General features: G+C 45.7%; 3 protein-coding genes and 1 pseudogene across 3 annotated transcripts in view; 1 reads left to right on the top strand and 3 right to left on the bottom strand.

Moving 5' to 3' along the window:
* Window positions 1–12,657, top strand: part of LOC139405671 (gasdermin-E-like) — a 13,852-nt gene extending 1,195 nt beyond the window's left edge. The window contains exons 3-10 of the mRNA XM_071148089.1: window positions 847–1,039; window positions 4,807–4,981; window positions 6,401–6,521; window positions 7,046–7,165; window positions 10,041–10,168; window positions 10,477–10,789; window positions 10,989–11,062; window positions 12,267–12,657. Of these exons, the coding sequence (XP_071004190.1) occupies window positions 847–1,039; window positions 4,807–4,981; window positions 6,401–6,521; window positions 7,046–7,165; window positions 10,041–10,168; window positions 10,477–10,789; window positions 10,989–11,062; window positions 12,267–12,494 (1,352 nt within the window). The 3' untranslated portion in view covers window positions 12,495–12,657. The remainder of the gene's footprint in view (window positions 1–846; window positions 1,040–4,806; window positions 4,982–6,400; window positions 6,522–7,045; window positions 7,166–10,040; window positions 10,169–10,476; window positions 10,790–10,988; window positions 11,063–12,266) is intronic.
* Window positions 12,658–24,950: 12,293 nt separating this feature from the next.
* LOC139387060 (protein associated with LIN7 2, MAGUK p55 family member a) lies at window positions 24,951–50,253 on the bottom strand. The gene is made up of 11 exons (XM_071133046.1): window positions 49,992–50,253; window positions 46,161–46,313; window positions 41,776–41,922; window positions 41,262–41,489; window positions 33,982–34,113; window positions 30,381–30,477; window positions 29,827–29,898; window positions 27,517–27,678; window positions 26,953–27,155; window positions 25,833–25,961; window positions 24,951–25,426 (listed from the first exon to the last, which is right to left on the bottom strand). The coding sequence occupies exons 1-11, from the start codon at window positions 50,106–50,108 to the stop codon at window positions 25,250–25,252; spliced, it is 1,617 nt and encodes a 538-aa protein (XP_070989147.1). The 5' UTR covers window positions 50,109–50,253; the 3' UTR covers window positions 24,951–25,249.
* Window positions 50,254–65,059: 14,806 nt separating this feature from the next.
* On the bottom strand, window positions 65,060–66,345 carry LOC139405670 (pro-neuropeptide Y-like; annotated as a pseudogene).
* Window positions 66,346–71,137: 4,792 nt separating this feature from the next.
* Window positions 71,138–72,089, bottom strand: part of LOC139405668 (serine/threonine kinase 31) — a 21,489-nt gene continuing 20,537 nt past the window's right edge. The window contains exons 24-26 of the mRNA XM_071148087.1: window positions 72,073–72,089; window positions 71,679–71,753; window positions 71,138–71,503 (exon numbers count right to left, since the gene is read on the bottom strand). The exon at window positions 72,073–72,089 is cut by the window's right edge and continues 115 nt beyond it. Coding sequence (XP_071004188.1) covers window positions 71,402–71,503; window positions 71,679–71,753; window positions 72,073–72,089 — 194 coding nt within the window. The 3' untranslated portion in view covers window positions 71,138–71,401. The remainder of the gene's footprint in view (window positions 71,504–71,678; window positions 71,754–72,072) is intronic.

Genomic DNA, 72,089 nt, shown 5'->3' with positions numbered 1-72,089 from the left:
AACACAATACCCCATAATGGCCTAAACACAATACCCCATAATGGCCTGAACACAATACCCCATAATGGCCTGAACACAATACCCCATAATGTCACAGTGGAATTATGTTTATCTGTTAGGTCCCTCAGTTGAGTAGTGCATTTCAAACACAGATTCAACCACAAAGACCAGGGAGGTTTTTGCACCTATTGGTAGATGGGTAAAAAAAAGCAGACATTGAATATCCCTTTGAGCATGGTGAAGTTATTAATTACACTTTGGATGGTGTATCAATTCACCCAGTCGCTATAAAGATACAGGCACCCTTCCTAACTCAGTTGCCAGAGAGGAAGAAAACTGCTCAGGGATTTCACCATGAGGCCAATGATGACTTTAAGCCTAATTGACAGAGTGAGAAGAAGGAAGTGTGTATGCAACAAGCCACTAAAGTAATACTGCAAAAAATGTACAGCAATACAATTTTTGTCCTGAATACAAATTGTTATGTTTGGGGCAAATCCAATCCAACACATTACTGAATACCACTCTCCATATTTTCCAGCATAGTGGTGGCTGCAACATGTTATGGGTATGTTTGTAATCGTTAAGGACTGGGGAGTTTTTCAGGATAAAAAATACACGGAATGGAGCTAAGCACAGGCAGATTCAAATTTTAGCAGGACACTAACCTAAAACACAAGGCCAAATAAACACTGGAGTTGCTTACCAAAAAGACAGTGAATGTCACTGAGTGGCCGAGTTAGATTTAAGTAGATTTATGTAGATTTAAGATAAAACTATGATCAAAAACCAATTTGACAGAGCTAGAAGAATTAAAAAAAACATTTTTGCTTCCCTCTCCTACAGTTGTGGTCAAGACTGATTTCCTAAAGTACCAAGGGACATTTGGTGACAACAAATCAGGAAACTTTGAGTCGAATTTGGTTGCTATAAACCTTAAAGTGGAGGGGAAAGACACATCTAAACTCCAGTCGTCCTTCGGCAGCCTGAAGAAAGAGGAGGTGGATGTACAGAAGTTGCTGCGCGACTCCAAAGACAAGTGAGTTCCTCTCTCTCTCTCTCTCTCTAATATGTACCTACAGTAACCCCAGGTTACACTCAGTTCACCTGTACATACAGTAGCCCCAGGTTACACTTAGTTCACCTGTACATACAGTAACCCCAGGTTACACTCAGTTCACCTGTGCCTACAGTAACCCCAGGTTACACTCAGTTCACCTGTACCTACAGTAACCCCAGGTTACACTCAGTTCACCTGTACCTACAGTAACCCCAGGTTACACTCAGTTCACCTGTACCTACAGTAACCCCAGGTTACACTCAGTTCACCTGTACCTACAGTAACCCCAGGTTACACTCAGTTCACCTGTACCTACAGTAACCCCAGGTTACACTCAGTTCACCTGTACGTACAGTAACCCCAGGTTACATTCAGTTCACCTGTACCTACAGTAACCCCAGGTTACACTCAGTTCACCTGTACCTACAGTAACCCCAGGTTACACTCAGTTCACCTCTTCCTACAGTAGAGTCAGTGGTTAGTGAAAGGAAAACACACAGGCTGAATCTCAAATAGCACCCTATTCCTTATATATAGTCGTGGCCAAATGTTTTGAGAATGACACAAATATTAATTTTCAAAGTTTGCTGCCTCAGTTTGTATAATGGCAATTTGCATATACTCCAGAATGTTCTGAAGAGAGATCAGATGAATTGCAATTATTTGCAAAGTCCCTCTTTGCCGTGTAAATTAACTGAATCCCCAAAAAACATTTCCACTGCATTTCAGCCCTGCCACAAAAGGACCAGTTGACATCATGTCAGTGATTCTCTCGTTCACACAGGTGTGAGTGTTGACGAGGACAAGGCTGGAGATCTCTGTCATGCTGATTGAGTTCGAATAACAGACTGGAAGCTTCAAAAGGAGGGTGGTGCTTGGAATCATTGTTCTTCCTCTGTCAGCTGTGGTTACCTGCAAGGAGACACGTGCCGTCATCATTGTTTTGCACAAAAAGGGCTTCACAGGCAAGGATATTGCTGCCAGTAAGATTGCACCAAAATCAACCATTTATCGGATCATCAAGAACTTCAATGAGAGCGGTTCAATTGTTGTGAAGGAGGCTTCAGGGCGCCCAAGACAATTCCAGCAAGCGCCAGGACCGTCTCCTAAAGTTGATTCAGCTGCGGGATCGGGGCACCACCAGTACAGAGCTTGATCAGGAATGGCAACAGGCACGTGTGCATCTGCACGCATGGTGAGGAGAAGATTTTTGGAGGATGGCCTGGTGTCAAGAAGGACTGCAAAGAAGCCACTTCTCTCCAGGAAAAACATCAGGGATAGACTGATATTCTGCAAAAGGTACAGAGATTGGACTGCTGAGGACTGGGGTAAAGTCACTTTCTCTGATGAATCCCCTTTCCGATTGTTTGGGGCATCCGAAAAAAAAGCTTGTCCGGAGAAGACAAGGTGAGCGCTACCATCAGTCCTGTTGTCATGCCAACAGTAAAGCATCCTGAGACCATTCATGTGTGGGGTTGCCTCTCAGCCAAGGGACTGGGCTCACTCACAATTTTGCCTAAGAACACAGCCATGAATAAAGAATGGTACCAACACATCCTCTCCCAACCATCCAGGAACAGTTTGGTGACGAACAATGCCTTTTCCAGCATGATGGAGCACCTTGCCATAATAACTAAGTGGCTCGGGGAACAAAACCTTTATATTTTTGGTCCATGGCCAGGAAACTCCCCAGACCTTAATCCCATTGAGAACTTGTGGTTAATCCTCAAATTCTGACAAACTCCAAGCATTGATTATGCAAGAATGGGCTGCCATCAGTGTGGCCCAGAAGTTAATTGACAGCATGCCAGGGCAGATTGCAGAGGTCTTGAAAAAGAAGGGTCAACACTGCAAATAATAAGTAATTGTCAATAAAAGCCTTTGACACTTATGAAATGCTTGTAATTATACTTCAGTATTCCATAGTAATATCTGACAAAAATATCTGAAGACACTGAAGCAGCAAACTTCTACACACAATATCCCATAATGACAAATCAAAAACAGCTTTTTAATTTTGTTTGCTAATAAAAACATTTTTTTAAACACAAATATTATATTTACATAAGTATTCAGACCCTTTACTCAGTACTTTGTTGAAGCACCTTTGGCAGCGATTGCAGCCTAGAGTCTTGGGTATGATACTACAACCAAGATTTTACTCTTTGGCCTGAATACCAAGCGTCACGTCTGGAATAAACCAGGTACCATCCCTACAGTGAAGCATGGAGGTGGCAGCATCATGTTGTGGGGATGTTTTTCAGTAGCAGGGACTGGGAGACTAGTAAACACAACAAATACAGGTGTGCCAGGCTTGTAGCGTCATACCCAAGAAGACTCTAGGCTGTAATCTCTGCCAAAAGTGCTTCAACAAAGTACTGAGTAATGGGTCTGATTACCTTTATAACTGTGCATTTTTAAGTTTATGTTTTATACATTTTTTATTGAAAAAAAACTTTTTGCTTTGTCATTCTGGGGTATTATATGTAGATTTACGAGGGGAAAAAACTATTTAACCAATTTTAGAATAAGGCTGTAACGAAATGTGGAAAAAGTCAAGGGGTCTGAATACTTTCCGAATGCCCTGTATATCACAGCATCTTTCCTCATGATCAGTGTTTCTTCTTTGCAAACTGTATGCAGTGACTATATTCTACCATATGCGCTGACTGTATTCTAACTACCCAACACCATATGGGCGGACTGTATTCTAACTACCCAACACCATATGGGCGGACTATATTCTGACTACCAATACCATATGGGCGGACTGTATTCTGACTGCCCAACACCATATGTATGCTATAGTTAAAAAATAAAAATAGATTTATAATACCAGTAAATGTATTAATGAAGCTGAACACTGCTTTATGCGTAGCCTGGAGAAATCCAGTCTGTCTGTGCTAACATTCAAATTGATTTATATAGCCCTTCTTACATCAGCTGATATCTCAAAGTGCTGTACAGAAACCTGGCATAAAACCCCAAACCGCAAGCAATGCAGGTGTAGAAGCATGGTGGCTAGGAAAAACTCCCTAGAAAGGCCAAAACCTAGGAAGACACCTAGAGAGGAACCAGGCTATGAGGGGTGGCCAGTCCTCTTCTGGCTGTGCCGGGTGGAGATTATAACAGAACATGGCCAAGATGTTCAAATGTTCATAAATGACCAGCATGGTCAAATAATAGTAATCACAGTGAACAGGTCAGGGTTCCATAGCCGCAGGCAGAACAGTTGAAACTGGAGCAGCAGCACGGCCAGGTGGACTGGGGACAACAAGGAGTCATCAGGCCAGGTAGTCCTGGGGCATGGTCCTAGGGCTCAGGTCATCTGAGAGAGAGAATTAGAGAGAGCATACTTAAATTCACACAGGACACCAGATAAGACAGGAGAAGTACTCCAGATATAACAGACTGACCCTAGCCCCCCGACACAAACTACTGCAGCATAAATACTGGAGGCTGAGACAGGAGGGGTCAGGAGACACTGTGGCCCCATCCGATGATACCCACGGACAGGGCCAAACAGGCAGGATATAACCCCACCCACTTTGCCAAAGCACAGCCCCCACCCCACACCATTCTACTCCTTGCCACTGCTTGTCATGTTTGGCACAATGAGGAGTGGCATGTTGTCACAAACAGACTGAATTTCTCCAAGCTACTTTATAATCATCCAAGAAACATAACTTGAATCATCTTTGCCCTCATCAAAGGACAATTCTCTGATTTATTTGTCTCTCCTGCAGGCTTTTGGACATGTCCCACTGTCTGATCCAGCAGACCCGTGAGAAGTCCAGGGAGGTGTTTGCGGTGGTGAAGGAGAGGATTGTGACGACCCAGCCGTGTTCGGTCATAGAGGAGGTCCAGCAGGGGGGGCAGTTAGGGGAGCTGCTGAGCTTCTGTGGGCCCAAGAGCACCCAGGTAGATGGAGAGAGATGAAGAGCGTTGTAGGATTTGTTACATTAATCATCTCTATTTGTTAGGCTGGGATATTATATATTACAAGAGTTGAAGTTAGCCATGTAGTTTACCCTGTATGATGAATGAATCTTTAAGCAGGGAAAATAGGGAAGAGGTTGACTCCAAGGGCAGCGGGCTGGATTGGACCTATGACAACACTGCAGACAGGCCTATGTGTGCTGGAAGCTGCAGGCTGGATTGGACCTATGACAACACTGCAGACAGGCCTATGTGTGCTGCAGGCTGGATTGGACCTATGACAACACTGCAGACAGGCCTATGTGTGCTGGAAGCTGCAGGCTGGATTGGACCTATGACAACACTGCAGACAGGCCTATGTGTGCTGGAAGCTGCAGGCTGGATTGGACCTATGACCACACTGCAGACAGGCCTATGTGTGCTGCAGGCTGGATTGGACCTATGACAACACTGCAGACAGGCCTATGTGTGCTGGAGGCTGCAGGCTGGATTGGACCTATGACAACACTGCAGACAGGCCTATGTGTGCTGGAGGCTGCAGGCTGGATGGACCTATGACAACGCTGCAGACAGGCGTATGTGTGCTGGAGGCTGCAGGCTGGATTGGACCTATGACAACACTGCACAGGCCTATGTGTGCTGGAGGCTGCAGGCTGGATGGACCTATGACAACGCTGCAGACAGGCGTATGTGTGCTGGAGGCTGCAGGCTGGATTGGACCTATGACAACACTGCAGACAGGCCTATGTGTGCTAGAGGCTACATAGACTACTACAGTAGATCAGTCATATGAATGGCTACTACATAGACTACTACAGTAGATCAGTCATATGAATGACTACTACATAGACTACTACAGTAGATCAGTCATTCTATGTCGTCATGTCCACTTGTTCACTTCCCTTGACTGGTTTGAAGGAAAATGACTCAAGTGAAAGTCACCCAGTAAAATACTACTTAAGTAAAAGTCTAAAAGTATTTGGTTTTAAATATACTTAAGTATCAAAAGTAATTGCTAAAATATACTTAAGTAGTAAAAGTATCAATAATTTCAAATTCCTTATATTAAGCAAACCAGATGGTTCCATTTTCTTTTTTAATTTAATTTACGGATAGCCAGGGGCACACTCCAACACAATAATTTACAAATGAAGCGTTGGTGTTTTATTGAGTGTGTCAGATCAGAGGCAGTAGGGATGACCAGGGATGTTCTCTTGATAAGTGTGTGAATTGGACCATTCAAAATGTAGCGAGTACTTTTGAGTGTCAGGGAAAATGTACGGAGTAAAAAGTACCTTATTTTCTTCAGGAATGTAGTGAAGTGAAAGTAAAAGTTGTCAACAATATGAATAGTAAAGTACAGACACCCCCCAAAGATGACTGAAGTACCACTTTCCACAGGCGTCTGTAAAGGAGAACAGCAGCCTGCACAAAGACAGCAACGTGTCTCTGGAGATTCCTGCCCACACCGTCATCGCTTACGGCATTATAGAGCTGGAGATCAAACTCAACGGACACTATGGTGAGGGAGCCTTTATTTTCCTGTTTCTCAGGCAACAACACACGTTTTAAACTGTCAACCCTCACCTGGACCCATCATCAGACCATGTAGGTTGTATATTACAAAGCCTTATCAAGTGCATGGTCTCTGTTAATGTTCAGTATGTCCAATGTATTTGAATGAGTGTCTGTATTAATAGGTTCATACTACTGTCTCCTTGTCTTGTGCTCAGAGCTGTGCCTAATGTCCCACACTCTTGTTCCTCAGAGCTGTGCCTAATGTCCCACACTCTTGTTCCTTAGAGCTGTGCCTAATGTCCCACACTCTTGTTCCTCAGAGCTGTGCCTAATGTCCCACACTCTTGTCCTCAGAGCTGTGCCTAATGTCCCACACTCTTGTCCTCAGAGCTGTGCCTAATGTCCCACACTCTTGTTCCTCAGAGCTGTGCCTAATGTCCCACACTCTTGTTCCTCAGAGCTGTGCCTAATGTCCCACACTCTTGTTCCTCAGAGCTGTGCCTAATGTCCCACACTCTTGTTCCTCAGAGCTGTGCCTAATGTCCGACACTCTTGGGGGGTTTGAGGTGGATGGGCCTGTTAAGAAGAGCTTAGTGGGGGTGTCTGGCGCTCGCGACGACACCCCAAAGAAGAGCTGCTTTCAGAGAGGTAACGAGACTAATGGAAGTTCCCCTCCTTTTGTAGGCCCACGTACCAATTTAAATTGTTGTTGTTATTATCATTAGATTTCTGTCAGGGGAACTCAGTCGGGGTCTCAACTTACTGTTGAGAGGTAGAATAGTAGAATACACAATTGGTTGTGGCTCAAAACGTTAGAAAACGTTAGTGGTAGAAGAGGTTAGTGGTAGAAGACGTCCCTGGTCCAGTGGTAGAAGACGTCCCTGGTCCAGTGGTAGAAGACGTCCCTGGTCTAGTGGTAGGTGTCCCTGGTCTAGTGGTAGGTGTCCCTGGTCTAGTGGTAGAAGGCATCCCTGGTCTAGTGGTAGAAGACGTCCCTGGTCTAGTGGTAGAAGACGTCCCTGGTCTAGTGGTAGAAGGCGTCCCTGGTCTAGTGGTAGAAGGCGTCCCTGGTCTAGTGGTAGAAGGCGTCCCTGGTCTAGTGGTAGAAGGCGTCCCTGGTCTAGTGGTAGAAGACGTTAGTGGTAGAAGACGTCCCTGGTCTAGTGGTAGAAGGCGTCCCTGGTCCAGTGGTAGAAGACGTTAGTGGTAGAAGACGTCCCTGGTCTAGTGGTGCAAGACGTTAGTGGTAGAAGACGTTAGTGGTAGAAGACGTCCCTGGTCTAGTGGTGCAAGACGTTAGTGGTAGAAGACGTTAGTGGTAGAAGACGTCCCTGGTCTAGTGGTGCAAGACGTTAGTGGTAGAAGACGTTAGTGGTAGAAGGCGTCCCTGGTCTAGTGGTGCAAGACGTTAGTGGTAGAAGACGTTAGTGGTAGAAGACGTCCCTGGTCTAGTGGTGCAAGACGTTAGTGGTAGAAGGCGTTCCTGGTCTAGTGGTAGAAGACGTCCCTGGTCTAGTGGTAGAAGGCGTCCCTGGTCTAGTGGTAGAAGACGTCCCTGGTCTAGTGGTAGAAGGCGTCCCTGGTCTAGTGGTAGAAGGCGTCCCTGGTCTAGTGGTAGAAGGCGTCCCTGGTCTAGTGGTAGAAGGCGTCCCTGGTCTAGTGGTAGAAGGCGTCCCTGGTCTAGTGGTAGAAGGCGTCCCTGGTCTAGTGGTAGAAGGCGTCCCTGGTCTAGTGGTAGAAGGCGTCCCTGGTCTAGTGGTAGAAGGCGTTAGTGGTAGAAGACGTCCCTGGTCTAGTGGTAGAAGGCGTCCCTGGTCTAGTGGTGCAAGACGTCCCTGGTCTAGTGGTGCAAGACGTCCCTGGTCTAGTGGTAGAAGACGTTAGTGGTAGAAGACGTCCCTGGTCTAGTGGTTGAAGGCGTTAGTGGTAGAAGGCGTCCCTGGTCTAGTGGTAGAAGGCGTCCCTGGTCTAGTGGTAGAAGACGTTAGTGGTAGAAGACGTCCCTGGTCTAGTGGTTGAAGGCGTTAGTGGTAGAAGGCATCCCTGGTCTAGTGGTAGAAGGCGTCCCTGGTCTAGTGGTAGAAGGCATCCCTGGTCTAGTGGTAGAAGACGTCCCTGGTCTAGTGGTAGAAGGCGTCCCTGGTCTAGTGGTAGAAGACGTCCCTGGTCTAGTGGTAGAAGACGTCCCTGGTCTAGTGGTGCAAGACGTTAGTGGTAGAAGACGTTAGTGGTAGAAGACGTCCCTGGTCTAGTGGTGCAAGACGTTAGTGGTAGAAGGCGTTAGTGGTAGAAGACGTCCTTGGTCTAGTGGTAGAAGACGTCCCTGGTCTAGTGGTAGAAGGCGTCCCTGGTCTAGTGGTAGAAGGCGTCCCTGGTCTAGTGGTAGAAGGCGTCCCTGGTCTAGTGGTAGAAGGCGTCCCTGGTCTAGTGGTAGAAGGCGTCCCTGGTCTAGTGGTAGAAGACGTTAGTGGTAGAAGACGTCCCTGGTCTAGTGGTAGAAGGCGTCCCTGGTCTAGTGGTGCAAGACGTCCCTGGTCTAGTGGTGCAAGACGTCCCTGGTCTAGTGGTGCAAGGCGTCCCTGGTCTAGTGGTAGAAGACGTTAGTGGTGGAAGACGTCCCATGTCTAGTGGTAGAAGACGTTAGTGGTAGAAGACGCAAAGTGGTGGAAGAGGTCCCTGGTCTAGTGGTGGAAGAGGTCCCTGGTCTAGTGGTGGAAGAGGTCCCTGGTCTAGTGGTGGAAGAGGTCCCTGGTCTAGTGGTGGAAGAGGTCCCTGGTCTAGTGGTGGAAGAGGTCCCTGGTCTAGTGGTGGAAGAGGTCCCTGGTCTAGTGGTGGAAGAGGTCCCTGGTCTAGTGGTGGAAGAGGTCCCTGGTCTAGTGGTGGAAGAGGTCCCTGGTCTAGTGGTGGAAGAGGTCCCTGGTCTAGTGGTGCAAGACGTCCCTGGTCTAGTGGTGGACATATACTGAATGGAATGTTACATGTTGTTCTTTATGTAAAACTCTTAATGACCCCGTCACATTCAGGTTGTAGAACTGATTTACAACACATTTAACACAATGGTTGTTGTGATACAACTGTTATTTTTGTGATAAATTGTCTGCACAGAAATGTTTACTCAATCATTGTGCCGTGGCTCCACAGTCCACAACACTTGTGTAATTATTTTGGTCCAAAAACCTTGTGCCATATGCGTTGTACATACAACATGAGTGTACAGGGCCGATGTCTAGCGTATCCGGTTGTAAATAAGGATGTTCTTCACCTTCTTGCCTAGATGAATAAATACATCGGTCATATGAACAAAAGAGCTCATCAGGAGGATCATGTAAAAGGTTATAGCACTGCCTTGGAGAGATCACTGTTTCCTCTAACAATTCATTAAAATAAATAAATTCATACATTTGTCCCATTGTGGTTGCAGAATAAATCTTACATATGATAGTTTTCTGGTTGTGAAATCTCTGTGATACGGTGGCAGCTGAGTCAAACTTCCGCTAGATGCAAAGTGTTTGTGTGTTGACAGAACTGGAGAAACTGAGGGGTCATTTCCAGCTGCTGTCAGTCCTGCCAGCAGACACACGTTCCTCTCTGCTCCAGCTCCTCAAGACAACCATGGAGGACAGAGAGGCAGTCAGTGTGCTGGAGAGTGTGGTGAGTGAGGCGTACAGAAACAGGGCACAAACACACACAGTCCTACAGTTATTTTCTATGAGCGGATTACTGGCAAGAATCAGTAGCTTTCTGAAAATGCTGAACATACTAACTTCTCATTACGTTCGGTCTGTCATCATTATAATCTACCATAGTATCCTAAATGTCTTCTGTCTCGAACCTTCACGAGTCATTTACCAGACACTCTTATCCAGAGAGACTTACAGTCAGTACATTCAACTAAGTTTAGCAGGAAAAAACAAACCACACATCTCACCTATTCTTTCTAATAATGGCTCTTCTCACAGCTGGACCAGATGTGCACAGGTAAGACAGCTGACCTGGGGGAGGTTAAGGAAGCCTCTCAGATGCAGACAGTCCAGGCCATACTGAACCTTCTAGAGCAATCGGACTCCAGCCCAACACGGTCCCTCCTCAGTGATTCCAGCCAGACACCCTCCCTCCTCAGTGATTCCAGCCAGACACCCTCCCTCCTCAGTGATTCCAGCCAGACACCCACCCTCCTCAGTGATTCCAGCCAGACACGGTCCCTCCTCAGTGATTCCAGCCAGACACCATCCCTCCTCAATGCCACTCATCTCATTATCAGTGCCATGGATGGTGAGACACTGAGCAGTGAATATTAGTTGACTAGTTGAATATTAAGTGCCAGTTCAGTTCATTGTCACAACAGTCTCCAGCCACTGCATTTATCAGGAAAACTGGCATCTCACTTCATGAACATTTTATTTTCTCAGAACCCACAATGCCCTGAAAACCACTTCCTGTTTCACACCATCTGTGAATCTTTATTTCTCAGGAATGACAGATGAGTGTCTCTCTGTGTTGGGATCCTGTTGCAGTCCTCCAGTCTTACAGGCCCTGCAGATCCTGGTGAGTTCACATTTCTCCTTTTGTTACACTTAGCCTGGTAAAAACAAGTCTATACTTCTTCAAAAGTACTGTACACTTACAAACAACCTATGGGCCTCCCGGGTGGTGCAGTCGTCAAAGGCACTGCATCGCATCTGTGCCTCTGTTTCACCAGAGACTCTGGGTTCGAGCCCAGGCTCTGTCACAGCCAGCCTCGACCTGGAGGTCCATGGGGCGACGCAAAATTGGCCTAGCGTCGTCCGGGTTAGGGAGGGTTTGGCCGGTAGGGATATCCTTGTCTTATCGCGCACTAGCGACTCGTGTGGCAGGCCGGGCGCTGTGCACGCTGACCAGGTCGCTAGGTGCTCGGTGTTTCCTCCGACACATTGGTGCGGCTGGCTTCCGGGTTGGATGCGTGCTTGGTTGGGTTGTTTTTCAGAGGATGCATGACTCTCGACCTTCGTCTCTCCCGAGCCCGTACGGGAGTTGCAGCGACGAGACAAGACAGTAACTACTAACAATTGGATACCACGAAATTGGGGAGAAAAAGGGGGTAAAAAATAAAGACTACACTGTCTGGTTAACAAGTCTGTATACTTCAAAAATATAGTACTGTGTGACCTGTTCACCACTTGGCCTGTTCACCACTTGGCCTGTTCACCACTTGGCCTGTTCACCACCTGGCCTGTTCACCACCTGGCCTGTTCACCACCTGGCCTGTTCACCACTTGGCCTGTTCACCACTTGGCCTGTTCACCACTTGGCCTGTTCACCACTTGGCCTGTTCACCACTTGGCCTGTTCACCACTTGGCCTGTTCACCACTTGGCCTGTTCACCACTTGGCCTGTTCACCACTTGGCCTGTTCACCACTTGGCCTGTTCACCACTTGGCCTGTTCACCACTTGGCCTGTTCACCACTTGGCTCAGCTAAATAAAGGTTCAATTAATTCAATAGTTGTTTGGAATAGATTAAGGGCGGCAGGTAGCCTTGCAGTTAGAGCGTTGGGCCAGTAACCCTGGCCGTGACCTCACTCCCTGTGGGTGTCCCAGGGGGAGTTGGGATATGCAACAAACACCTTTCCATTACCAACACGTGTGTAACAGGACAAATAAACACTCCCACGTTATGACAATACTTAATTCTCCATTTTGAAATGGTCATTGCATCTTACAGACATGACATCGCAGTATCTGATCATATTCCTGTGCTGCTTGTCCTCCAGGTGCAGCATGTGGCAGCAGGGAGTGGGGAGACCCTCTCTCTGAGTGATGCTGGTCTGGCTGTTCTGACTGAGGAGGAGCTGTATCAGAGGACAGAGAGTCTCTTTGGTCACTCTGAAGTTACACTGAAGAGAGAGGAGGACACACTGAGGACAGAGATGAAGGACCAGCCTGGATACCTTCCTATAGTCATGAGTATCACTGTGAAAGGCCTGGCCTCTTTAGTGTAAGGAGAGACTGAGTAAGAGAGGGAGGAGCGGTTTCCTTCCTCTCCGGCAACTGAGTTAGGAAGGGCGCCTGTATCTTTGTAGTGACTGGGTGTATTGATACACCATCCAAAGTGTAATTAATAACTTCACAATGCTCAAAGGGATATTCAATGTCTGCTTCTTTTTTTTAACCCATCTACCAATAGGTGCCCTTCTTTGTGAACCATTGGTAAACCTGTGCTTGAAATTCACTGCTCGACTGAGGGACCTTACAGTTAACTGTGTGTGGGGGTCGTCATTCAAATCATATTAAACACTATTGCACACAGTCCATGCAACTTGTGATTATTTAGGCTTTCCATAACCAGTTTTTCATTTTGAATTCCTTTGTAAACAATTCCACTGTGACATTGGGGTATTGTATGTAGATCAGTGACACAAAATCTCAATGTAATCAGGTTGTAACAACAACGTGAAAAAAAGTCAAGGGGTGTGAAGTCTTTCTGAAGGCACTATTACCGGATGACGTTGTCATGGCCAATAGGAGTGATATAACCTTACAGGATCAGTATTAAGACCTTACAGGATCAGTATGAAGACCTTACAGGATCAGTATTAAGACCTTACAGGATCAGTAGTAGGACTCTACACCCAAGAACTGTTGAGTGTTTTAAAAGCCAGTATTCAATCCAAAGTGTGTTATAGAGTAAAGAGAGAGAGAGAGACAGAGCAGAGCAGAGGTCAGGATCAGAGCTCCTGCATTTTTCAGCATTTTCTTTAAAAAAGATAGGTTAGGAGTTAGATAAACTTGGATTTTTTGTCAGGAACACATACTGGATTCTACCCTCTTCAACATAACCCCTACTTCAAATCAAAACTTAAAACCTACAACCTCATTTTGGACGGAATTACGGAATCACCTGGAAAGTTCACAACAACCAAGGATTTTTTACCCTATACAGCAAATTCTCTGGAAAACAACAGAAACCTGAAAACACCATCCAACCTGGAACTGAGTGAGTAATGTTTAGTCTGAAACAATATTTTATTTCCAAAAGCCAAGAAGAAAAATACACAACATTACTTTATAAGGACTGAATTCTAACATAATTCTGCCAAGCTTGATACAGCTTCAACTAGCACTGACGTGTCAAGTGAGAGGTGTCAAAGCTCATTAGCCCAACAATGGCAGGAGAGTCACACAGTCTACCCCAACCAAATGGAGAGGCCCTAGAAGCTCCCTCCCGCTGTTCAGAGGTAATTAAAATACAGTACCCTTTGCATGTAAAGAATGATAAGGCAAGAAAAGACCACAAGAAGAAGCTCCTTATGGAAAATCAAGAGACACTTTTTGCTGACTATTACAAAAATGGGAACATCAGCAACCTCATCTTCCACACAAACCATCCCCTGGCATGGCACAGTGCTATATTAGCACACTACCCCTTTGTTACGAGAGGGGGGATTAACGAGGGGTGGAAACTCAGAATACTTGATAACGAGGACTCTGAGTTAAGTAATATAAATATCTATAAATCCGGATCAGTAATGGTACAGAATAACCACAAACAGTTTCAGCTGGACTTTCACCTAATCAAAGAATTAGCCCAGCAGGAGAAGCTCTGCCTTGATAATGATACCCCCACACAGAGCGGGTCAGACCAGACCTCTTCATTATGTAACCCCACAGATGAGCAACCCCCAGTGGAGAGTCAACCTCCCAGCACAGATTACCACTCCCTCATTGAAATGAAGGACAAATTCACCCAGCTGGAGGTAAGACAGGTGGAGCTGGAACAGCAGGTGATTACACTTCAGTCAGCGCAGACCCAGACAACAGTCCAGCACAACAACAGCCCCTTAACCAGACCCGGAGAGCTGGAGGTGGACAGAGACATATCTGCACTTTGGACAGTGGTGAGACAAATACAACAGGAGAAAGAGGAGCAGAACAGAGCACTAGAGGAGAGTATCAGACTGCTGGTGGAGGAGAGGTTGAGGGGGATGGAGGAGAAGTTGATGGGGACGGCGTGTGACAGAGAACAACCCACTAGAGAGGTGGCCACCCCCACAGAGAAGCCAGCAGAACAGCCCACTTCAGCACCCAACAAAAGTCTCGACACCACAGCAGAACAGTCCACACCAGACCCTGAACATAGAGTCGACACCACAGCAGAACAGTCCACACCAGACCCTGACCATAGAGTCGAAATCACAGCAGAACAGACAAATGAAGAACCCCAAGCCCAGAGGCTCTCACCCCCTCTGAGCACCCCCCCTGTCAGCCACCCTGATAGCCCTTTTGACAACCCCCCCACACCCACTGAGGACAAACACAAGACACAGATTGTACTACTTATGGACTCAAATGGGAAATATATAGAAGAAAAAAAAACTTTTTCCCAAACACAGTGTGTCTAAACTCTGGTGTCCAAACACCCAGCGTGCCCTCGACCTTCTGTCTGAGGCCAAACTAGGCTCACCCAGCCACATAATAATACACACAGGCACAAACGACCTGAGAGCACTGCAGGAAAGAGTGGCCACAGCACTGAAGAGAGTGATTGAAAAGGCTTCTTCTACTTTCCCCAACGCACAAGTGGTTATCTCCACCCTGCTACCACGAAAAGACTTCCACCCTGCCACAATACAGCGGGTAAATGCAAGTATTTCCCGTGACTGTGCCTCAAAACCAAACGTTTTCCTGGCCCACCACTCCACCCTGGACTTGAACAGCCTCTATGACCAGGTCCACCTCTACAAGGCAGCAGTGCCCACCTTTGCCCGAACTCTAAAGGACATCGCTCTCAAACGTATCCCCAACACTTCACACAGGAGCAACAGATCAATAGACACCCCATCCAGACCAGCGAGACACCCTCCCAGATCTGCAGGACCCCCCCCTGGACCTACACATAGAGGACCCACGCCAAGAGGAATTACATCCAGACCACAGTACACCCAGACACATCCACACCCCCACCCCAACCAATCAACACCCCCCCACGTCAACCATGCCCACACCCCATTTAGGCCCACCCAGGTCAGACCTATGCCACTCCTGCCCACCCCATGCACCCCACCCCCGCAAAGAGGGCCTCAACATGGAAGCCACACATACGCCCAGGTAGTGAGCGGGCAAACAGTCCCAACCCCCACTCTCACACTCGCCGAAGCCAATGGCATGTACCAGATGCTCAGCAGGCTCTGCTCACACTTACTGGCCTGAGGCCAAACCACGACCAACAACATTGGACACTCTATGGAACAAAAAGCCTTCACTATATTATCATGGAATATCCAAGGCCTGAGGTCATCTGCCTTTGGCCTAAAGAGCAGAAACCCGGACTTCACCAAAGAAATCGGTAATACAGACATTGTCATCCTGCAAGAAACCTGGTATAGAGGAGACGGACCCACTGGTTGCCCTCTAGGTTACAGAGAGCTGGTAGTCCCATCCACCAAACTACCAGGTGTGAAACAGGGAAGGGACTCAGGGGGTATGCTAATTTGGTATAGAGCAGACCTAACTCACTCCATTAAATTAATCAAAACAGGAACATTTTACATTTGGCTAGAAATTCAAAAGGAAATTATCCTAACAGAGAAAAATGTCCTCCTGTGTGCTACCTATATCCCCCCACTAGAATCCCCATATTTTAATGAAGACAGCTTCTCCATCCTGGAGGGGGAAATCAATCATTTCCAGGCCCAGGGACATGTACTAGTCTGTGGCGACCTAAATGCCAGAACCGGACAAGAACCTGACACCCTAAGCACACAGGGGGACAAACACCTGCCTGGAGGTGACAGCATTCCCTCCCACATATGCCCCCCTAGGCACAACTATGACAACATAACCAACAAAAACGGGTCACAACTCCTGCAGCTCTGTCGCACGCTGGGTATGTACATAGTCAACGGTAGGCTTCGAGGGGACTCCTATGGTAGGTACACCTATAGCTCATCTCTTGGCAGTAGTACTGTAGACTACTTTATCACCGACCTCAACCCAGAGTCTCTCAGAGCGTTCACAGTCAGCCCACTGACACCCCTATCAGACCACAGCAAAATCACAGTCTACTTAAACAGAGCAATAATCAATCATGAGGCATCAAAGCCAAAGGAACTGAGTAACATTAAGAAATGCTATAGATGGAAGGAATGCAGTTTGGAAACCTACCAAAAAACAATTAGGCAACAACAAATTCAATCCCTTTTAGACAATTTCCTGGGTAAAACGTTCCGCTGTAATAGTGAAGGTGTAAACTTGGCAGTAGAAAATCTTAACAGTATATTTGACCTCTCAGCTTCCCTATCAAATCTAAAAATCTCAAATAGAAAACCGAAGAAAATTAACAATAATGACAAATGGTTTGATGAAGAATGCAAAAATCTAAGAAAGAAATTGAGAAACCTGTCCAACCAAAAACATAGAGACCCGGAAAACCTGAGTCTACGCCTTCACTATGGTGAATCACTAAAACAATACAGAAATACACTACGGAAAAAGAAGGAACAGCATGTCAGAAATCAGCTCAATGCAATTGAAGAATCCATAGACTCTAACCACTTCTGGGAAAATTGGAAAACACTAAACAAACAACAACAAGAAGAATTATCTATCCAAAATGGAGATGTATGGGTAAACCACTTCTCCAATCTTTTTGGCTCTATAACAAAGAATAAAGAGCAAAAACATATACATGATCAAATACAGATCTTAGAATCATCTATTAAAGACTACCAGAACCCACTGGATTATCCAATTACATTGAATGAGTTACAGGACAAAATAAAAACCCTCCAACCCAAAAAGGCCTGTGGTGTTGATGGTATCCTCAATGAAATGATCAAATATACAGACAACAAATTCCAATTGGCTATACTAAAACTCTTTAACATCATACTTAGCTCTGGCATCTTCCCCAATATTTGGAACCAAGGACTGATCACCCCAATCCACAAAAGTGGAGACAAATTTGACCCCAATAACTACCGTGGAATATGTGTCAACAGTAACCTTGGGAAAATCCTCTGCATTATTATTAACAGCAGACTCGTACATTTCCTCAATGAAAACAATGTACTGAGCAAATGTCAAATTGGCTTTTTACCAAATTACCGTACAACAGACCATGTATTCACCCTGCACACCCTAATTGACAACCAAACAAACCAAAACAAAGGCAAAGTCTTCTCATGCTTTGTTGATTTCAAAAAAGCCTTCGACTCAATCTGGCATGAGGGTCTGCTATACAAACTGATGGAAAGCGGTGTTGGGGGTAAAACATACGACATTATAAAATCCATGTACACAAACAACAAGTGTGCGGTTAAAATTGGCAAAAAACACACACATTTCTTCACACAGGGTCGTGGGGTTAGACAGGGATGCAGTTTAAGCCCCACCCTCTTCAACATATATATCAACGAATTGGCGCGGGCACTAGAAAAGTCTGCAGCACCCGGCCTCCCCCTGCTAGAATCCGAAGTCAAATGTCTGCTGTTTGCCGATGATCTGGTGCTTCTGTCACCAACCAAGGAGGGCCTACAGCAGCACCTAGATCTTATGCACAGATTCTGTCAGACCTGGGCCCTGACAGTAAATCTCAGTAAGACCAAAATAATGGTGTTCCAAAAAAGGTCCAGTCACCAGGACCACAAATACAAATTCAATCTAGACACTGTTGCCCTAGAGCACACAAAAAACTATACATACCTTGGCCTAAACATCAGCGCCACAGGTAACTTCCACAAAGCTGTGAACGATCTGAGAGACAAGGCAAGAAGGGCATTCTATGCCATCAAAAGAAACATAAATTTCAACATACCAATTAGGATTTGGCTAAAAATACTTGAATCAGTCATAGAGCCCATTGCCCTTTATGGTTGTGAGGTCTGGGGTCCGCTCACCAACCAAGACTTCACAAAATGGGACAAACACCAAATTGAGACTCTGCACGCAGAATTCTGCAAAAATATCCTCCGTGTACAACGTAGAACACCAAATAATGCATGCAGAGCAGAATTAGGCCGATACCCACTAATTATCAAAATCCAGAAAAGAGCCGTTAAATTCTACAACCACCTAAAAGGAAGTGATTCACAAACCTTCCATAACAAAGCCATCACCTACAGAGAGATGAACCTGGAGAAGAGTCCCCTAAGCAAGCTGGTCCTGGGGCTCTGTTCACAAACACAAACACACCCTACAGAGCCCCAGGACAACAGCACAATTAGACCCAACCAAATCATGAGAAAACAAAAAGATAATTACTTGACACATTGGAAAGAATTAACAAAAAAACAGAGCAAACTAGAATGCTATTTGGCCCTAAACAGAGAGTACACAGCGGCAGAATACCTGACCACTGTGACTGACCCAAAATTAAGGAAAGCTTTGACTATGTACAGACTCAGTGAGCATAGCCTTGCTATTGAGAAAGGCCGCCGTAGGCAGACATGGCTCTCAAGAGAAGACAGGCTATGTGCTCACTGCCCACAAAATGAGGTGGAAACTGAGCTGCACTTCCTAACCTCCTGCCCAATGTATGACCATATTAGAGAGACATATTTCCCTCAGATTACACAGATCCACAAAGAATTCGAAAACAAATCCAAATTTGAAAAACTCCCATATCTACTGGGTGAAATTCCACAGTGTGCCATCACAGCAGCAAGATTTGTGACCTGTTGCCACGAGAAAAGGGCAACCAGTGAAGAACACACACCATTGTAAATACAACCCATATTTATGCTTATTTATTTTATCTTGTGTCCTTTAACCATTTGTACATTGTTAAAACACTGTATATATATATATAATATGACATTTGTAATGTCTTTACTGTTTTGAAACCTCTGTATGTGTAATGTTTACTGTTAATTTTTGTTGTTTTTCACTTTATATTTTCACTTTGTATGTTGTCTACCTCACTTGCTTTGGCAATGTTAACACATGTTTCCCATGCCAATAAAGCCCTTGAATTGAATTGAATTGAATTGAATTGAGTAGTGCACTGGACAGCTGACCATGATCCTTTTAAAGGCATTTTTTTGTTTGTGGACATTATCATTCACGGCAGAAGGTGCATCAAGCGTAAATGACCTTTAAAAGTCACTGCTCTATGATAACGCAGCTTGGATTGAATCCTGGCCTAAAACTACTGCTCAGAATTGGGAGCGTGTCAAGGGATCTATTCAATCCGCATCGCAAAAGTTCAGCATTCCAGCGTGATTTAAATTTAAAGGCAATGTTCCTTCTTTAGCAAAGAATGCATTCGTGGTAAGCGCTAAAAGTTGGCTTAAATCGGGAAAATTTCCTTAAATTCTACTGTGCAATCTGTAACTCTTCAGTGATGTAGACTGAATAGAGCTTTAGTCCACCGTTCTTTGTTTACCTTTTCTCCTGGATCTTTTCTCCTGCGTGGCAAGTTACAAGGACGGTCATTTAATTAAAACACTTTACACCATTATTATTAAACTGATGTTTCCCATCTACAACAGCTGGAGAACGTACGGACATCCAGGTGCTTTCCGCAGGTCCTGGAGTTGTAAGGAAAACTCCTGGAAAACGCTGCTCACCACTGCTTACGCTCCCAGGGTCACAACGTTATAAATCACCAGGGAGCCTGAGCAGCAGTGGTAGGATTTTCCTTTCTGTTTTACTGGTGTTTACCACTCCATATATTCAGGTCACTCTAGATAAGTGTTGGCTAAATGACCTACAGTACATTTAAATGTAAAAATGGCAATGATTGGACAGTTGGTCGACTCTACTGGCTTTATAAAAGTAGAGAGTAGTTTGGAGGAAAACAGGGGGTCTGGTAACATGGTACTGTATGGACCAAACATCAATTATGAGGCTTTTCAGGGAAAATGGCCTCCAGCAAAGCTACACTGAACAAAAATATAAACAATAATTCCAAAGGTTTTACAGAGTTAGTTCATATAAGGAAATCGTTCAATTGAAATAAATTCATTAGGACCTAATCTATGGATTTCACGACTGGGAATACTTTAAAAATAGAGTTGATCAGGCTGTTGGCCTGCGGAACGTTGTCCCACTTCTCTTCAATGGCTGTGTGAAGTTCCTGGATATTGGCGGGAACTGGAACACGCCGTCCTACACATCGATACAGAGCATTCCAAACATGCTCAATGGGTGACATGTCTGGTGAGTATGCAGGCCATGGAATAACTGGGACATTTTCAGCTTCCAGGAATTGTGTACAGATCCTTGGGATATGGGGCCGTGCATTATCGTGCTGAAACGAGGTGATTGTGGCGGATGAATGGCACAACAATGGGCCTCAGGATCTCGTCACTGTATCTCTGTGCATTCAAATTGCCATCGATAAAATGCAATTGTGTTAGTTGTCCGTATCATATGCCATAACCCCACCGCCACCATGGGGCACTCTGTTCACAACGTTGACATCAGCAAACCGCTCGCCCACACAAAGCCATACATGCTGCCTGCCATCTGCCCGGTACAGTTGAAACCGGGATTCATCCCTGAAGAGCACACTTCTCCAGCGTGTCAGTGCCTATCGAAGGTGAGCATTTGCCCACTGAAATCAGTCACGACACCAAACTGCAATGAGGTTGACTGAGGAGGACGAGCTCGTAGATGAGCTTCCACGAGACGGTTTCTGACAGTTTGTGCAAAAATGATTCAGTTGTGCAAACCTACAGTTTCATCAGCTGTTCGGATGGCTGGTCTCAGACGATCCCGCAGGTGAAGAAGCCGGATGTGGAGGTCCTGGGACGGTGTGGTTACAAGTGGGCCGCGGTTGTGAGGCCGGTTCAACATACTGACAAATTCTCTAAAACGAAAGCAGCTTATGGTAGAGAAATAAACATTGAAAGCTCTGGCGGACATTCCTCCAGTCAGCATTCCAATTGCACTCTCCCTCAAACCTTGAACACAAGGTGCACCTGTGTAATGATCATGCTGTTTAATGAGCTTCTTGATATGCCACTCCTGTCAGATGGATGGATTAAATTGGCAAAAGGTGAAATGCTCACTGACAAGGATGTTAACTAATGTGCACATCATTTGAGAAACGTTTTGTGTGCATGGAACATTTCTGGGATCTTTTATTTCAGCTCATGAAACCTGGGACCAAAACTTTACATGTTGTGTTTTATATGTTTGTTATAGTGTCTTCAGAAAGTATTTACACCCATGGACTTATTCCACAGTTGTTGTTATAGCCTGGATTATATAGATCTGTTTTCCCCTCACCCATCTAGACACATACCCCATAATAAAAGTGAAATCATGTTTTCAAATTTACTCAAATGAAATATATATAAATATAAGTTACATGAGTTTTCACACCCGAGTCACTATGTTGTAGAAGCACCTTTGACAGTGATTACAGGTGTGAGTGTTTCTGGGTAAGTCTTAAGCACTTTCCACACCTGGATAGTGAAACATCTGCACATTATTTTCTCAATTCTCCAAGCTGTCAAATTGGTTGTTAATCATTGCTAGACCACCGTTTTCAGGTAAAGCCATAGATTTAAGTTAAAATTGTAACTTGGCCACTGTCTTGGTAGGCTTGCCATAAAGGGGTTGAATTCTTATTGACTCTAGACATTTCAGCTTTAAATTTTTAGTTAATTTGTAAAAAGAAACAATTCCACTTTGACATTATGGGGTGTTATGTGCTGGCCAGTGATAAAATCTAAATGTAAATAAAAAAAACAAATTCAGGCTGTAACAACAAAATGTGTAAAAAGTTGAGGGTTGTGAATGCTTCCTGAAGGCTCTGTAACTACTGACATTTAATGAACTAAGCCAAATGGTTGTTTCTATTGACTAATATGGGAGACATTTACACCTTTGAAATAGGATTTGTTTAAATAAACAAATATACCCTTCTGTGAAATAAATTAAGTCAAATGTTTTACACACTCTGGATATGATAAATATGACCTGAGATGCGTATAAGTTGTAAAAAAAAGAAAGTTCAAGTTAATTTATTTGACACATCTGAAAATACTATGTTTTGCTCTGTTTAAATTGTAAAATATATAACTTTTAAGTAGATATGGCAGTTGGTTAAGTTTCAGTAATATCACAAAGGGATAGTTCTCAGATGCAGTACGCTGTCAAGGTCCAGTCTCCTGGAAGTATTATTCCAACATAAAACACAGCACCATACAGACATGTACTGACAAGAGTACTGACCCAACTGGTAGACCGTCCGCTGACGATACGATGGAATTAAAAGTAGACTCCTCGAGATGACGTTGCAACGAAGATATAGAGATGAGTGAGATACAGTCACACAAAGCATGTGCACGGGTGCGCTTCACGCTGCTACAACGTGGTAGGTACGGGACCAAAACAGCGGAGTAGTTTAACCTCGCGCTACAACGTGGTAGCTACAGGACCAAAACAGCGGAGTAGTTTAACCTCGCGCTACAACGTGGTAGCTACAGGACTAAAACAGCGGAGTAGTTTAACCTCGCGCTTCACGCTGCTACAACGTGGTAGCTACAGGACCAAAACAGCGGAGTAGTTTAACCTCGCGCTTCACGCTGCTACAACGTGGTAGCTACAGGACCAAAACAGCGGAGTAGTTTAACCTCGCGCTTCACGCTGCTACAACGTGGTAGCTACAGGACCAAAACAGCGGAGTAGTTTAACCTCGCGCTTCACGCTGCTACAACGTGGTAGCTACAGGACCAAAACAGCGGAGTAGTTTAACCTCGCGCTTCACGCTGCTACGTGGTAGTTACAGGACCAAAACAGCGGAGTAGTTTAACCCCGCGCTTCACGCTGCTACAACGTGGTAGCTACAGGACCAGAACAGCGGAGTAGTTTAACCTCGCGCTTCACGCTGCTACAACGTGGTAGCTACAGGACCAAAACAGCGGAGTAGTTTAACCTCGTGCTCCATGCTCCCTAGTTGTGGAGGAAATGGATCCACTACATGTTAACTTTGTGCACGCAACGACATCTCGCTGAGTCGACCTTTAATGAAACCATTCACAATCTCGTCACACAGAAAGCGGCGTAACAAGGGGGGAGGGGGGTTGTATTAGCCTACATTATGGTCTCATCCAAGAAACAGCAACAAAGACCTTTATATCACAGATGTGGTGTGATATTACCACCTCTCTCTCAGCCCTTAGTCTGCCTTAAAGAGAACATGGCTGTTATTCTACATGGAGGGTTCAGAGATGAGACCGGGTGTGCATCTCAAATGGCACCCTATTCTCTATGTTGTGCACTACTTATGACCAGGGCTGATAAGGCTCCGGTGAAAGTAGTGCACTATATAAGGAATAGGGTGTCATTTGGGACATAGTGGCCAGGAGATGAAGTATTGTATGCAATGTAAACTGAGAAGAGTTTTAACACACTGAGGTATCGTCACAAAGCAAGCCCTTCTCACATCTCCTTTCAGAATAAATACGCTTGTATTATTGTTCTAAACGTTATGAGCAACCAACAGTGATAAAATAAAACATTAAATATTTTTAAAATATCCTCAACTCCATGATTTTGTTTCTCGTTACATATCCATATGAACAGAAAGGTAGTCAAGTTAAAGTTAGAAAACTATGTTCAATAAATAAAGTTCTTCTTGTGTATTGTGAACATTGGTTCTATTCCGAATGGCTCCCTACTCCCTATGTAGTGCTGGTCAGAAGTAGTGCACTACATAGGGAATAGGGTGCTGTTTGGGACGTATCCAGAGAGTTGCATAGTGTACAGATGGGGCCTGTGGTGCAGAGCAGACTGAGCCTGGAGGTGCTAGGCAGGGTGGGGCTAGGTGAGGCTAGGCAGGGTGGGGCTAGGTGAGGCTAGGCAGGGTGGGGCTAGGTGGGGTGGTGCTAAGCAGGGTGGGGCTAGGCGGGGTGGGGCTAGGTGAGGCTAGGCGGGGTGGTGCTAGGCAGGGTGGGGCTAGGCGGGGTGGGGCTAGGCGGGGTGGTGCTAGGTGAGGCTAGGTGGGGTGGGGCTAGGCGGGGTCGGGCTAGGTGAGGCTAGGCGGGGTGGTGCTAGGCAGGGTGAGGCTAGGCGGGGTGAGGCTAGGCGGGGTGGTGCTAGGTGGGGTGGGGCTAGGGGGGTGGGGCTAGGTGAGGCTAGGCAGGGTGGTGCTAGACGGGGTGGGGCTAGGCGGGGTGGTGCTAGGCAGGGTGGGGCTAGGCAGGGTGGTGCTAGGCGGGGTGGGGCTAGGCGGGGTGGGGCTAGGCGGGGTGGGGCTAGGCGGGGTGGGGCTAGGCGGGGTGGGGATAGGCGGGGTGGGGATAGGCGGGGCTAGGCGGAGTGGTGCTAGACGGGGGGGGGATAGACAGGGTGGGGCTAGGTGGGGTGGGGCTAGACGGGGTGGTGCTAGGTGAGGCTAGGCGGGGTGGTGCTAGGCAGGGTGGGGCTAGGTGAGGCTAGGCGGGGTGGTGCTAGGCAGGGTGGGGCTAGGCAGGGTGGGGCTAGGCAGGGTGGGGCTAGGTGAGGCTAGGCGGGGTGGGGCTGCATGGTAAAGTCCCATACAAACATAAGTCTCAATTTGTCCTTAGCTCTCACATCCCTGTAGGGGTCAATTCTATTTAAATTCAGTCAATTTAGGAAGTTCACTGACATTCCACTTTTCCTCAATGGGAAAAATGTGGAATTGTAGTTCGTCTACTTCCTGAAATTCCAGATTTGAAATTGAACCCCAACCGTGGTGGTTAGGGACAACCTCTTCCTGGACCCAGCAGCGGGCGGCGTGTCCTCCAGCCCAGTAGGGAGCAGCCTAACCAGGCTGTGTCTCTCAGTACACCCAGCTGACAGGGACCCACTGGGGCTCAGAACACAGCTGCTCCACGGCCGCCTGCAGCTGCTCAAAGGCCTTGTCCAGGTTGTCGTTAACGATGGTCAGGTCAAAGTAGTGGCTGTAGGCCCGGCGGATCCTGGCGCTCTCATCCACCGTCTTCTTCAGATCTGTCTCCTGAGAGAGGGAGGGGGAGAGAGAGAGGGAGGGGGAGAGAGTGGAGTGGAGGGGGAGAGAGGGAGCAGAAGAGAATGGGGAGAGAGTGGAGGGGGAGAGAGTGGAGGGGGAGAGAGAGAGGGAGGGGGAGAGAGGGAGCAGAAGAGAATGGGGAGAGAGTGGAGGGGGAGAGAGTGGAGGGGGAGAGAGAGAGGGAGGGGGAGAGAGTGGAGGGGGAGAGGGGGAGACAGTGGAGGGGGAGAGAGTGGAGTGGAGGGGGAGAGAGGGAGCAGAAGAGAATGGGGAGAGAGTGGAGGGGGAGAGAGTGGAGGGGGAGAGAGTGGGAGAGGTTTCCATCAGTGATTATCTTCTGAATAACTACAACAGTCAGAATTGTGCACAGATCCACCAACATCCAGAGACTGACCGTGAGCAGTTTGGTGGTGAGTCCAGCGTCCACCACGGCTTTGTGCATAGCTCTTAGTGTGTCCAGTTGTGGAGCAGCAACAAACACCACAAACGGCATGAACTCTGCTGTCTTCAACTGCTTCAGCGCCTGACGACACACACACAACCCATCAACACACACACACGACCCACCAACACACACATCAACACACACACACACACACACGACCCATCAACACACACACACACACACACACGACCCATCAACACACACACACGACCCATCAACACACACACACACACGACTCATCAACACACACACACACACGACTCATCAACACACACACACACACACACACGACCCATCAACACACACACACACAACCCATCAACACACACAACCCATCAACACACACACACACACACACACACCCCATCAACACACACACACGACCCATCAACACACACACACACACGACCCATCAACACACACACACACACACACACACACACGACCCATCAACACACACACACACACACACGACCCATCAACACACACACACACGACCCATCAACACACACACACACGACCCATCAACAAACACGACCCATCAACAAACATCATGCTTATTCAGGTTTTGCTTATGATCCATGCAGCTGTCTTTATCTCAATATCAAATGATTTCTGGGTAACAAATGAGGTCCGTTACTGTCATTATTTTCAATCAAAATAGACAAAAAGAAACAAAAAATAGCTTCTTAGCAAAAACTATTTCTCAAAGAATTTAGCCAAGACTGTCTGGGAGTGGTCTGGTTGGGGAGGGGAAAACTGAGAACTAGCTGTTATTGGCAGAGGTTTGGAACTCTCTTTCTTATTGGTCTGTTAAACTAACTTTCCACATGGTGATGTCAGCAGGCAGACCAAAACTCCATCCCACAAAAACAAGCTGAAATTTCAGGCCGTCTTTTCAAATCAGCTCTTACACTAAAAAGGCATGATCATAATGTTCACATTACAGTATTATTCCAACCTAAGTGCAGTAATATAAGGACACAGGAAAATCACATTTTTGACAGAACTGGACCTTTAAAATGAATAGATCCTGACTGTGTGAAATGTGTGTGTGTGTCAGACCTACCTGTGGGTTAACGTCCAGTATGCAGGTACGTCCTGCGTCCACCACCTCGTGGATGGAGTTCATCTTGGTTCCGTAGAGGTTTCCATCGTACTCTCCATGCTCCAGGTAGCGACGGGCCTTAATGTCTGTCTCCATCTGGGACCGGGACACAAAGCAGTACGACTGGCCGTCTCTCTCCTCCTCCCGAGCAGGCCGAGACGTGACTGGAGGGAGGTGAGGAAATGGTGGGAGGTAAGGAGGGGGGGGGGTGAGGAGAGAAAGAGGGGGGTGAGGAGAGAAAGAGGGGTGAGGAAAAATCTCATTCATCCATAGGAGACTGAAGTTTGTCTTCTGCTGTACCCCTGATACACACACACACACACACACACACACACACACACACACACACACACACACACACACACACACACACACACACACACACACACACACACACACACACACACACACACACACACACACACACACACACACAGGGGGGACTGGGACTCACAGGGGACGGTGGTTCCATAGAGCAGGGGGTTGATATACACACACACACACACAGGGGGGACTGGGACTCACAGGGGACGGTGGTTCCATAGAGCAGGGGGTTGATGACGATCAGTCTGTTCTTCAGACTGCGCCGGCCCACTCCCTGAGCACCAATCAGAACCAGGGTCTTCCTCTGGAATGGAGGCATCTTGGCCACCTCTTCATAGATCTGCAGCTCGTGGCGGTCAAACTCTGGTCGTCACGACAACAGACACACTACCACCATCAGCTTAGTTTGCTCAGTAATAAAACTAACACAACTACTGAACAAAAATATAAAAACGCAATTTCAACGATTTTACTGAGTTAGTTAACAACTGTCAATTGAAATAAATTCATTAGACCCTAATTTATGGATTTCACATGACTGGGCGGGGCACAGCCATGGTTCGGCATAGAATCACCCACTGGGGAGCCAGGCCCAGCCAATCAGAATGAGTTTTTCCCCCCACAAAAAGGGCTTTATTCCTCATTTTCGTCAGCTGTCCCGGTGGCTGGTCTCAGACGATCCCGCAGGTAAAGAAGCCGGATGTGGAGGTCCTGGGATGGCGTTTGTGAGGCCGGTTCAACGTACTGACATATTCTCTAAAACGACGTTGAAGGTGGCTTCTGGTGGAAACATGTACATTAAATTCTCTGGTGGACAGTCCTGCAGTTAGAATGCAAAATGCACACTCCCTCAAAACTGGAGACATCTGTGGCATTGTGTTGTGTGACAAAACTGCACATTTTAGAATGGTCTTTTATCCCCAGCACAAGGTGCACCTGTGTACTGATCATGCTATAGAAATGCTCACTAACAGGGATGTAAACAAATTGGTGAAAAACATTTGAGAGAAATAAGCTTTTTGTGTGTATGGAACATTTCTGAGACATTTTCTTTCCACTCATGAAACATGGGACCAACACTTTACACGGTGCATTTATATTTTTGTTCAGTATTATATACAGTCATCTATACTACAGTTATATACACTGAGTGTTCAAAACATTAAAGAACACCTTCCTACTATTGAGTTGCTTCCCCTTCAGCTACACTGATTAAAGTGGATTTAACAAGTGACACCTGGTCAGTATATGTCATGGAAAGAGCAGGTGTCCCTAATGTTTTGTACACTTGGTGTAGAGCCCACAATAGATGGAAAAATGAACCTACTCCACACATACGTATTAGTTAGGCTGTACTGTAGTACACTTTCATATCACTGAAATATTAAATGAATGTCTGCCAATAATGAGAGATAGAGGTATTATCCAGCTGTTCTTTGCTTTGATATGCATTAGGAGACGGCTCTGGCCAACAACATGTTACTGATAGCAACACCCACTACTGTTATCAGTATAACACCACCCACTACTGTTATCAGTATAACACCGCCCACTACTGTTATCAGTATAACAACCCCCACTACTGTTATCAGTATAACACCGCCCACTACTGTTATCAGTATAACAACGCCCACTACTGTTATCAGTATAACAACGCCCACTACTGTTATCAGTATAACACCGCCCACTACTGTTATCAGTATAACAACCCCCACTACTGTTATCAGTATAACAACGCCCACTACTGTTATCAGTATAACACCGCCCACTACTGTTATCAGTATAACAACCCCCACTACTGTTATCAGTATAACAACCCCCACTACTGTTATCAGTATAACACCACCCACTACTGTTATCAGTATAACACCACCCACTACTGTTATCAGTATAACAACCCCCACTACTGTTATCAGTATAACACCCACAGGGTGAACTGAAGCCCGTTAGAGCAGAATCAGAGAGGTCTAACGGCTGGAACAGAGAGGTCTAACGGCTGGAACAGAGAGGTCTAACGGCTGGATCAGAGAGGTCTAACGGCTGGATCAGAGAGGTCTAACGGCTGGAACAGAGGTCTAACGGCTGGATCAGAGAGGTCTAACGTCTGGATCAGAGAGGTCTAACGGCTGGATCAGAGAGGTCTAACGGCTGGATCAGAGAGGTCTAACGGCTGGAACAGAGGTCTAACGGCTGGATCAGAGAGGTCTAACGGCTGGATCAGAGAGGTCTAACGGCTGGATCAGAGAGGTCTAACGGCTGGATCAGAGAGGTCTAACGGCTGGATCAGAGAGGTCTAACGGCTGGATCAGAGAGGTCTAACGGCTGGATCAGAGAGGTCTAACGTCTGGATCAGAGAGGTCTAATGGCTGGAACAGAGAGGTCTAACGGCTGGATCAGAGAGGTCTAACGACTGGATCAGAGAGGTCTAACAGCTGGATCAGAGAGGTCTAACAGCTGGATCAGAGAGGTCTAACAGCTGGATCAGAGAGGTCTAATGGCTGCTGAACTCACCTGCATTCTTGGACATCAGGTACATCATCTTCTTCTTCTTCTTCTTTCCTGTTAGTGTCCCACAGAGAACACCTGGGAGGAACAAAACACATTAAAAGTTCACTGAACCACAAGAGGGCACCAGAGTAAACATATTTCCTAAGTACGTCTGAGTTGTGGACACAAGTAGAGGGGAAATAGTGGGGGGGGGGGTTATTTATTAGAGTGTGGATTCAGCCTATACTTTCATGGCAGTTTGCTGCCAAATGTGATAATTTGAGAAATAAACTGTCATGGGTATAGAGGCTGTGTGTATATAGTATACTACTTTTCACTATATAGGGTAAAGGGATCCATTTTGGACACAAACAGGTGGGAAGAAGGTATGATTTTGGGGTAGATGTCAGTACTTTGTTGAGTATAAAGATGTGTGTTACAATTCCATTTCACCTTAGTTGAACCAGGCAGTATTCTGAGTTATATAGGCGGGTGTAAAGAAGTCTAACTACGTAATAATAATTACATTTTAAGCACTTTTCAAAACACCCAATGTCACTTTACAGTCAGAAATGTACCTGATCCATTCCATTCTCTCCTCACAAAGGCCTTCCTCTTCTCCTCTAAGAACTGACTGGGGATCAGTCCTGTGGCTCCTCCCACAATGTTGACTGCCTGAGGGACAGGATGTGAGGTCAGAGACATGCTACTTCCTGTTTCTCTTGCTCTAATCTTAAGGATCAGTTATTGTTTTGTAAATTAAAGTCAGAAATGGAATCCTAGCCCCTATTCCATTAGGGTGGTCAGGGCCGGGGAGTTAGGACAGCTGAAAGCAATATGATTAAATGTAGTGATGCACCGATATTACATTTTTGGCCGATATCCGATATCTTCCTTGCCAAAAAAAAACAATACCAACCCCCCCCAAATTTTTTTTTGTCCTTTTAAACATTCTAGTAGTTAAATAGTTAACACACACACATGGATGCAGCGGTCTAAGGCACTGCATCTCAGTGCAAGAGGCATCACTACAGTCCCTGGTTTGAATCCAGGCTGTATCACATCCAGCCGTGATTGGGAGTCCCATAGGGTGGCACACAATTGACCCAGCGTTGTCCGGGTTTGGCCGGGGTAGGCTGTCATTGTAAATAAGAATTTGTTCTTAACTGATTTCCCCAGTTAAATAAAAGGTTATACACACACCACACTGACCAAAAAGTTATTTTGTTGGCATTTACACATGTCCCCATGACCAGTAAAACATATTCATTTCACTTACTTGCTGTGCTGTTTCGTGGTTAATTTGTCCAGTCGTTTCATTCTCAACCAGGATTTCTATGGAACGCAGTTTGGGTCTTTGCGTGTCAAATAAGCTTGTTGACCAATCAGGATATGACTGCACGTCACATAATAATCTAACTCGTTCATTCATTTTTTTAAACGTAATTATTACACTATCACTTGTATTTCATGTGTCACAACGATTCATCGATACGTATGCCAGTATGCTATGATGCTGGTAGAGTTGCTAGCTAGCTCATAGATGCAAACAATGTTCTTCCCCAAAAACACATCATCTGTTTCAGTAGCTATAGTTACCAGGCTAACTATATAGCTAGGTGTCATCATCTAAAATAACCCTAATTTATAAGACAGTTCTTATTTGATTAATGGTGGTTGGACCCATCTATGTGAAGCTAGACACAATAAGGATTAGCCAAAATAGTGGACTTTGCGGTTAGCCTTCAAAATAAAAGCATGCCATTGACAGTGATGCAAATGAATACAAATAGTATAATTATGGCAGTTTAATAGATCATGCTAAACGAGGTTGGAATGTTATATAAAATCAACAAAAGACAATGTTAATTTGACAAAAGCTTTTGAAATTACACTGGATGTATTAAACTTTAGAATTGCATTGTGGGCATACTTATTTCACTGTACAGCCTTACCTATGGATGGTGGATCAATGACATGGGGTATCAGTCTACTCAGTGACGCCCAGAGAACATTAGCGTTGTAGCTCTCATTGCGGGACTCTGAAACAACTGTGAATTGAGCCACATGTATTGTCAACCTATACTGTGTGGATGTTTTGGAGTCTGATAACTGAGGAGGACATTGGGAAAAAATATATTGGGTATTGAGTAGACCGATACCCCATTTCATTGATCCCCAATCCTTAGGTAAAGCTGTACAGTGCAATATGAATGTCAACACACACAATAGGCTGACTGTGGAGATGATTTCACACAGTCACAGTCCCGCGATAAGAGCTACAACGCTAATATTTGCGTAAACTCTTCACAGTTGTGTTCTGTGGGTGTCACCGAGTAGACTGAGACCCCATTTCATTGCTCCACATTCCAATCTTGTTTAACATTATCTAGTCTAAATATGGCACGATTCCACCAATTGTAACCTTCTGCATCACTTTCAAAGAAGTACTTTTATTTTGAAGGCAAACCGCAAATTCCTCTATTGTGCCTAATCCTTATTGCTGCTAGCTTCACAACAAATAACCCGGTCCCGTTGAGACTCACTAGCCAGATGAAGCTAGCTGGCTGCTTATGATATAGCTGATATAGCTATAGTCGCTGGCTAGCTATTTATCTTCATGAACTGAAGTTCAATTTCAATAGGGGAACAACAAGAGACTACCTATCTAATACTTACTCACAAGGATTCCTAAATCATTGCTAAGAATAGTGAAAATGACGGTAGGTTCTACTGGTCATTGTTTTCAGGCTGGTTGTATTGGTGCTAGCTAGGTACCAAGCTAAAGCTAGCTACCCCAGAAGTTGCGGTTGAACAAATGATGCTTTATTCCCAACGCGGTATTGTAAACACATCGTTCGTGGCCGGTGTTTGCAGATTTCTTGTACAGCTTTGACAGTGCTACTGATAGTAGTGGTGGTGCTTGGCTTGTAAACTCAGAACCTTGTACAGCTTTGACAGTGCTACTGATAGTAGTGGTGGTGCTTGGCTTGTAAACTCAGAACCTTGTACAGCTTTGACAGTGCTACTGATAGTAGTGGTGGTGCTTGGCTTGTAAACTCAGAACCGTGTACAGCTTTGGCAGTGCTACTGGTAGTAGTGGTGGTGCTTGGCTTGTAAACTCAGAACCTTGTACAGCTTTGACAGTGCTACTGATAGTAGTGGTGGTGCTTGGCTTGTAAACTCAGAACCTTGTACAGCTTTGACAGTGCTACTGGTAGTAGTGGTGGTGCTTGGCTTGTAAACTCAGAACCTTGTACAGCTTTGACAGTGCTACTGATAGTAGTGGTGGTGCTTGGCTTGTAAACTCAGAACACACAACATTCTCCAATAGAACGGTATTATTTTACATGGCAAATTAAAAGCTTATTTAATTAATCAAATAGTGTTATTGTGGAAGTGTTATTTGACGTGTATCTTATTTGACACGTAAAGACCCAAACGGTGTTCCATAGCATGTGGTGAAGCTATTACTGTGTAACTCCGGTAGGGCAACATCTGAACAACAGCACACTTGGTAGTGTGTACTGGTGCTCAACCAGTCGGCGAAAGCCAACAACACCCACGACAGAGAACGGTTATTTGTCAAGGGCAATGAATTCCATTATCTTGCCACTAATGGATTTCACCTTTGAGTTGTCTCTCTGAAATGTTCTTACTCTTTCAAATGACTGCTGGCCTTGTTGACTGCTCCATCCACACAGCATGCATTGTGGGCTAGGTTAGGGATGCTGTGTTCCACGTGTAGCGCTACATTTTACGTTGCGTCATTACGTCATCTACCTACGTTATATAGGTATGCACGGCAGCTTTGACATCGGTTTCTAACATCTGCTTTAATCTAGACATCGGGTCGATACCGATGTTGGCATTTTTAGCTAATATCGGCCTATTCCGATTTATCGTGCATCCCTAATTAAAATTTCCACCTAGCCAATCAGAAGGCAAGATGGAGCACGGACCTATTACCATATTGCTTACACTGTATCTCTCCATCCAGTTGTTTCAGATCAAGTGCCTAGGGGTGGATGTGGGAAAGTCATTCAACCCTGAGTCTAAGAGAACATTCCTCTGAAAGTAGTAGCAGAGCCATATAGTTGAGCAGTAAGGCATGAGGACCTGTGGATTATGGATGAATAACACACAGCTAAGGGCTGTTCTGTGGTCAGCAGTACCTACCTGCCACCAGTTAGGGTCCTCTCTGTTGACAATGTGCAAAACATCTCCTTTAGAGAAGGCCAGGCCAGCCTCCTTACAGGGGATCAGGTTGTCTGTGGCTGGGCTGTAGTTAAAGTGGGGTTTCAGGTGCACCTAGAAAACAAGGTCTGTGTTACCATAGTTACAGCTTCAGGTAGAAAAAAGGAAATAGGAGGGGTGTTTAACAACAACATCTTCAGATTGTAAATCACCAACAGCCCAATGCTCTACAGTCTGTACTGTGAGAATCTACAGAGAGAATCAAACAATCTACAAGACTGCATCTTTCCAGGAACAGGGTTGGAGAGCCCTGTCCTACGGGACTGTTTCTCTCCAGGAACAGGGTTGGAGAGCCCTGTCCTACGGGACTGTATCTCTCCAGGAACAGGGTTGGAAAGCCCTGTCCTACGGGACTGTATCTCTCCAGAAACAGGGTTGGAGAGCCCTGCCCTACGGGACTGTATCTCTCCAGGAACAGGGTTGGAGAGCCCTGCCCTACGAGACTGTATCTCTCCAGAAACAGGGTTGGAGAGCCCTGCCCTACAGGACTGTATCTCTCCAGGAACAGGGTTGGAGAGCCCTGCCCTACGAGACTGTATCTCTCCAGAAACAGGGTTGGAGAGCCCTGCCCTACGAGACTGTATCTCTCCAGAAACAGGGTTGGAGAGCCCTGCCCTACAGGACTGTATCTCTCCAGGAACAGGGTTGGAGAGCCCTGCCCTACAGGACTGTATCTCTCCAGGAACAGGGTTGGAGAGCCCTGCCCTACGGGACTGTATCTCTCCAGGAACAGGGTTGGAGAGCCCTGCCCTACGGGACTGTATCTCTCCAGGAACAGGGTTGGAGAGCCCTGCCCTACGGGACTGTATCTCTCCAGGAACAGGGTTGGAGAGCCCTGCCCTACGAGACTGTATCTCTCCAGGAACAGGGTTGGAGAGCCCTGCCCTACGGGACTGTATCTCTCCAGGAACAGGGTTGGAGAGCCCTGCCCTACGGGACTGTATCTCTCCAGGAACAGGGTTGGAGAGCCCTGCCCTACGGGACTGTATCTCTCCAGGAACAGGGTTGGAGAGCCCTGCCCTACGAGACTGTATCTCTCCAGGAACAGGGTTGGAGAGCCCTGCCCTACGGGACTGTATCTCTCCAGGAACAGGGTTGGAGAGCCCTGCCCTACGGGACTGTATCTCTCCAGGAACAGGGTTGGAGAGCCCTGCCCTACGGGACTGTATCTCTCCAGGAACAGGGTTGGAGAGCCCTGTCCTACGGGACTGTATCTCTCCAGGAACAGGGTTGGAGAGCCCTGCCCTACGGGACTGTATCTCTCCAGGAACAGGGTTGGAGAGCCCTGCCCTACGGGACTGTATCTCTCCAGGAACAGGGTTGGAGAGCCCTGCCCTACGGGACTGTATCTCTCCAGGAACAGGGTTGGAGAGCCCTGCCCTACGGGACTGTATCTCTCCAGGAACAGGGTTGGAGAGCCCTGCCCTACGGGACTGTATCTCTCCAGGAACAGGGTTGGAGAGCCCTGCCCTACGGGACTGTATCTCTCCAGGAACAGGGTTGGAGAGCCCTGCCCTACGGGACTGTATCTCTCCAGGAACAGGGTTGGAGAGCCCTGCCCTACGGGACTGTATCTCTCCAGGAACAGGGTTGGAGAGCCCTGCCCTACGGGACTGTATCTCTCCAGGAACAGGGTTGGAGAGCCCTGCCCTACGGGACTGTATCTCTCCAGGAACAGGGTTGGAGAGCCCTGCCCTACGGGACTGTATCTCTCCAGGAACAGGGTTGGAGAGCCCTGCCCTACGGGACTGTATCTCTCCAGGAACAGGGTTGGAGAGCCCTGCCCTACGAGACTGTATCTCTCCAGGAACAGGGTTGGAGAGCCCTGCCCTACGGGACTGCATCTCTCCAGGAACAGGGTTGGAGAGCCCTGCCCTACGGGACTGTATCTCTCCAGGAACAGGGTTGGAGAGCCCTGCCCTACGGGACTGTATCTCTCCAGGAACAGGGTTGGAGAGCCCTGCCCTACGGGACTGTATCTCTCCAGGAACAGGGTTGGAGAGCCCTGCCCTACGGGACTGTATCTCTCCAGGAACAGGGTTGGAGAGCCCTGCCCTACGGGACTGTATCTCTCCAGGAACAGGGTTGGAGAGCCCTTCCCTACGGGACTGTATCTCTCCAGGAACAGGGTTGGAGAGCCCTGCCCTACGGGACTGTATCTCTCCAGGAACAGGGTTGGAGAGCCCTGCCCTACGGGACTGTATCTCTCCAGGAACAGGGTTGGAGAGCCCTGCCCTACGGGACTGTATCTCTCCAGGAACAGGGTTGGAGAGCCCTGCCCTACGGGACTGTATCTCTCCAGGAACAGGGTTGGAGAGCCCTGCCCTACGAGACTGTATCTCTCCAGGAACAGGGTTGGAGAGCCCTGCCCTACGGGACTGTATCTCTCCAGGAACAGGGTTGGAGAGCCCTGCCCTACGGGACTGTATCTCTCCAGGAACAGGGTTGGAGAGCCCTGCCCTACGGGACTGTATCTCTCCAGGAACAGGGTTGGAGAGCCCTGCCCTACGAGACTGTATCTCTCCAGGAACAGGGTTGGAGAGCCCTGCCCTACGGGACTGTATCTCTCCAGGAACAGGGTTGGAGAGCCCTGCCCTACGGGACTGTATCTCTCCAGGAACAGGGTTGGAGAGCCCTGCCCTACGGGACTGTATCTCTCCAGGAACAGGGTTGGAGAGCCCTGCCCTACGGGACTGTATCTCTCCAGGAACAGGGTTGGAGAGCCCTGCCCTACGGGACTGTATCTCTCCAGGAACAGGGTTGGAGAGCCCTGCCCTACGGGACTGTATCTCTCCAGGAACAGGGTTGGAGAGCCCTGCCCTACGGGACTGTATCTCTCCAGGAACAGGGTTGGAGAGCCCTGCCCTACGGGACTGTATCTCTCCAGGAACAGATAGGCTTTCTTTCATACACTCTCTCCCTCCTCCTCCTCCCCCCCCTCTCCTCTCCCCCTCCTCCCCCTCTCCTCTCTCCCTCCTCCTCCCTCTCTCCCTCCCTCTCCTCAGTGCCCCAGTTATCCCATGAAGTGTATTAATAGGACCAGTGTCCCAGGCAGGGTAACAGTTCCAGCTGCCGTGCCCTGTCATTCTGGGTTAGGACCAGGTCAACCCCGTCTCCCCCTCAACCACCCTGACAGGTTCAAATACACAGTGATGGAAAAAGTCAAAGATAACTTCATAGAAAATGACTCAAGTAAAAGTCACCCAGTAAAAATCTACTTGAGTAAAAGTCAAAGTGTTTGGTTATAAATACGTATCAAAATTAAATGTAATTGCTAAAATATACTTAAAGTATCAAAATGTAAAAGTATAAATCACTTCAAATGATTTGTTACTATAGAAAAGCAGACAGCACCAGGTTCTTGTTCTGTACATGTACAGCTAGCCAGGGGCACACTCCAACACCCAGACATCCTTTACAAATGAAGCATTTGTGATGAGCAAGTCTGCCAGATCAGAGGCAGTTGGGAAGTGTGTGAATGGGACCATTTCCTGTCCTGCTAAGCATTTGTGATGAGCAAGTCTGCCAGATCAGAGGCAGTTGGGAAGTGTGTGAATGGGACCTTTTTCCTGTCCTGCTAAGCATTTGTGATGAGCAAGTCTGCCAGATCAGAGGCAGTTGGGAAGTGTGTGAATGGGACCTTTTTCCTGTCCTGCTAAGCATTTGTGATGAGCAAGTCTGCCAGATCAGAGGCAGTTGGGAAGTGTGTGAATGGGACCTTTTTCCTGTCCTGCTAAGCATTTGAAATGTAACAAGTACTTTCTGGGTGTCAGGGGAAATGTTTGGAGTAAAAAGTACATATTTTCTTTAAGAATGCAGTGAAGTTAAAGTTGTCAAAAACATCAATAGTAAAGTACAGATTCCCCCCAAAACATAATCTACACTGCTAAAGCAAACATCAAATACGACCAAGAGACAACTGCAGTGTATGTACTGTACACACTTCCTCTGACCTGTACAGCCCAGGTGCAGAAACATGTTCTCAATAGGAGATAGGGGCATGGTCCTTCTAATATCTAACAGTATCATTATTACAGCCCCTCTGACCTAGTGGGGAACCAGCCGTCCTCCTAATATCTAACAGTATCATTATTACAGCCCCTCTGACCTAGTGGGGAACCAGCCCTCCTCCTAATATCTAACAGTATCATTATTACAGCCCCTCTGACCTAGTGGGGAACCAGCCGTCCTCCTGAAGAGCTCATTCTAACATCTAACAGTATCATTATTACAGCCCCTCTGACCTAGTGGGGAACCAGCCCTCCTCCTAATATCTAACAGTATCATTATTACAGCCTCTCTGACCTAGTGGGGAACCAGCCGTCCTCCTGAAGAGCTCATTCTAACATCTAACAGTATCATTATTACAGCCCCTCTGACCTAGTGGGGAACCAGCCCTCCTCCTAATATCTAACAGTATCATTATTACAGCCCCTCTGACCTAGTGGGGAACCAGCCCTCCTCCTAATATCTAACAGTATCATTATTACAGCCCCTCTGACCTAGTGGGGAACCAGACGTCCTCCTAATATCTAACAGTATCATTATTACAGCCCCTCTGACCTAGTGGGGAACCAGCCCTCCTCCTATCTAACAGTATCATTATTACAGCCCCTCTGACCTAGTGGGGAACCAGTCCTCCTCCTAATATCTAACAGTATCATTATTACAGCCTCTCTGACCTAGTGGGGAACCAGCCGTCCTCCTGAAGAGCTCATTCTAACATCTAACAGTATCATTATTACAGCCCCTCTGACCTAGTGGGGAACCAGCCGTCCTCCTAATATCTAACAGTATCATTATTACAGCCCCTCTGACCTAGTGGGGAACCAGCCGTCCTCCTAATATCTAACAGTATCATTATTACAGCCCCTCTGACCTAGTGGGGAACCAGCCGTCCTCCTGAAGAGCTCATTCTAACATCTAACAGTATCATTATTACAGCCCCTCTGACCTAGTGGGGAACCAGCCGTCCTCCTAATATCTAACAGTATCATTATTACAGCCCCTCTGACCTAGTGGGGAACCAGCCCTCCTCCTATCTAACAGTATCATTATTACAGCCCCTCTGACCTAGTGGGGAACCAGTCCTCCTCCTAATATCTAACAGTATCATTATTACAGCCTCTCTGACCTAGTGGGGAACCAGCCGTCCTCCTGAAGAGCTCATTCTAACATCTAACAGTATCATTATTACAGCCCCTCTGACCTAGTGGGGAACCAGCCGTCCTCCTAATATCTAACAGTATCATTATTACAGCCCCTCTGACCTAGTGGGGAACCAGCCGTCCTCCTAATATCTAACAGTATCATTATTACAGCCCCTCTGACCTAGTGGGGAACCAGCCGTCCTCCTGAAGAGCTCATTCTAACATCTAACAGTATCATTATTACAGCCCCTCTGACCTAGTGGGGAACCAGCCGTCCTCCTAATATCTAACAGTATCATTATTACAGCCCCTCTGACCTAGTGGGGAACCAGCCGTCCTCCTAATATCTAACAGTATCATTATTACAGCCCCTCTGACCTAGTGGGGAACCAGCCGTCCTCCTAATATCTAACAGTATCATTATTACAGCCCCTCTGACCTAGTGGGGAACCAGCCGTCCTCCTGAAGAGCTCATTCTAACATCTAACAGTATCATTATTACAGCCCCTCTGACCTAGTGGGGAACCAGCCGTCCTCCTAATATCTAACAGTATCATTATTACAGCCCCTCTGACCTAGTGGGGAACCAGCCGTCCTCCTAATATCTAACAGTATCATTATTACAGCCTCTCTGACCTAGTGGGGAACCAGCCGTCCTCCTGAAGAGCTCATTCTAACATCTAACAGTATCATTATTACAGCCCCTCTGACCTAGTGGGGAACCAGCCGTCCTCCTAATATCTAACAGTATCATTATTACAGCCCCTCTGACCTAGTGGGGAACCAGCCGTCCTCCTAATATCTAACAGTATCATTATTACAGCCCCTCTGACCTAGTGGGGAACCAGCCCTCCTCCTAATATCTAACAGTATCATTATTACAGCCCCTCTGACCTAGTGGGGAACCAGTCCTCCTCCTAATATCTAACAGTATCATTATTACAGCCTCTCTGACCTAGTGGGGAACCAGCCGTCCTCCTGAAGAGCTCATTCTAACATCTAACAGTATCATTATTACAGCCCCTCTGACCTAGTGGGGAACCAGCCGTCCTCCTAATATCTAACAGTATCATTATTACAGCCCCTCTGACCTAGTGGGGAACCAGCCGTCCTCCTAATATCTAACAGTATCATTATTACAGCCCCTCTGACCTAGTGGGGAACCAGCCCTCCTCCTAATATCTAACAGTATCATTATTACAGCCCCTCTGACCTAGTGGGGAACCAGCCCTCCTCCTAATATCTAACAGTATCATTATTACAGCCCCTCTGACCTAGTGGGGAACCAGTCCTCCTCCTAATATCTAACAGTATCATTATTACAGCCTCTCTGACCTAGTGGGGAACCAGCCGTCCTCCTGAAGAGCTCATTCTAACATCTAACAGTATCATTATTACAGCCCCTCTGACCTAGTGGGGAACCAGCCGTCCTCCTAATATCTAACAGTATCATTATTACAGCCCCTCTGACCTAGTGGGGAACCAGCCGTCCTCCTAATATCTAACAGTATCATTATTACAGCCCCTCTGACCTAGTGGGGAACCAGCCGTCCTCCTGAAGAGCTCATTCTAACATCTAACAGTATCATTATTACAGCCCCTCTGACCTAGTGGGGAACCAGCCGTCCTCCTAATATCTAACAGTATCATTATTACAGCCCCTCTGACCTAGTGGGGAACCAGCCGTCCTCCTAATATCTAACAGTATCATTATTACAGCCCCTCTGACCTAGTGGGGAACCAGCCCTCTTCCTGAAGAGTTACTTGTTGGGGCAGGCTTTTGGTCCAGCCCTGCTTTAACACATCTGACTCTACTAATCGGCTGAATCACCTCAATGAACTGAATCGGGTGTGTTGCTGCAAAAACTCTACATTCCCAATGTCCCTCCAAGAGGAGGATGATTAGCCACCCGTGTTGTTGTCATTAGGATGTGAATGGAAGCTAACTGACACTGAGGGACCTACCTGAAATCTGGCCAACAAGAAACATTTTTGTTTTCTGTTGTAAAACATTTTGCTACGGTTCACTAATAAATATGACCCTGTTCTCACCTGTGGGGGTGCTGGAGTGTCGCGGTAGCTGGGCAGGATCTTGAGGGTGACGCCCCCCTGGCAGTCCCTCAGCAGCTCCAGCAGCTCCTTGGGATCGCTGCCCACCTCGCGCCCGTTCACCTCCCTGATCACGTCGCCCGCGTGCAGCATGCCCTGCCGGTCGATCATACTGCCGTGCAGGATCCTGGCGATCACCAGCTCCCCGCGTTCCACCCTGAACGTCACACCCTGAGGAGGAGAAGAGGAAGAGAGGGGGATTGAGAGAATGGAGAGAGAGGTTAATGCATGAGAAGGGATTTAAATATTCCATGTACCTAACCTGCTAACTACAAACTATGAACAGTCACCCAGATCTTGCAGATTGATTGGTAATGTCTGAGACGACGTCCTAAATGGTACCCTGTTCCCTACATAGTGCACCACTATTGACCGGAGCCCGGCTATTGGTCCCTGGTCAAAAGTAGTGCACTATATAAGGAATAGGGTGCCATTTGTGACTCAGTCATTAACTCACCAGTGGTTCGCCAGCCTTCTTCTGAATGCCAATTATCCTGACAGCGTCGGCGGGCATGAGGGGGCCGGTCGCCATGGCATTACTGTTCACCTCCGACGGCATCTCATAACATTTAGCTGCCACCTTGTCATGGGCCTCAATCAAAGACTGGAGAGAGAGAGAGAGAGACAGAGAGACAGTTAGCTGCGACCTTGTCATGGGCCTCAATCAAAGACTGGAGAGAGAGAGAGAGAGACAGTTAGCTGCCACCTTGTCATGGGCCTCAATTAGAGACTGGAGAGAGAGAGAGACAGTTAGCTGCCACCTTGTCATGGGCCTCAATCAGAGACTGGAGAGAGAGAGAGACAGTTAGCTGCCACCTTGTCATGGGCCTTGATCAGAGACTGGAAAAGAAGAGAGAGACTGGAAAAGAGAGAGACTGGAAAAGAGAGAGACTGGAAAAGAGAGAGACTGGAAAAGAGAGAGACTGGAAAGGAGAGAGACTGGAAAGGAGAGAGACTGGAAAGGAGAGAGACTGGAAAGGAGAGAGACTGGAAAAGAGCTGCCATTTTGTCATGGGCCTCGATCAGAGACCGGAGGAGAGAGGGAGAGACATGATTATTGAAGAGTGATTGTATTATTCCAGTAGAACACTAAGCCAATGAGAAAAAAACATCACCACACAGAAAGGAAACAGTGTAAAACAGTTGGATTCGTAACCTCACTCCCCAGCTGAACACGTCCCCACTCACGCTATAAAAAAATGAAAACAATGGCTCACATTTCTATAGAGCCGTTCTGCTAAGACATTGTCAAGTGTGTGGTCATGTTTGTTTGTGAGGCAGATGATCCCTGGTTGCAGCCCGGTAAGGGACAAGGACAGGGAAGGACGTGACACTGTTAATCAAGTACACACCTGTCTCCACACCCTCCTCCTCCACATATCACACAGACCTGTCTCCACACCCTCCTCCTCAACACATCACACAGACCTGTCTCCACACCCTCCTCCTCAACATATCACACAGACCTGTCTCCACACCCTCCTCCTCCACATATCACACAGACCTGTCTCCACACCCTCCTCCTCCACATATCACACAGACCTGTCTCCACACCCTCCTCCTCAACATATCACACAGACCTGTCGCCACACCCTCCTCCTCAACATATCACACAGAGCTGTCTCCACACCTTCCTCCTCAACATATCACACAGACCTGTCTCCACACCCTCCTCCTCAACGTATCACACAGACCTGTCTCCACACCCTCCTCCTCAACATATCACACAGACCTGTCTCCACACCCTCCTCCTCAACATATCACACAGAGCTGTCTCCACGCCCTCCTCCTCAACATATCACACAGACCTGTCGCCACACCCTCCTCCTCAACATATCACACAGAGCTGTCTCCACACCTTCCTCCTCAACATATCACACAGACCTGTCTCCACACCCTCCTCCTCAACATATCACACAGACCTGTCTCCACAACCTCCTCCTCAACAACACTATTTCATCATGTCGTAGTCAAGCAGCAACACTCATTGATTTACTACCAACTGACAAGAGAGAAACACACAACCTACTGGGTAACTGCCCCTCCAGTGTATATGAACCAATCACAGCTCTTCTTCACAAGTAGACTACACTTCTTCACAACCAGTGCATGTTTAAGACCAAATGTAGCATGCAGGAAATACAATCATGAATCAGTCCCACAGGAAGGAAAGGAGGAACAAGACTGTTAAGTTCTCACCTGCAGAGCAGCCATATCACAGGATTAATATCTGACACACACACACAGAGACAGACACAGGGACAGAGAGACAGAGATAGAAAGAAACAGAGGGAGACAGAGAAAGACAGAGAGAAAAACAGAGAGAAAAACAGAGACAGAAAGACAGAGACAGAGACAGAGAGACCGAGAGACAGAGAGACCGAGAGACAGAGACAGAGAGACCGAGAGAGACAGAGAGACCGAGAGAGCAGTAACATGCATCAGTACAGATCTGGTTCACACATGATAGAACTCCCTAACCCAGAAATGTGTGTCTACCTCCCCCACTTGACCCCTCCACTCCCATTGGACCAGGGACATAGCCCCCCTCAGGCCGCAGTTTCTCATTGGTCCAGACAGAATAGGCTATTTTTTTTTTTTTTATCTCTAGGAGGGGCAAGTAGCAGAGGCAGAGAGAGAGAGTCAAAGACAGATTATTATAAGCAATTGATACCAGTGTCTCATTTACAATGGTGCCCTGAGGAAAACAATTTCTTAATAATAATAATAATAATAATAATATAAATTAACACAACAGCTTCCAACACCACAAAAACAATGATTCAATCCAAACAGTTCTCCTTAAACACATTCAGTATTACAGCTCTAACTGCCATAGAGGCACCAGAGAGTCACAGCTCTAACTGCCATAGAGGCACCAGAGAGTCACAGCTCTAACTGCCATAGAGGCACCAGAGACTCACAGCTCTAGCTGCCATAGAGGCACCAGAGAGTCACAGCTCTAACTGCCATAGAGGCACCAGAGAGTCACAGCTCTAGCTGCCGTAGAGGCACCAGAGAGCCACAGCTCTAACTGCCATAGAGGCACCAGAGAGTCACAGCTCTAACTGCCATAGAGGCACCAGAGAGTCACAGCTCTAACTGCCATAGAGGCACCAGAGAGTCACAGCTCTAACTGCCATAGAGGCACCAGAGAGTCACAGCTCTAACTGCCATAGAGGCACCAGAGAGTCACAGCTCGAACTGCCATAGAGGCACCAGAGAGCCACAGCTCTAACTGCCATAGAGGCACCAGAGAGTCACAGCTCTAGCTGCCGTAGAGGCACCAGAGAGCCACAGCTCTAACTGCCATAGAGGCACCAGAGAGTCACAGCTCTAACTGCCATAGAGGCACCAGAGAGTCACAGCTCTAACTGCCATAGAGGCACCAGAGAGTCACAGCTCTAACTGCCATAGAGGCACCAGAGAGTCACAGCTCTAACTGCCATAGAGGCACCAGAGAGTCACAGCTCGAACTGCCATAGAGGCACCAGAGAGCCACAGCTCTAACTGCCATAGAGGCACCAGAGAGTCACAGCTCTAGCTGCCATAGAGGCACCAGAGAGTCACAGCTCTAACTGCCGTAGAGGCACCAGAGAGCCACAGCTCTAGCTGCCATAGAGGCACCAGAGAGTCACAGCTCTAGCTGCCATAGAGGCACCAGAGAGTCACAGCTCTAACTGCCGTAGAGGCACCAGAGAGCCACAGCTCTATCTGCCGTAGAGGCACCAGAGAGTCACAGCTCTAACTGCCATAGAGGCACCAGAGAGCCACAGCTCTAACTGCCATAGAGGCACCAGAGAGTCACAGCTCTAACTGCCATAGAGGCACCAGAGAGCCACAGCTCTAACTGCCATAGAGGCACCAGAGAGCCACAGCTCTAACTGCCATAGAGGCACCAGAGAGCCACAGCTCTAACTGCCATAGAGGCACCAGAGAGCCACAGCTCTAGCTGCCATAGAGGCACCAGAGAGCCACAGCTCTAGCTGCCGTAGAAGCACCAGAGAGCCACAGCTCTAGCTGCCATAGAGGCACCAGAGAGTCACAGCTCTAACTGCCGTAGAGGCACCAGAGAGTCACAGCTCTAACTGCCGTAGAGGCACCAGAGAGCCACAGCTCTAACTGCCGTAGAGGCACCAGAGAGCCACAGCTCTAACTGCCGTAGAGGCACCAGAGAGCCACAGCTCTAACTGCCGTAGAGGCACCAGAGAGCCACAGCTCTAACTGCCGTAGAGGCACCAGAGAGCCACAGCTCTAACTGCCGTAGAGGCACCAGAGAGCCACAGCTCTAGCTGCCGTAGAGGCACCAGAGAGCCACAGCTCTAACTGCCGTAGCGGCACCAGAGAGTCACAGCTCTAACTGCCGTAGAGGCACCAGAGAGTCACAGCTCTAGCTGCCGTAGAGGCACCAGAGAGCCACAGCTCTAACTGCCGTAGCGGCACCAGAGAGTCACAGCTCTAACTGCCATAGAGGCACCAGAGAGTCACAGCTCTAGCTGCCGTAGAGGCACCAGAGAGTCAATGAATGAGATGTTCGACGAGCATGTGTCCACATACTTTTGACCATGTAGTGTAGTTCCAACCAGGGAGAGAGAGATGATTATAATAATGTTAATCTCCAAAGTAAACTTTGGCAACATGTACATTGTTACATAACGACAATAAAATCAATTGAAATTAATTGAATCTTGAGAGAGAGCGAGAGGCAGAGACAGCGAGGCAGAAACTTCAGGAGTAATATGGTGATTGACAGGACAGTCATTCTCTAGTCTACTTTCAGGCTAGCTCTAACAACTCAACGGTACTGTGTGTGTGTGTGTGTACACATAGGTGTGTGAGTACCTTGAAGTGTGGTTCCTGGAGGATGTTGGCTAGTTCCTTGGCGGAGGCGTCTCTACTACTCAGTCCTGTGAGGGAGTCTAGGATCTCTGAGACCAGCTGCTGGTTGTTGTCTCTCACAGCCTCCAGCTTCACATCCGCCAGCCTCTCATGGGCCTGCAGAGACACACATTAATACACACAGTATTTAGTTCAGGTTTTAACTATCCCAACGCCCAGGACCAAGAGGCATGGAGAGACAACGTTTTGTTATTCTGCCCCCGGCCTCTGGAACAGCCTGCCAGAGAACCTGAGGGGGACCAATAGGCTGCCAGAGAACCTGAGGGGGACCAATAGGCTGCCAGAGAACCTGAGGGGGACCAATAGGCTGCCAGAGAACCTGAGGGGGACCAAGAGGCATGGAGAGACAACGTTTAGTTATTCTGCCCCCGGAACAGCCTGCCAGAGAACCTGAGGGGGACTGAAACTGTGGACATATTTAAAAGAGATCTTAAAACAGCTTTTAAGTTGAGATTTTCCTTGGGGTGCTTTTTAGTCATTCAGTTATTGTTGTTCTTTCATTTGTTGTGTAGTAAATATTAAATATTTCAGGTTTTATTTGTTTTTTTCCTATGAAGCACATTGTGTTGCATTCCATGCTGTAGAAATAAAGCCTTATTTAATTTATGCGTGCCCTGGTCAGTTTTTTCCCTGTGAAAAGTGAACCTAGTGTAAAATGTCCACCAGATGTCAGCATGTCACAACAAACAAACACACTATTCCTTATGGCCTTTCTCTTGCATTTCAAAGACGGTACAAAAAACAAAACAAAAATTAAACACGTTTTTCTTCTTTGTGTTTAGTGAGTCCACCAGATCAGAGGCAGTAGGGATGACCAGGGATGATATCTGTTTAGTGAGTCCACCAGATCAGAGGCAGTAGGGATGACCAGGGATGTTCTCTGTTTAGTGAGTCCACCAGATCAGAGGCAGTAGGGATGACCAGGGATGTTCTCTGTTTAGTGAGTCCACCAGATCAGAGGCAGTAGGGATGACCAGGGATGTTCTCTGTTTAGTGAGTCCTCCAGATCAGAGGCAGTAGGGATGACCAGGGATGTTCTCTGTTTAGTGAGTCCTCCAGATCAGAGACAGTAGGGATGACCAGGGATGTTCTCTGTTTAGTGAGTCCTCCAGATCAGAGGCAGTAGGGATGACTAGTAATGTTCTCTGTTTAGTGAGTCCTCCAGATCAGAGGCAGTAGGGATGACCAGGGATGTTCTCTGTTTAGTGAGTCCTCCAGATCAGAGGCAGTAGGGATGACCAGGGATGTTCTCTGTTTAGTGAGTCCTCCAGATCAGAGGCAGTAGGGATGACCAGGGATGTTCTCTGTTTAGTGAGTCCCCCAGATCAGAGGCAGTAGGGATGACCAGGGATGTTCTCTGTTTAGTGAGTCCTCCAGATCAGAGGCAGTAGGGATGACCAGGGATGTTCTCTGTTTAGTGAGTCCTCCAGATCAGAGGTAGTAGGGATGACCAGGGATGTTCTCTGTTTAGTGAGTCCTCCAGATCAGAGGCAGTAGGGATGACCAGGGATGATCTCTGTTTAGTGAGTCCTCCAGATCAGAGGTAGTAGGATGACCAGGGATGATCTCTGTTTAGTGAGTCCTCCAGATCAGAGGCAGTAGGGATGACCAGGGATGATCTCTGTTTAGTGAGTCCTCCAGATCAGAGGTAGTAGGATGACCAGGGATGATCTCTGTTTAGTGAGTCCTCCAGATCAGAGGTAGTAGGATGACCAGGGATGTTCTCTGTTTAGTGAGTCCTCCAGATCAGAGGCAGTAGGGATGACCAGGGATGTTCTCTGTTTAGTGAGTCCTCCAGATCAGAGGCAGTAGGGATGACCAGGGATGTTCTCTGTTTAGTGAGTCCCCCAGATCAGAGGCAGTAGGGATGACCAGGGATGTTCTCTGTTTAGTGAGTCCTCCAGATCAGAGACAGTAGGGATGACCAGGGATGTTCTCTGTTTAGTGAGTCCTCCAGATCAGAGGCAGTAGGGATGACTAGTAATGTTCTCTGTTTAGTGAGTCCTCCAGATCAGAGGCAGTAGGGATGACCAGGGATGTTCTCTGTTTAGTGAGTCCTCCAGATCAGAGGCAGTAGTGATGACCAGGGATGTTCTCTGTTTAGTGAGTCCTCCAGATCAGAGGCAGTAGGGATGACTAGTAATGTTCTCTGTTTAGTGAGTCCTCCAGATCAGAGGCAGTAGGGATGACCAGGAATGTTCTCTTGATAAGTGTGTCAATTAGACAATTTTCCTGTCCTGCTAAGCATTCAAAACATAATGAGTACTTTTGGGTGTCATGGAAAATGTATGGAGTAAAAAGTAAATTTTTTTAGGAATGTAGTGAAGTAAAATTGGTCAAAAATATGATTACTATAGTACAGATTCACCCCCAAAAAACTTTAGTAAAAATACTTTAAAAGTACTAAAATACTTTACACCACTACAAAAGTGGAAAAAATAGAATCAAATACGACCAAGGGACAACTGCCCAGTGTACTGTCCACACTCCCCCTCACCCATACAGCCCAGGTGCAGAAACAGGTTTTAAAGTAAAGGACAGACACCCACAAAAACTGCTTCAATTGTAAAGTATTTATACTTAAGTACTTTAACACCACTGCGGTTTATAAATTAGGCATTAGGCCCCTGGCCTCTACAGACTCTGTGACATGGCTGGCCCTCTGAAACACGTTGTAGATGACATTTCATTGCAGTGTTAAACATAGATGTGCAGCTGTTAACCCCATGCACCCGGCAGTAACCACCGAGACTTAGGCTGGGGTTACACAAAGCAACTTTAACGCAATTCTAGTTGCAGTTGCAAGTGACGGAATCTCAAGCAACTTTGCGGTTGGTTACATGAAGCAACTCAAATGTGATTAAAACTGCACGCAACAGCCAATCAAATTGAAGCGGATGGTTTGAGAATTCTAAACTCAACCCATGTCATCTGCTGCATTACGTCGTGGTTTCACTAATGTGTTCACCCAACGGTTTGGTTATTGTGACAGCAAGGACACCGTAGAAATGCAGCCTGTACAATTTAGCTAGTTAGCCTAAAGGACATCGCAAACACCAACACAGCTAGCTAGCCAAAATTACATGGCAAACACCAACACAGCTAGCTAGCCAAAATTACACGGCAAACACCAACACCTAGCTAGTTAACAACGAGCTAACCAAGCTAGCACAGTTCATGGTGGACAATTTCAGTTGAAACTGGTCAAGGAGAGGTTTGGCTTCTCTTTGAAATTACATGTATTGACTGCTAAACCATGTACAAATAACTTGTATACAACTCCTGTTGTGTTAGTCTCTGTTCTGTCAACCCTGATTGCGGGTTGTTCTGCACAGCACGAACAGCTGTGTTGACATGACAACTGGGTCGGAATTCCGAACCTTCAAATGGATCATGTGACAAAAGTGTTTTGATTGGCTGTTGCTTGCAACTAGTTGCACAAAGTTTGAACTGGATTCAACCAAGTTGCAGATGAGATGCTTATTGGTTGCAGTGTTTCCCCAAGCAACCAACAAACAACTCGGTTGCAAGCAACTAAAATTGCTGGCCAGTTGCGCCGTGTACTGGCAGACTGGCGGGCTAATTGGCCATACCATACATTCAAAACACTCGTGGCCAAAACGTTCCAGACTGCTGTTGTTTGACTCATGGCCGTTATTGGCACAGTCCGTTCTGACAAGATGGAGGAGACATTTATATGGTGGCACTGAGTGCTTCTTCCTCTCCCCTCCTTCTCTTCTCTCTTAACTGATGATATGATGGAGTGTATGTTACCTTGGCGAGGGAGCGGACTATGGGGCTCTCTATGATTCCCTTGAGGAAGAGGAGGTCGATGTCTTTGGCCCCCGTGGTGGGAGGCAGTTCTCTCAGGTTATCCAGCACCTGCTGCATGGCTGGAGGACAAACACAAAATGTTTAAAAAAAGAAAAATACTATTTTTATATCCACAAAATCAATAGTTCTATGCAGACTTGCAATCAGAAGGCCACGTAATGTCAGCCTATGTATATGGCAGAGACTCCCAAACATCAGCACCACAAGTCAGCACTGATAACCTAGACTGTTGTCGTGACACGGCGGCCTGGTATTTCAGAAGGTCTGCTCCACGTAGGGATGCTCCACAAAGGTCTCCTCCCCCCTCTGGCCTTCCCCCACAACAACACCTGGCATATTTGGTACATAAGAACACACATCAACATCAAACCAGGATGTTCTGACTAGAGAATGTTTGTAAATGTGCACTGATGGTGAGACTTCCTGTCTGACCTAGTTAGCTACCAGGAAGACCAGGCGGTCATGTCTAGCTAGCTACAGTGCAATCAGAAAGTATTCAGAACCATTCACTTTGTCCACGTTGTTACGTTACAGACTTATTCTAAAATTGATTACATATTTATTTCCTTTCCTCATCAATCTACACACAATAAACCATAAACAGGCTGAGAAATGTTTGTCAATTTATTACAACTAAAAAACAGAAATACCTTCTTTACATAAGTATTCAGACCCTTTGCTATGAGACTCAAAATTGAGCTCAGGTGCATCCTGTTTCCATTGATCACCCTTGAGATGTTTCTACAACTTGATTGGATTCTACCAATGGTAATTTCAATTGATTGGAAAGCCACACACACCTGTCTATATAAAAGGTCCCACAGTTGACAGTGCATGTCAGATCAAAAACCAAGCCATGAGGTCGAAGGAATTGTCCGTATAGCTCTGAGACAGGATTGTGTTGAGACACAGATCTGGTGAAGGGTACCAAAAAATGTCTGCAGCATTGAAGGTCCCCAAGAACACAGTGGCCTTCTCCATTCTTAAAAATGGAAGAAGTTTGGAGCCACCAAGACTCTTCCTAGAGTTGGCCGCCCGGACAAACTGAGCAATCGGGGGAGAAGGGCCTTGGTCAGGGACGTGACAAAGAACCTGATAGTTGTCCTTCTGGAAGGTTCTCAGAGTGACTATCTCTACAGCACTCCACCAATCAGGCCTTTATGGTGGACAGGCCAGGCGGAAGTCACTCATCAAGAAAAAGGCACATGACAGCCCGTTTAGATTTTGCCAAAAGGCACCTACAGTGGCTTGCGAAAGTATTCACCCCCCTTGGCATTTTCCCCATTTTGTTGCCTTAAAACCTGGAATTAAAATAGAGTTTTTTGTGGTTTGTATCACTTGATTTACACAACACTTTGAAGATGCAAAATATTTTTTTATTATGAAACAAACAAGAATTAAGACACACAAAAAAACTAAAACTTGAGCGTGCATAACTATTCACCCCCCCAAAGTCAATATTTTGTAGAGCCACCTTTTGCAGCAATTACAGCTACAAGTCTCTTGGGGTATGTCTCAACTTGCTTGACACATCTAGCCACTGGGATTTTTGCTCATTCTTCAAGGCAAAACTGCTCCAGCTCCTTCAAGTTGGATGGGTTCCACTGGTGCAATCTAAGTCATACCACAGATCCTAAATTGGATTGAGGTCTGGGCTTTGACCAGGTCATTCCAAGACATTTAAATGTTTCCCTTTAAACCAGTCGATTGTTGCATTAGCAGTATGCTTAGGGTAATTGCCCTGCTGGAAGGTGAACCTCTGCCCCAGTCTCAAATCTCTGGAAGACTTAACAGGATTCCCTCAAGAATTTCCCTGTATTTAGCGCCATCCATCATTCTGACCAGTTTCCCAGTCCCTGGAGGTTGAAAAACATTCCCACAGCATGATGCTGCTACCACCACGCTTCACTGTGGGGATGGTGCTCTCGGGGTGATGAGAGGTGTGGGGTTTGCACCAGACATAGCATTTTCATTGATGGCCAAAAAGCTCAATTTTTGACTCATCTGACCAATGTACCTTCTTCCATATGTTTGGGGAGTGCCTTTTTTTTCACATGCCTTTTGGTGAACACCAAACGTGTTTGCCTATTATTTTCTTTAAGCAATGTATTTTTTCTGGCCACTCTTCCGTAAAGCCCAGCTCTCTGTGGTGTCCGGCTTCAAGTGGTCCTATGGACAGATACTCCAATCTCCACTGTGGAGCTTTGTAGCTCCTTCAGGGTTATCTTTGGTCTCTTTGTTGCCCCCTGATTACTGCCCTCCTTGCCTGGTCCGTGAGTTTTGGTGGGCGGCCCTCTCTTGGCAGGTTTGTTGTGGTGCCATATTCTCTAAATTTTTTAATAATGGATTTAATGGTGCTCCGTGGGATGTTAAGTTTGAGGATTTTTTTTTTTATGACCCAAACCTGATCTGTACTTCTCCACACAGGTGGACTTTAACTAATTATGAGACTTCTGAAGGTAATTGGTTTCACCAGATCTTATTTAGGGGCTTCAAAGCAAAGGGGTGAATACATATGTACACACCACTTCAGTTTTTTTATTTATTTTTTAAATAAGTATTTTTTTCATTTCACTTCACCAATTTGGACTATTTTGTGTATGTACATTACATTAAATCCAAATAAAAATCTATTTAAATTACAAGTTGAAATGCAACACAAATAGGAAAAACGCCAAGGGGGATGAATACTTTTGCACTATAAAGCCGAAGATTCTCTGGTCTGATTAAACCAAAACTGTTTGGCCTGATTGCCAAGCGTCACATCTGGAGGAAACCTGGCACCATCCATATGGTGAAGCATGGTGGTGGCAGCATCAGGCTTTTTCTTTGCAACTCTGCCTAGAAGATCAGCATCCTGGAGTCGCCTCTTCACTGTTGACGTTGAGACTGGTGTTTTGTGGGTACTATTTAATGAAGCTGGCAGTTGAGGACTTGTGAGGCGTCTGTTTCTCAAACTAGACACTAATGTACTTGTCCTCTTGCTCAGTTGTGCACCGGGGCCTCTCACCCCTCTTTCTATTCTGGTTAGAGCCAGTTTGCGCTGTTCTGTGAAGGGAGTGGTACACAGCATTGTACGAGATCTTCAGTTTCTTGGCAATTTCTCACATGGAATAGCCTTCATTTCTTAGAACAAGAAAAGTTATGAATTTCGGAAGAAAATGTCTTTGTTTCTGGCCATTTTTAGCCTGTAATCGCACCCACAAATGCTGATGCGCCAGACACAACTAGTCTAAAGAAGGCCAGTTTTATTGTTTCTTTAAAATCAGCAGTGTTCAGCTGTGCTAACATAATTGCAAAGGGGTTTTCTAATGATCAAGTAGCCTTTTAAAATTATAAACTTGGATTAGCTAACTACGTGCCTTTGGAACACAGGAGTGATGGTTGCTGATAATGGGCCTCTGTACCCCTACGTAGATATTCCATTAAAAATAAATCAGCCGTTTCCAGCTACAATAATCATTTACAACATTAACAATGTCTACACTGTATTTTTGATCAATTTAATGTTATATGGACAAAAAAAATATATGCTTTTCTTTCAAAAACAAGGACCTTCTAAGTGACCCCAAACTTTTGAACGGTAGTGTATGTGTTCTTAACTGATTTGCCTAGTTAGGTTACATTAACATTTTTTTTAAAGATTGATGATTTAAAAAATATATATATATATATATATATATTTAGAATAAGGCTGTAATGTAACAAAACGTGGAAAAGGTCAAGGGGTCTGAATACTTTCCGAATGCACTGTATGTACAGGTCCTTGTATGAACGGCCTGTCTCACACCTTAGTAGATATCGGGAAGACCAGGCGATCATGTCTAGTTTTATACGAGTCGGTCTAATCCTGAAGCACATTCCAGCCTGTGTCTATTCCACAAGTTACCACAGGCTAAATCTATGAAGTTAAAATGCCTATTTACTCTGTTCCATCTGACTGCTGAATCCACTGTCTCATCTACCCAGCCAGGTAATTTATAAAGTTGATCTCCACTATAAAAAGCATCTAGACATTATCTACCATTTCTTTTAGACTAACATTTAGTTTTCAACAGCAGAGATTTATATAAACCTTCCTGTCTGTCTCTCTGACATTTGCTAAATGTTTTCAATATTCAAATTCGACCTCCAGCTGTCCCATAGTAATAAACGAGTCAGGACGAGACAAACAGGGAGGCAGGCAGCATTTCTCAGCCAGTTGAAATCATGAATCAGCTGGCATCATGTTTTACATACATATATACACTGCTCAAAAAATAAAGGGAACACTAAAATAACACGCCCTGGATCTGAATGAATTAAATATTCTTATTAAATACTTTTTTCTTTCCCTAGTTGAATGTGCTGACAACAAAATCACACAAAAAATTATCAATGGAAATCAAATTTATCAACCCATGGAGGTCTGGATTTGGAGTCACACTCAAAATTAAAGTGGAAAACCACACTACAGGCTGATCCAACTTTGATGTAATGTCCTTAAAACAAGTCATAATGAGGCTCAGTAGTGTGGGTGTGGCCTCCACGTGCCTGTATGACCTCCCTACAACGCCTGGGCATGCTCCTGATGAGGTGGTGTCCCAGATGTGCTCAATTGGATTCAGGTCTGGGGAACGGGTGGGCCAGTCCATAGCATCAATGCCTTCCTCTTGCAGGAACTGCTGACACACTCCAGCCACATGAGGTCTAGCATTGTCTTGTATTAGGAGGAACCCAGGGCCAACTGCACCAGCATATGGTCTCACAAGGGGTCTGAGGATTTCATCTCGGTACCTAATGGCAGTCAGGCGACCTCTGGCGAGCACATGGAAGGCTGTGCGGCCCCCCAAAGAAATGCCATACCACACCATGACTGACCCACCGCCAAACCGGTCATGCTGGAGGATGTTGCAGGCAGCAGAATGTTCTCCACGGCATCTCCAGACTGTCACATGTGCTCAGTGTGAACCTGCTTTCATCTGTGAAGAGCACAGGGTGCCAGTGGCGAATTTGCCAATCTTGGTGTTCTCTGGCAAATGAAAAGCGTCCTGCACTGTGTTGGGCTGTAAGCACAACCCCCACCTGTGGACGTCGGGCCCTCATACCACCCTCATGGAGTCTGTTTCTGACCGTTTGAGCAGACACATGCACATTTGTGGCCTGCTGGAGGTCATTTTGCAGGGCTCTGGCAGTGCTCGTCCTGCTCCTCCTTGCACAAAGGCGGAGGTAGCGGTCCTGCTGCTGGGTTGTTGCCCTCCTACGGCCTCCTCCACGTCTCCTGATGTACTGGCATGTCTCCTGGTAGCGCCTCCATGCTCTGGACACTACGCTGACAGGCACAGCAAACCTTATTGCCACAGCTTGCATTGATGTGCCATCCTGGATGAGCTGCACTACCTGAGCCACTTGTGTGGGTTGTAGACTCCGTCTCATGCTACCACTAGAGTGAAAGCACCGCCAGCATTCAAAAGTGACCAAAACATCAGCCAGGAAGCATAGGAACTGAGAAGTGGTCTGTGGTCCCCACCTGCAGAACCATTCCTTTATTGGGGGTGTCTTGCTAATTGCCTATAATTTCCACCTGTTGTCTATGCCATTTGCACAACAGCATGTGAAATGTATTGTCAATCAGTGTTGCGTCCTAAGTGGACAGTTTGATTTCACAGAAGTGTGATTGACTTGGAGTTACATTGTGTTGTTTAAGTGTTCCCTTTATTTTTTTGAGCAGTGTACATACACACATACAAATAAATGTCAATTGAAAAAATGTCAAACGAAACAAAGAGCAGCTAGTTTCCAGTCTTTCCAGCTTCAGTTTGATGTGATTGTGTTAGCTGTGCTGTTGCCTAGCTCCTATGAACAACAGTGTCCTGACAAGAGAACACATTTTCTATGCCAGGTGAAATCACGCCTCATTAGCGCATTGGATGTATCCAAATAAATGTCACTAGAAAACAGCTTAAACAAATTAAAATGCATCTCCTTTGCTGTTTGACCTGACTGTAAGTTATCCGTAGTTGGCTAGCAAGCAAGCAAGCAAGGGATAAGAACGTTGTCAGCCAGTATGGCAATAGAACATTTAGAACGAACAAACCATAAAAATGATGCCAGCTGATTCATGATTTCGACTGGCTGAGAAAAGCTGCCTCCTGTCTCGTCCCGACTCCTTCATTACTATGGGACAGCTGGATATTACATTGTTTCAATATTCAAATGTTGCAAATGTCGGAGAGACAGACAGCAAGGTTTATACAAATACCCACTGTTGTAAACTAAATGTTAGCCTAAAAGAAACGCGAGATAATGTCTACATACTTTTTCTAGTGGAGGTCAAGTTTATAAATTGCCTGGCTGGGCTGATGAAACAGTGGATTGTGTAGTCAGAAAGAACAGATTCAATTTAAAAAGTCATAGATTTAGCCGGTGGTAACTTATGGAATAGACACCGGGTGGAATGCAGTTTTAACCAACCAGCATTCAGGATTAGACCCACCCTTTGTATAATTCAAGATGGATGTTGATGAAACACGTCACGCCCCTTTAAACTGTCTATTTTAACTTCTATGGTAACGACATTTGATTTGGATATTAATGAGTGCACAGTGACAAATTCCAAAAATCAAGATCAAACACAAATGTAGGGCCTTGATGTAAAATACCCGGCATAACAAGGGTGAAACAACTGGAGCAGTAAGCGACCATCAATGGAGTGATTCAGTACGAAAAGCCTTCATTTCCATAACCCCAACAAGCAACTCGCTAAAACAATGGAGAAGTTCCAAATGGCATCCTATTTCCTTTATAGTGCACTACTTTTGACCAAGACCCATCATAGTGCACTATATAGGGAATAGGGTGCCATTTGGGACAGACATTGACGGGTCCCACTGGTAGATGTCTCCAACATTAACTATATAAGAGAACAGAACCGTTTCCCAATTCAAGCCTGTAAGTGGTTACTGGTGAAACACTCAAACCAAGGCTTGTCACAGCCTACTGACAGCTTTCTCTGGTCTACCTTCTAATCTTCACAAGAAACATCATGACAAAATCACAAGGACTTTGACTTGCACACACTAACATAGAGGTAACAAAATAAAGGAAAGCCCAAATTAGGGCGTTGGGCACCACGAGCCAACAGAACAGCTTCAATGCACCAAGGCATAGATTCTACAAGTGTCTGGAACTCTATTGGAGGGATGTGACACCATTCTTCCATGAGAAATTCCATCATTTGGTGTATTGATGATGGAAAACACAGTCTCAGGTGCCGCTCCAGAATCTTCCATAAGTGTTGAAATTGGGTTGAGATCTGGTGACTGAGACACACCCTTTAAACCCCTATGATCCTTTGAGACTCAATATTAGGCCAGGTGTTCCTAAGGTGTGGTATACTCAGGTGTATTATACAACAATCTGACATGTAAACAAACCCCATGTAGCCACAATGCAAACAACAGCGGCCCATTATAACACCTTGTAAATAATATGTTTTTGAGAGACATTTGAATGGAACAATAACACTACAGGATGAACTTTCCCCTAGGTACAGATCTATGATAGGCTTCTCCGCCTCCAATCCTAACCTTAACCATTAGTGGGGGAAAATGCTAAACTGTCCCAAGATGAGTGTCTAAGGGCAACTTCACCCTATATCAAAACCAGTCTGTCTGCCCTCATCTCAGGTAGACTGGAGAGGGTAGGGAACCCACATCAAAAGGTTTCCACTTCATCAGCTACCAACCAGGATGTTAACAACAACGTTGATCACTCTTTTTTTTAATTTTTTTTTTTACATAGTTTCAAAGTCTTGGTGGAGAGGATGGGTTTTTCCCCCACTCCTCCTGGATAAAGGTTGTGCCCCAAAAAGCACCCTATGAGCCCTGGTCAGAAGTAGTTCCCTATAAAGGGAAAAGAGTACAAACTGGCCTAAACAACCCCAGTGTCCAGACAGAGGAGAGTACAAACTGGCCGAACCAACCCCACTGTCCAGACAGAGGAGAGTACAAACTGGCCTAACCAACCCCAGTGTCCAGACAGAGGAGAGTACAAACTGGCCGAACCAACCCCACTGTCCAGACAGAGGAGAGTACAAACTGGCCGAACCAACCCCAGTGTCCAGACAGAGGAGAGTACAAACTGGCCGAACCAACCCCAGTGTCCAGACAGAGGAGAGTACAAACTGGCCGAACCAACCCCACTGTCCAGACAGAGGAGAGTACAAACTGGCCGAACCAACCCCACTGTCCAGCCAGAGGAGAGTACAAACTGGCCGAACCAACCCCACTGTCCAGACAGAGGAGAGTACAAACTGGCCGAACCAACCACACTGTCCAGACAGAGGAGAGTACAAACTGGCCGAACCAACCCCACTGTCCAGACAGAGGAGAGTACAAACTGGCATAACCAACCCCACTGTCCAGACAGAGGAGAGTACAAACTGGCCGAACCAACCCCACTGTCCAGACAGAGGAGAGTACAAACTGGCCGAACCAACCTCACTGTCCAGACAGAGGAGAGTACATACTGCCCTAACCAACCCCACTGTCCAGACAGAGGAGAGTACAAACTGGCATAACCAACCCCACTGTCCAGACAGAGGAGAGTACAAACTGGCCTAATCAAACACGCTGTGGCTGGGTTGTCCAGATGGATGGACACACCACACAGACACACACAGCAGAAAATACATTTCCACAACAGACACATTGTTGTCCCTCTTCACACCTTAGTTACTCAGACATCCTCATGAATGGAGCATTGTTTCAAACATAGATTCATGTTTAACCAATCAGTGTTAAAAAAAAAAAGGTGGACGTACGTGACAGAAGAATGGAAGTAGTAAAGCAGGAAGTGAACCTCTGACACTCACCTGTGAATTGTGCTCCAACGCAGCGCAGCGGCTGAAAGCCCTACTCCCAGTACACACCAGTCATCTGGTGGCCTGCCTGCCTGTGGCAACACAGAAGAACCTGAAAAGGAACACAGGGAGACAACACCTTGTTATTACCCAATGCCCAATAATACGGGATTGCTAGCTAACCTGAAATGCTTGCTTTCCAACTTAAATAGCTTCAGAGTGACTCATCTGAAATGGCCGCGTCGACCTTTAAAGGACAATAGTCCAACCATTTTAGTCTTGCTGTAGACAACATGCTGTAATGTTCAACAGTTTCCATTTGGTCAGATCACTGCCACTCCAGAGGGCTTTCAATCCTCACTCTTAGTGTGTGCTTTCTGATTGGACAAAGAAAGTCATGTGGTCATACCGTTCTGGGGGGGGGGGGGGGGGGACGGGACTGAAAAGCATTAATCGCATTATGTTGATTACCCTAGAGGTCAAGAGTGCAAGTAGTCAACTCCAGAGCTGCCAAGTCCCTGGTATCATTGTGTGGTCTATATTTGTCAGGTTGGTTTTCATCACCACGGGGATCAGTAGCATTTAAAGCGAACATTCAAACCGTCCAGATTCTCTACCCAGGCCTTCTCCCTGAGGTGTGTGTACTTAACTCACTCCACCTTGTGGGTTCCCACATGAAATAAATACTATAGTGTATACTATGGTAGGAATACTGTAGTATTCACTGTAGTGTTGCAAAAACACTACTAGGCTTGGGCGATATACCGGGGTATTTCGAAATATCGACAGTATGATTTTCAATACCGTTTAAAAAAGGACTTATTTGGGGGTTGGGGGCAACCCTGCACGCTGGACATACATACACCCCCGCACGCTGGACATACATACACCCCCACACGCTGGACATACATACACCCCCGCACACTGGACATACATACACCCCCGCACGCTGGACATACATACACCCCCACACGCTGGACATACATACACCCCCGCACGTTGGACTGAGGGTGAGTGCCTGCACCACTGCTTATAACTATAACTAACTACAAGAAATCTGTGTCAAATAAATCCCTGTTTACTATAGTAAACAGTACAGAATCAATATGACGGTATGAAAATCAGGGTATCGCCCAACATGAATATATACTGTAGTGTTTACAGTTTACTATAGTGTAAATACTGTAGTACATTTTTATATAGAGAAAAAGTAATTACTGTAGTGTTTACAGTTTACTATAGTACAAATCCTGTAGTATTTTTTATTATATAGAAACAGTCATTACTGTAGTGTTTTTTGCAGACTGTAGTATACTGTAGTATTTTCTGAAGTGTTTTGGGGGACATTACCGTATGTAGTATTTACTGAAGTGTTTTTGTTTATCTTTGAGACAGAAGTGGGGAGAAAGACTAAAAGAGCAGATAACCTGTAGATAGGTAGGACTGGGTTCTGAACGGGGAGTTCAGAGCTTCTACTCTTTTCTATAACCAAAGGGAACACATTGTATGGTTTGTACTTGTCATGTAGGTTTCTGACTTACGGGTGGCACAAATTGTGATATGGGGGAGGGGGAAATGGGCAGGGTATATGCAAATTAAATACTGTAGTATTTATTAGTGTTTTTTTGTGTGGATAATACCTTAATATGTATTATAGCATTGTACACTATACTACACAATTCTATACTAAGTATTACACATGATCGAGGGAATTGTACTACTACAGTATGTAGTATACTAAGTTTTACTACAGAATTCTATAGTAAGTACTATAGTATTACATAGTAAACTGTGGTATTTTTTTATGTGGGTTTAAATTAGAGCACTGGATGGGTTTAAGCATGAATTTGAGAGGGGATTATATCCACCATATTCCTTAAAGCTAGAATCCTTAGTTGCTACATTCATTTGTTGACTTCTAAATGAATGCTATATACACACATTGATTCTTGAAGAATATAGGCTAACTTATGTCTCATGAGCTTAGTTCAACTGTTGTACCCCCCATCAGAACACAAAAATATAAACTCCCAATGTTTGTAAACAATGTAAATGGAAACAAACACTGTATAGCCTCAAAACATGGTAATACCTATAATGTTGATATCATGGATGGTCAGTCTTTGCATCCATAGCTCTGTCTATGCATTTGAGAGTGGTTACATTTATCCAGGCTCTTCCCTCAGCTTCTGAACAAACCCGAGGCGGGGTGGGCCACTTTGTTATTGTTTCAACGGAGGACTCCAGGTTCACACCAGTCCATTCCTTTTCAAATACTGTATGTGAGGGGGAGTGAATGAGTGCAGTACACACGGACTACACACTTCAGAGGGAATCAGAATTCACACGCTGGTTGTCTCCCAAATAGCACCCTTTGCCATTTGGGAGACAACCAGGGTGTGATACACACTGCTGCTCTCGCCAGCAGCATTCCCACAGAGGCTGAAATTCTCTGGATTCTCCAACACCTCAATTAAACCCTGAAGCCAGCCAGCGTCCCAGCCAGGGACCAGGGGGAAAGGACCAGGCCAGCGTCCCAGCCAGGGACCAGGGGGAAAGGACCAGGCCAGCGTCCCAGCCAGGGACCAGGGGGAAAGGACCAGACCAGCGTCCCAGCCAGGGACCAGGGGGAAAGGACCAGACCAGCGTCCCAGCCAGGGACCAGGGGGAAAGGACCAGACCAGGGACTCAACTAAGGAAAGGGACCAAGCTAAGTACCCGGGTGAAGGGACGCAGCCAGGGACCATGGGGAAGGCAGTTAAGAACAAACTCTTATTTTCAATGACGGCCTAGGAAAAGTGGGTTAACTGCCTGTTCAGGGGCAGAACGACAGATTTGTACCATGTCAGCTCGGGGATATGAACTTCCGGTTACTAGTCCAACGCTCTAACCACTAGGCTACCCTGCCACCCCATATAATAAGCAGCAGGCTACAGGGATGAATGGGTTTCACTGTCAGACCAGAGGCTTATTCAGGAGGGTGCTTCAGTGTAATGTTACAGACCATGTTAATGGCCCAGACCATTTCAATAGAAAAGTATGCTTTCCTATCTGAAGGATCGTACTACTGTACTCCATTGAATAAGTCTGTCCCCTGGACCGCCCCCTAGACCGCCCCCTCAGCTTTACAGACACCATTTCATAAGGCTTTTTAAAGTTGAAAGATGTATATAGCTCAACCTCAGACGCAAACAAGGATTTGAACACTACCACAGGAATGAAGAACAAAAAAAAAACACTGATTACAGGAAGAGGTCCAAATTCGGCATGACCATTTCTGGTCTGTGTTTTACTGTTGATCCAAAACAGATCATGTCTCCCAAATAAAGGCATTAAAAATAAAAAGACATCCGTCCCACCTGAAACCCTTTCCCTGTACAGTGACGCCACGTTTGACCAGGCCACCTAGTGTACTATGTAGTGAATTGGGTATCATTTGGGACACCACGAGGTATCCAAAGTTGTTAGATGGGACAATCTGTTTTATCATTCATTGTGGCAATGGAAACGTCCAAGTCGTGGTGAAATGATTGGCTCATTGTGTGAGCAAGCCGGCACTGACAGAATAATGTATAGGGTAACTAACTACACGTAGCCAACAACAAAAAAGGCCGATCCATGCAAAGCAAGACATTTGACTACTCTCTCCATTGTTGACACTAGAGTGTTCTTTCTCAATGTGTCTAACATGTCTGACTCGTACAGCTCAACACGTGGAACCTTCCAGAAAGCCAACACATATCTCACAAACACACGAGTTACACTCCAAATAACACATTTGGGACTCACACCTCGTTAGAGTAAGGCACACACACTATCAGCTAGCTTCCTGTGCGGGCTGCGGAACACGTGCAGACATTTTTGGTTTCCCGTTCGGCTGAGACCGAGCAGATGAGAGGTCGCATGGGACACCTTCCTAGTGGTTTGCTAACTTTATTAGTAAACTGTCCCGTTAGGTATCAAGCAAATACAACCACTTTTATGGTCAATTAAACTAAATGTGTATTTGAGCTATTTAGAGCTAAACAAAATAACAGCGGAGCATTTGGCACAATTCCACGTCATAACTTGTGGCATAACAATCTAACTGGATATCTGGCTTAGCTAGCCAACTAGTTCAAATCTAGTCTAGAAATATGCTCTTTGTTAGGTTAGCAGTGGTAGCTAGCGTGTTATTATTAGCTTGCTAGCAATCAACTGAGTCCCAGCCTGACTGGATCCAGCTAGTGTTAGCTAGCTAGCGAGTGTTGCCAGACTGGTGAGTGGATTGCTAAACTGACTTGCGTTTCGCTATGTGAACCCCTTTTCGTGGCACTAAGCCCCTCATGCGGTTTCGAAGAAGATGGTCATAAAAAAAATGTATGACTTTACCTGACGTTCTCCGTGTCCTTCTATCAGACTTTCAAGTCTCCATAGATTCCCTGCACCCCAGACGAGGCTACTTTTCCTTGCGCGCAACAGTCGACTCCTGTCCTGGAGACATGCCGCCGAATGACGCTTGATCTCGAAGTCTACTTTAGAGACGAGGAGCTAGTTAATGTAGTTCCCACCCACTCGTTTAACGTACTACAGATATCGGTGTGAGAACTTCAGACTTGCTCTTTTCTGTTTATATAGTTTTCAATAGGAGTAATTATTTCATAAATTATAGATTCTGCATTTGACATCGACTATGATCATCTGGGTCTCCTGCGCTCCACAAACCGTTTTAACCCACACAACATCTCAAATGGCACCCTATATAGTAAAGCCCACTATGGGTCCTGGTCAAAAGTAGAGCACTATATAGGGAATAGGGTGCCATTTGGGACGTAAAGGCCCTATGTTAGTTACACAACATGACTAGCCACTGTTACACATTCATACTCCTTGTGAAATAAATAAGCATTAAAAACCAGAGACAGGAGTAGCCTATTTATTCAGTACAGCCAAAGACATAACATATGACCTGACATGATTATCTGGCCGTCAACATAAAGAATCCTACTGTATGTCTACATCTCAAATTGGCACCCTATTCCATACATAGTGCACTACTGAGCCCTGGTCAAAAGTAGTCCACAATATAGAGAACAGGGTGCCAATTTGGGACATAACCTTGTGTTACATTTGAGCATTCTAGAACAATGAACCCATTAGTATGCAGGGACTGTTCTATCTTCTAAAACAGGACCTAGTCCCAAGTGGTACCCTACCAGGCAATAAATAGTGCACTACAGAGGGTGCCATTTAGGACAGAGATTAGGTAACTGGGTTCATGCACCAGATCTCATGTCCCTTTGGAGGTAACCAGGTCAGTGTCCCAAATCGCACCCTATTCCATAGTGAACTACTTTCGACCAGGGATCCATAGGGATCCCAGGCCACTTAATGATTCTACACCTTAAAATCTGTTTTCACGTTAGGCAAGGTGCTGTTATATAGAACGATTGTACACAATCGAAATCCACACAGACCAGTGAAAGATTAACAATGTTACACATTGAAATAAATGGACAGAATGAATAGATTGTTATTCTCACCTCTCACCCCAGACAGCTGTTTGAAGGCTACAGTCCAAGCTGGAGTATAATGGTGTCAGGGTACTAAGGCCAGTCCAGAAGAGGGCAGTATATCTTAGTAAAACCTGTGGGAACAAAGAGAACCCTGTGCAGCACTGGTTCTAGGTGTAGGTCCTCGTCCTGGTTGTGGCAGGAACAACTAGTATCCAATAAGTGTTTAAAAAAAAAATATGTTTTTCTTTAAGAAAGACCACTTTGCTTACTTTCTGATTCTGGAGTCCTAGGATTTTCTTGTTTATATACTTAAAAACAGAGTCACATTCTAAAACATTGATCCAAGGTACTTTATATGATGTATTTTGATCCAACCAGTAAATGTTTATTTTGGTTTACAGTACACAGTGTGATGCACAAAAGGAGAAAGTAACATATGTACAGGACACTTCTACTATGACAGACAGACAGGGAGGTGGTTGCATGCAGGCTGTAGATATCCATTAAAGTCCAGGTCGAGTCGGTGACCAACAGGCAGTGTGGTGGTGTTGTTGTGGTGTTGTTGTGGTGCTGTGACCAACAGGCAGTGTGGTGTTGTTGTGGTGCTGTGACAAACAGGCAGTGTGTTGTTGTTGAAAGGGACTGGTATGGAAGTCCATAATACATTGGCTTCACCACCACAACGGTAGATCCTCATATCTGTCAGGAGAAACAAGCAAAGTGTTCATAAACGTTGGTCCATTATTATATTGGTCCATTGACTAATAAGTAATTGACTATTGCTGTGTCTGTTACTCTCAAATGCACAATATACTATAGCCTATAGGTTATAGTGGCCCAATAAACAATGAGGAACAGCATCTCTGACAGTATGAAACTACTTGAAACAAGAATGGATTAGATTTAGGCTACTAATCCTCACCCCCAAAAAGATGATGTCTAAAGCTGATCATTCTGAGGACAGGTATATCGGTATCCTCGGTATGTTTTTACACCCACCTTCCATAGCTTGCTAGTGGGACGCTCTCTGTGCTCTCCCTCTGTAGCAGGTCAGAGAACACCATATCAGGGCTGGATCTTTTCCCATACCTGAGAAAGAGGTAACGAGTACAAATAAAAAGGAAAACATTTAGAAAGTTAAACCTTATATGAAATACAGATATTTTGTGAAAGGCAACAAAAACAGAAGCATCAGAACCACTTTGGAAATGTGTTTTTCAAGTGTTATCTTCTGGGATCAAATGCACATCTTGTTTAATGTATGCATTTCATTGTTTACTCCAAATAATAATCTTCATCATGTGCTGTACCTTCCCCTCACCAGATGAAGAACTCACCGCTGTCGAGTGATTTGGTTGATGTAGTGTCTGAGTGCAGAGAAGTACTTGGCGAAGTCCTCGCCAGGCGCATCTTCTGCGGGAATGACGGGTTTGGATGGATACGCGGCCATCAGATTGGACATGCATATCAGCAAGTACACGGCCAGCATACCCAGAGACATCGCTGCGTTAGGGCGCATCTAAAACACACAAAAGCGCAGAGAAACAAACTAGAAAACAAATGCACTGTGACTACGCTCCTGTCCTTAGTTCATATTGTAGCCAATAAAATGCAATTATTTTTATTTGCTACTGTGCGTAATAACTTATAAAATGAACCATAAAGCCAACGACACCTTGTTATCCAAAACAATATTCCATCATCTTTAATAACCAACTGAAAAAATATTAACCAACTCTTATATTTTGAATGTGCAGAAAACAAGGTTTTCCAGAGGACAAATATTTTCTTTAGTAATTCAATCAAGAGCAACTTTACAAAAATCCTGGAAGTCTATAAAAAGGCAAATAGTCAGCAATAGAAAAGTGCTTTTTACTCACTTTATGTTGTGAAGACTGGAGATGGTTTTTCGTTGAATGACTGTTCTGTGCTCGCAACTGTGTTTGGCAGCAAGCATCCTGTGAGTTTTATATCTGTGGCAGGGAGCGCATTTGGAGGAGAGGGGAGTGCCCAAAAGAACACATAAGTAATGTTCACCTCAGACTGCAAGGAAAAGAGTTCAGGGATGGGTAATATAGCACTTTGCCAAACGTTAAACCAGGATATAGATATATATATGCCTACTTAACTAGTCTTCAGTGTTTGACATGAACAATGCTGATTTCATGTTGAGATTTAAAGTAAGGAAATGCGTCATTGTCATCTACACCTTTTATTTGGGTGTGTAATCAAATGTATGGACGGTCATTGAATAATGTCGCACACGGAATAAATCATTTATCAACTGTAGGTCGAGTATGATCCTCTTTGAAGAGACAAACTTGTTAAGAGCATTACATCGATAGGAAACTAAATATTTGTAATGAGTCACTAAACTTTGCTCAACCATGCTATCGACCTCTGACAACTGCAGTTTATGTTATGATAAGCAATGCCAGTGCAAGTCCATGTCTGAATAATGTGCTTCCATTGAAAGGCTCGTTGGAATATGGATGGGCCCAGAGTCAAGTCTGAATTCAGATAGCATGTACTGAATACTTCCGAAAGGTCTGAATTCAGATAGCATGTACTGAATACTTCCGAAAGGTCTGAATTCAGATAGCATGTACTGAATACTTCAGAAAGTCTGAATTCAGATAGCATGTACTGAATACTTCAGAAAGGTCTGAATTCAGATAGCATGTACTGAATACTTCAGAAAGGTCTGAATTCAGATAGCATGTACTGAATACTTCAGAAAGGTCTGAATTCAGATAGCATGTACTGAATACTTCAGAAAGTCTGCACTTTCTACATTTTGTGTATAGCCCGAAATTAAAATGGATTCCATTTAGATTGTGTCGCTGATCCACACACACACAATAGCCCATGATGTTAAAGTGGAATTATGTTTTTAGAAAAGTTAATTAAAAATGGAAAGCTGAAATGTATGTACATGCCTTTTATAATAATCTAAGTAATACTTGTTGGCTCCAGTCTATTCAGTGAATCAATCCTTTTGAGACTTATCTTATGGTCATCAATATACGGCAAAAACCTCAGAAGAAACCAATAATACATTTCCTGAGCTAGAACATTCTCCCATCTTTTCACTCACATGATTGACTTCCCTGCATCTAGTCAGACAGGAGAGGAGTTTAGCTGCTCTGCCCCTGTGGCCTTCAGCAATTAAGAAGAGTTTAGCTGCTTTGCTCTTGTGGTCTTCAGTAATTATAATTCACCGTTAATATTGATGGACGTGTCGGCGGGAGGATCAACTCCAAGGTAGCGTCCCACATAGCACACTATTCCCATTGTAGTGCACTATGTAAGGAATAGGGTGCCATTGTAGATATTTGTGGGCTATACTCGGCCTTGTCTCAGGATGGTAAGTTGGTGGTTGAAGATATCCCTCTAGTGGTGTGGGGGATGTGCTTTGGGAAAGTGGGTGGGGTTATATCCTTCCTGTTTGGCCTTGTCCGGGGGTATCATCGGATGGGGCCACAGTGTCTCCTGACCCCTCCTGTCTCAGCCTCCAGTACTTGGGGGGGGGGGGGGGGGTCAGTTTGTTATATCTGGAGTACTTCTCCTGTTTTAACCGGTGTCCTGTGTGAATTTAAGTATGCTCTCTCTAATTCTCTCTCTCCGAGGACCTGAGCCCTAGGACCATGCCTCAGGACTACCTGGCATGATGACTCCTTGCTGTTCCCAGTCCACCTGGCCGTGCTGCTGCTCCAGTTTCAACTGTTCTGCCTGCGGCTATGGAATCCTCACCTGTTCACCGGACGTGCTACCTGTCCCAGAACTGCTGTTTTCAACTCTCTAGAGACAGCAGGAGTGGTAGAGATACTCTTAATGATCGGCTATGAAAAGCCAACTGACATTTACTCCTGAGGTGCTGACTTGCTGCACCCTCGACAACTACTGTGATTATTATTATTTGACCTTGCTGGTCATTTATGAACATTTAAACACCTTGGCCATGTTCTGTTATAATCTCCACCCAGCACAGCCAGAAGAGGACTGGCCATCCCTCATAGCCTGGTTCCTCTCTATGTTTCTTCCTAGGTTTTGGCCTTTCTAGGGAGTTTTTCCTAGCCACCGTGCTTCTACACCTGCATTGCTTGCTGTTTGGGGTTTTAGGCTGGGTTTCTGTACAGCACTTTGAGATATCAGCTGATGTACGAAGGGCTATATAAATAAATTTGATTTGATTGTAGTGCACTATGTAAGGAATAAGGTGCCATTTTGGATGCATGCCAAGCAGCTAGAGAAAGCAGCAAAGCAGGTTCATTACTTCCAGTGATCACCATAACATTATTTAGAGAATTTGCATAGTAAAAACATCACATAAGTTTGATGAGGCAAGTCTGTCTACAGCTATACCCTAGACTGTATGTTATTTTACTAATCACTGACACCAATCTGGATAGCAGAGTATTACAACCGAGTATTATTAACCAGAGTGGTAACCTAATGCGTCAGGAGGACATGTGTGAGTGAGGTCACAGTGATCACAGATACGATCACAGCATGCTTTTCATCCAGTCCCCTGGTCACCTAAATTGATCTGTCCATAAGAGAGATTGCTGTACAACTGCCAGAGTCCAGGCAGGGACAATGGCTTGAAGAGGATTTATAGTTTTAACGTTTCATTTAAAAAGAGTGCCCACTTTGAGATAACTGCTTGCCTGACAAGCTCTTCAATGGTTTTTCCACTAGAAAACCGCTGATGCTCATCTTGAATCGACTGATGGTTGATTTGTTCATTTTGCATTAAAATGTGTTTATGAAAAATATGTCCCAGTGGTTCTGGTGTATGAGAATTTATTTCTGTTAGTTTAAAACACTAAAAGGGGACGAGAAGTGTATTTTAAAACAGTCAGACAAGTCCTAACAGTAAAAAGTGGTGTTTACCTGAACTGTCTGTTCATCTTCCTCCATCAGCCCTTCCTATTACAAAGTGAAGTTTATTAGAACGATGCATCTTTCAGGGGGATAGTGCCTCTTCCAAACACTGAATCACAACAACGTCCTGAGACTCCTACATAAACCAACAGGGCAGCAGGTAGCCTAGCGGTTAAGAGCATTGGGCCAGTAACCCGAAAGATCGCTGGATTTCAAATCTCTAAGCAGACTAGGTGAAGAATCTGTCGATGTACCCTTGAGCAAGGAACTTAATCCTAATTGCTCTGGATAAGAGCATCTGCTAAACTGTAACAGCCATTACTTGGGACAAGTTCAAAGTTGACCATATGTAAAATAGCGACTTCTACCACATAAGATTCAAACAGCCACCCATTAGGCAAAAGGGAATCAAATTATAGTTAGGTAAGGTTTTGTAAAGAACCACTCCCAATGGACAGCCATTATTTCTCATGAATAATTTATCTATCAATTTCAAGGCAAGTCTCCTCAAAGGATAGACCACCACCAGTCCTGAAGGAAAAGAAGACCTCTGGATAAATCTCTCACAAGCCCTAATGCAGACAGGTCATTCTCCAACCAGTGACACCACTCTTACAGATCCTCCCCAAATTGATGAGCCATTAATTGTCATGGAAAACCCTCCCAGACAGGCAGAAGATGGGCAGCAGTAGTCCTCTCTCATGGAAGCCTGATGTTCCACATCAGAACAACAAGGATTAAGGAAGTAACCATTCCCAGACAGGCAGAAGATGGGCAGCAGTATTCCTCTCTCATGGAAGCCTGATGTTCCACATCAGAACAACAAAGATTAAGGAAGTCATCCCCAGATAAGGACAAGCCCATATACACATCTGGCTCCATATGTAATGAGGCATTGAAGCAAAACATCTTTAGTATTTTTACTCCAGCAGTTTGGATATGAAATTAAATGATGAGGATATGAAATTAAATGATGAGGATATGAAATTAAATGATGAGGATATGAAATTAAATGATGAGGATATGAAATTAAATGATGAGGATATGAAATTGAATGATGAGGATATGAAATTGAATGATGAGGATATGAAATTAAATGATGAGGATATGAAATTAAATGATGAGGATATGAAATTAAATGATGAGGATATGAAATTAAATGATGAGAATGAGGCAAAAATACAATATGAACATCGTGTTTTTACAGATGGAAAATAAACAACAAAAAAAGCCCAACTTCTAATGAATCTCTCCAAATCAAAAGGACATTTAGAGAGAGTGCAAAACCATCAACCCGCAGTTCTGTAAAATAGGGGCACGTAGGGGGCACAAAAATCTGACCATAGTTTTCAACCAGTGAAGGGTGAGAAAACATGTAATGATAACAATTTTCTCAGGGGAGCGTTTTCCAAGGGATTTTCAGAGATTTTACAGTAGATTGATGCTGACAACATCCCGATCAGGCAAGTCAGGAGACAGTCAGCAACAGAGCACAGAACTAGTGTTAAAGAGTACACAGCAGCAAAAACTCGAACTTCTTAGAACCGAAAGCATTGTGCTGGTGGTGGTTCCCTTTGAGTTCTAAATGAGATCAGGTCCATACAGACCAGGTCCATACAGACCAGGTCCATACAGACCAGGTCCATACAGACCAGGTCCATACAGATCAGGTCCATACAGATCAGGTCCATACAGATCAGGTCCATACAGACCAGGTCCATACAGACCAGGTCCATAAAGATCAGGTCCATACAGATCAGGTCCATACAGATCAGGTCCATACAGATCAGGTCCATCTCAGAACGTGTATTTTATTTCCTCTAGAAAGTGACAACTGCAAGACAGGGTACTCCAACATCACCTAGTTACTGAACAGAACATTTAAAAAGGAAAATAATATACAGCTAAACAACATGATTCTGTGCTTTTACATCAGCAGACTGACAAATATATTGTGCTTTTATATTGGGAGATCAACAAAACATTGTAGTGTTGAAGTAGTCTGGGTACTGGTAAACCATATTTGGCATGTCACGGAGTGGAATGTTAGCTAAACAGACGTTACCCAGGCTAGTATTAAAGTAAAACTGTCAACCAAACTATCCCAGTATGTACCAGTTGCCTGGTTACTGGTCAGACAGGAAGTAGTCATCAGCCAGGGTCTCAGCAGCAGTCAGTCTTCCAACACACACCAGCAGCTTAGACAGCAGGGCTTGGAGTTTGTCCTCCTGGACAAGAGGACACACAACATCCTTTAAGCACTTTGTAACTGTCTTTCAATGGAAAACGAGTTAAAAATGACATGTTTTATTCTCCTAATTAAAACTGACCTGCACTTTGGGAGCAAAAATAAAATGCATTCTAAATGAATTGAAGCATGAAAAGGCCATCAGGGTTACTGACCAGTTTCACTCCGCTGATATCCAGGGCCCGTCTGCTGCCACTATCCAGATCCCCGTTGAACCCTGGGGCATGCAGCTGCAGACAGAGTTGTTGATGCCAAAAAATAAATGGTACGGACCCAACTGCTTACGGAGAGCTTCTTTTCAACAAGTCTATTGTTCACATCTCCTCGAGTCTCTCCGGATGAATATTCAATGTTATCATTAACTTCTGCTAATAATTTCTCCTGTATGACATGTCAGAGTTCCCCTGAAACCCCTTAAAATACATATCAATTCCTGCTGTATTCCACTCTGTCCCAAAGCTGCTTGACCACGAGCTATAGAGCCATCCATCTTGTGTTATACAGAGACCTGGGCTGATCTACAGAGAGGGAAACATGAAGGCGTTTTACCCAGAACAGCAGGCAGC

This window comes from Oncorhynchus clarkii, chromosome 3 (genome assembly GCF_045791955.1).
Source record: "Oncorhynchus clarkii lewisi isolate Uvic-CL-2024 chromosome 3, UVic_Ocla_1.0, whole genome shotgun sequence".
NCBI classification, from domain to species: Eukaryota; Metazoa; Chordata; class Actinopteri; order Salmoniformes; family Salmonidae; genus Oncorhynchus; species Oncorhynchus clarkii.
This window is presented reverse-complemented; position numbering and strand designations above follow the sequence as displayed.

What these genes read in the sequence shown, in the direction of transcription:
- LOC139387060 (XM_071133046.1), bottom strand. Translation starts at nt 50,108, where the DNA reads ATGCAGCAGGTGCTGGATAACCTGAGAGAACTGCCTCCCACCACGGGG. An exon ending in ACACTCCAGCACCCCCACAG is followed by an intron (nt 34,114 to 41,261) that starts GTGAGAACAGGG and finishes CTTGTTTTCTAG; the next exon opens with GTGCACCTGAAACCCCACTT. An exon ending in GAGAGAATGGAATGGATCAG is followed by an intron (nt 29,899 to 30,380) that starts GTACATTTCTGA and finishes TGTTCCTCCCAG; the next exon opens with GTGTTCTCTGTGGGACACTA.